Source organism: Streptopelia decaocto (assembly GCF_964273445.1).
Source record: "Streptopelia decaocto genome assembly, chromosome: 2".
Classification (NCBI taxonomy): Eukaryota; Metazoa; Chordata; class Aves; order Columbiformes; family Columbidae; genus Streptopelia; species Streptopelia decaocto.
The window spans coordinates 76,061,074-76,132,370 of NC_138655.1; the positions used below are offsets into that span (position 1 = coordinate 76,061,074).

General features: G+C 40.7%; 1 protein-coding gene across 1 annotated transcript; it reads left to right on the forward strand.

Moving 5' to 3' along the window:
- Window positions 1–12,702: 12,702 nt before the first annotated feature.
- On the forward strand, window positions 12,703–57,337 carry ANKRD33B (ankyrin repeat domain 33B; the record flags this gene model as incomplete). The annotated part of the gene is made up of 4 exons (XM_082044913.1): window positions 12,703–13,128; window positions 43,930–44,059; window positions 49,712–49,852; window positions 56,487–57,337. The coding sequence occupies 4 exons, from the start codon at window positions 12,703–12,705 to the stop codon at window positions 57,335–57,337; spliced, it is 1,548 nt and encodes a 515-aa protein (XP_081901039.1).
- Between the last annotated feature and the right edge of the window lie 13,960 nt (window positions 57,338–71,297).

The following is a 71,297-nucleotide window of genomic DNA, read 5'->3' on the forward strand; positions in this document are numbered from 1 at the left end:
GGGAGGCTAGTAAAAACAGGAGTTTGCTGAAAGTGAAGGCAGTCTGGCAGAAATTCAGATTTTTTTAAGGTAGTTCAGAAATTTTTAGTGCCCATCTCTCCTTAACTTTTATATTTCTTGGTAAAGAAGGAGGAAAAAACCTAATAATTTGAGAAGTGAAGTAAAGCCTGACTTTTTAAAGAGATGCTTCTCTGTGAAACAAGCTTTGTCACATGCTAAAAAAGCTTTTTCAAAGAAGACAAAGCACAAAAAGACAGGGGTCAGAAGGGATCTGAATTTTGTCAGTGCATATAAAGCAAAAAATTTAAATGTATTTAGAAACTTAACTCATATGCCTAATTACCTTCATCTTTCCGTTAAGAATTCTACAGGATGCTCTCTCACTTGAGCATAGATACGTTTCAGCTGTAGCAGTGAACAATCGGTATTTTTGAAAACCAGATCAAGGACTCGAAAAGAAGGCACCAAGACCCTCTGAAAACCAGGAACACATAGCTAGTGATCGCTAGTCAGCTTGCTTCAAAGGACTGAAAGACACCACTGGGAAAAAGAAGTAATCAAAATATTTATGGAAAGTCAGCTTTCAAAGAGAACACCAGAGATTTTTCAACATGTCAGAACAGCACACTTGTCCTTTCTTTTTTTCCCTTGAAAGTAGCAAACCAAGTTGGGGTAAAAACAAAACAAAACAATCAACAAACAACCAAAAAAACAACAAAAAACCCCAACAACAACAATGAACACACATAACAGCAACATTCCTAAAACCTAAGGAATTTTGCCTGAGCATTTAAAATTTGGTGAATTTTTAAGTGACAGAACATGGTTCCTTATATTGGGAAATTGTTGAGCTGCCTTAATTACATCAGGACCCAAGGAGCGGAGTCTCTGCTATGGAAGGCTTGATATTATTGATCACAGGCTGCAGAAACTTCTCTCTTAAAGTCCATCACAGATCTACAGCTAATGAAACCTGCACCCCATAATGAAAGAAATCACTTTATGTCCTTGAGCCACACATGAAAAGCTTGCAACACTGGAACTGAAATTAAGGGTAGATGCAGACAAGTAGCCAAGAACTTGTTGGGTTATAGACACTGGACTACCTATTATTTCTGAAAGTTTATTCTGCCTACATAGCAGAATAATGGGGCAATATAATGTGGGAGTGCCCATTGTACTACTAAACCCATAAATATATATTCCTAACCAGACCTGTCAGTCAGGTGTACTGACAAACCACTGATTCCTAAATGCTAAATTTCAAATTATGCAGAGTTTTTATTAATTAATAAAAAGCTTGTGAAGTCATTGAGATACTATCACACTGTAACTCTCAGCAAGCACTGGGAAAGTGGGATCTGTATCCCAAACCGCAGCAGAGTTTCCTCAGACAGGCCATGAATTTGTAGACTACTCCCAATTTGTGTATCATTTTATAGGAAATGCATCACAGTGGATTCACAGATTTCAGGGACCGGCACACTCAAGCTTTCAAAGATCCTATACTCAGCAACATAAATGACCAGATTATCTTCAAAATCATCAGGTATTTAAAATAGCATACTTAAGTGTTCCTTTTGCTTGCCTGTCTAGTTTAGAAATGTGATTTCCAGATAAGCAGGTGATTTCGGCAGCTCTCTCATTGAGTAAAAAATGGGAACATCATGGGACTCCACTGGAAACTGAGGAAGTTGGTTTCACAGGACTTCCTGTTCTTCACAGGGAGTTTTCCCACTAATATGTAGCTTGTTCTCAGAAGTTATTCCCAGTAGACCTCAAAGCTTTCCAAAGCTCATTAACATGTCTTTCACCATTACTCATCACTAAAACCTTTGCTGGAACTCTCCAGCTGTGTTGGCAACCTCCCTGGACACATGGATCTGGGAGATAACCCCTATGTCAGAGTCTCCAGCCCATCGTGCACCACAGCACAGTGCAAAATCCCACAGCAGTGCTGGCAGTTTTGTTATAGCTGGAATGGGTTTCCCTATCTCAGTAACCTTATTTGAAGATATTTACATTTACAACAAAAATTAGCAACAGTCATTCTTTTTAAATTACATTGTATCCTATTATTCCCGAAACAACATTTTCAGCAGAGTTTGCAATCAAACACAGCTCAGTATACAAGCCCCTGCTGGTAAATCTCATTGCTAGGTGATAAGCAAGATGTGATTTTTATAACCCAATCAACAAAAAAATGTAATCAGCTTGCTAGCAAGTTCTCAGTTCTCTCTTACTATTTTGTAAATAAAATTCCTCCTGGAAAATTCTAGGGAATTTCTAGGTTTATTTTTCCTGTTTGCATTCTGAAATGGCATTCTTTCCAAGTCAATTAGTTCACACTGAGCCCTTCTACCAATTACGCTTCATTATGTTGTTTGCAATGCTAATACACTAATATAGTCAAATAATATGCTGTGTTCACAATTAAGGTGAAGCATGTGCCTTTCCTGGACTGCCAAAATACTGTCTCCATGCTTCCAATGGGAGAGTTATCTGTCTCAGCAGTGGCTCCCAGCTTGTGTTCCCCCTTATCACTTGGCCATATGTGGAGCAGAACATGATCAGGATGCTCAGTGCCTCCAGGCAGGACACGCCACCTCCAGGCAATAACCAGAAAGGAGATACCTGACTTGATTCTCGCTCCTCTGCCAGGGAAAGTGAAATACGTAGCATAAGGAGGGGTCAGATCACATGAATGTAGAGCTAAGACAAAGGAAGCGCCTGTATTCTTCCACTGCTGATTACTAGATTAGGCAGCATAACTGTATATTCTGTGTCATGTCTACTGAAAATGGAATAACCTCTTCTTTGGTCACATGCCTTAATGTGAGGGAGAGGATTAAAAGGGCCAATCAGTCCCAAACACTCAAGTTTTACGGTTGAAAGCCCCAACATTTAAGAGCCCTACAAAACCCATGCATTCATGCGATGCATTTGGAGTCCCATGGGGTCAGCACTTCATTAACAAATTACCCATTAGCAAAGAGAACACACCAGTCATGCTGCTCCTGGTGTGCATCACCACCTGCCACTGCACTCTGGACTCCCTGTCAAACAGCACTGCATGGATGTGGAAAAGAATCAAGTGCAAGCCCTCTTCTAGAGAGCTACATGATCTGGCCCTGTCCCTTCCCTACTACTGTCCTCTGGGAAAGCAGGATGCTCTTTCTTCCCTTTCTCTTCATCAGGAAAGTGCATGTTTCCATCTTTTCCACAACCACCCATGGAGTTATTTTTGTTTCCTTTTGTGCAAGATCCTTCATCAGTGTGACACAGACCATAGTGAAGGAAACTAAACAAATCTAAATCCAGCTTAACTTTAAGGGCAACCAAGTTATTTAAAGAAAAATTCATTGAAAGATCTTGGCGCTACACAAGTGCAAATAAAGAGAAGAGGATAATTTAAATGCAAATATATACTGCTGAACATAAGACAAAATTCCAAAACCTAAAGAGATTCAAGATATCTTTGAGTATGAGCTAACATTGCCCTAATCATTAAAGCAAGAACCTTTAACTTGGTTACAACACTTTTGGCATATAAATAAGTGTTCAGATTTCAAGGATTCCTGAAAATGTACAGTCATTTTGATTTTATAGGTTTCAAAAGTCTGCTATTCAAGACACTAATTTAGCTGTTGAAGTCCAACCATAGATTTTAAATTGGCAGACATTGACTTTGACCTCTTTATTTCAGTTTCACCAACTGAAAAGCAGAGATAACAATATTTACCTATCTCAGTGGCTTCCAGTTATTAATTGCTGCTTCTGAAGCAGTTTGACTGTAGAAATTTCATCCCTCCATGCTGCCTTCTTACAGAAGAAGTTAAAGACTTTCTTGTTGCTCAATATGCAAGAAGCAATCAAAAGGAAATTACACTAGACTCATAAGATGTTTCCAAAGAAAATACCACCACACAGAAGCATTTATTTCCTTCACTGAATCAGTGACAGACTTTATTTGGAGTTGTAAAGAAAATTCAGGCAATGACAACAGTGCAGGAAGGAGATGTTGCGCTCCTCATTTGGTATTACTTGTTAACTAGCTCTGTATAGAGAGTCAGAAGAACCCTCGATATATGCTCTCTATGGCATAATGTGCTTTGAACAGTGACAGCTCGTCATTTTTATACACTATACACATACAGAAGAGTATGGATAGTAACACAACTGAAACCAATGGAAGTGCACAGAATTTACCACAAAAGTGTAGTCAATGTTATCTACTGACTTACCTTTTAACTGCTTCTGTAGCAAGTCAGTGGAAATATGCTTTCTTAAGTGGAAGAATTCTGATAAAAGGAGGTACAACAGAGTGACTAAGATATTTAAAATTGTTTAAATAAAGATCACATGGGAGGTATGGTTTCTAAAGAGGTATTTTTTCACAGATAATCTGCTTTCATTTGCGTATCTTCTGGGATAAGTCCCATGATGGTTGTGATTTGAGAAAACTGTGTTATGAAAACACCAAGAAACAAGGAAACCATTGGGTGAGATGAGTATCTATTTATTTTAACATAGCAGTATAGCAATTTAAATTATTTCAGGAAAACATTAAATTAATAATATCCTTGAAGAGCATTGCATTTCTGCAGAGAAAAATGAGTATGATCCTGTTAGAGACAAGAAAACCTAAGAGATAATGTGCACAATATGAAAATAATAAGAGCCCCACAGTTATTCTATGAGTTTCTAAAAGGGTTCCAAACCACACATATATCTATCAGGGCACTAATTCTCTAAACCGCTTTAATACATGCACAAAGACCTTCCAAAATATTTAAACATACTTGTTTTTCAATACAAGCCTCTAGTTAATCGTATGATTGCATATTCTGGTGAAACACCAGTTAACACCAGAAAGACCAGTTGTTTCAGGAAAAGGTGGAAGAGGAAAAACAAGAATTTCTTTGAGCATGATTCATTGCACATACAAGGAATCACATTTCCAGATATAGAGTGTTATTATTTTGATACTGTACGAAGAAACAAATGCAAACTTTGAAATCCCATACTTAAGCAACAAAGTAGTCTTATATCCATATGGCCTTGCTGGAGACCTCTTTGTCTCTCGGTGTCCTGGTTTATTTTTAAGAATGTAGAAGAAACAGTCAGAGGAAAATCCATTATACTGAATATAATATAATAACTGTGTTTTTCATAAAGTGTCATTTATAATATTTGTTGGCCAGCATTCATTATGTTCTGAAAAGAGAAACAGATCCAAGATGACCACTCATAGCCCTCGATGAAGCTACACCATATGTATTCAGGTGGATTTATCTAACAGTCTCATTGAGGAGCCATACCTTATTCCCCATCTGCCTGGCTATACAGATTTGGACAAGCCATTTAAACTATGAGTCATTTAAAGTATTTGAGTAGTGCCAAAGTAAGACATCTATGCGTTTGAATTATATTACATAATGCTCTGCTGCATTCGAATAGTGTCTAATTCAATTTCAGCACTTATAAAATGAGCACAATATTTACCTTTACAGCATGAGATGAGATGCTTTGCTGAAACGTGCCACTCAATGCAAGTTATACTCTAAAGCACTCCAAATTCTGACAGGAAGGTGGACAATAAAATGGGGTGGTATTTAAGAATAAATTGTGGAAGCAAAACTTCTTCCCCTTAATTTACTTTGTGAAATTATTTCTGTTTCTGCGTTCATGTTAATGTTTCTACAGTACTGGATTGCATTAGATAGCAGTGTCCAATCCCCAGTTTGAATTAGACAAAACTGAAACAGAAAGAGGATTAAAAACATAATATTTCAGAAATAGAAACTGGGTCACATAAGGGCTTTCTCTGGGGTTTGCCAGAAAAAATAGAATTAGGATGAATTCAGCACTGATTTCTCTACAGTTTACTGATGCAGGGCAACGGTAAGGACAGATAGACACGTATCTGTGGTACTTCCATGGCTTGAAGTCAAACACAGGTGTAGGTTCACCTCTATAAAACTGTGATGTTCTTAGATCCCAAGCATTCCAGGAGAAGAAACATGTACCATTATTGTTGCTCAGGAGCAAAACCTTAGGGATGGAAAAGCTTGAAACACTCACAGTCATGCAGGAAACCTGTAGAAGAGGAGTGAACTGATCTTAAAGTTTCAGAAGTGTAACAGTAGACGTGCTACACATTTTCATCCTGTGGAATAGCGTCAGCAGGCTTATTCATATCACAATCAGCCCAACCTATTGTTGGTTGCATAATTTGACAATAAAGAATGTTAAATGTGAAGCAAATGTATTGTTTATTCCTTGTATGTGGAAAGAAATTCCTTTGGGGAGAAGCAAAAGATTTTGTTGTAAAGATAAAATTACTTATTTATTTTAGATACTCAGCTAAGTGACACGCTTTCACACATGTATGTGGGAAGTCCTCTGCTACACTAGAGTTCAAAAATAAAATAACACTTCACAAGTAAGTTCTCATGCACACTAATCCAGTTTCAAAAAAAATGATGATCCAATAATTATAATCGTGTAATGGGACATGTATAGGATTCATTTCCCTAATAATTTTTATACATATATTATTTTCTAGTATTGTGTTATTTTGGTAAGAGATATCAAAATGCAGGAAAACAAAATTAAACTTATCATCTGAAAAACATTTTGCTCTCCTACTCCCTGTCTTCATCAGCTTTCATCCAATGAAAAAGACAGCCATTGAAATTTCAAACAATGAAAGTTTCCACATTGTTATGTGCATGTGTAGCATTTTAAGAAATAATATGCAGAATAAAAAGAAAAAAGAAGTATTTTAAAGTGGAGATTTCCATAATCCGCTCTTCAGACATGTCAAAGTCTCAAGGATCTTCACCATCAACACAGTCCACAGTAGCATATATTTGAAAAGAGCAGCTCTGTGGGAACTCAAGCTCTACCCATCTCTCCTTCACTTGCATTTGCTCCTCCACTGTCAGCCTTCTACCCACCACCTTCAAAAATATGAAACCAACACATAAAAGCACAACAGCAGCATATTTTATGTGCTTACCAATGCTACAACCGTTGTTCTTCACAGTCCTGAGGAAATAATTCAAAAAGATTTAATTAAGTGGCTTCCAAACTCCCTCCAATGAAGCTGAGCCCCACCAGCCAGTGCAGAGGAGGTAGGTTCTCACCTTCTAGGTTCTCCTCGCTGTCAGGGAACTGCCGTGCCTGCTCAGGACTGGCACAATTTATCCTGAGAAACCTACTTGCTACTAACCATTGCTGTCCTCGGGGAGCTCAGCACTGGCAAGGCTTGCAAGGTTTGACTGCAAGCTAAGTTACGGTGCCTTGAGGAAACAATATTTTTCTAGAATAGGCCATGCTTTTGATTTCAAGTAGAGACAAAATACAGACTAATGCTAAAAGCAGAACACCAATTGTTTTCATTCATAGCTGGTAAATGAAATTACAGGAACTAGTATCGAATTTTTACAGTTATGTTCCTTCACTGTATTAACTGCACAGAGACACCGATGGGTTGGTATTATGGATATTTTAAACACCATTTAATCTGACTGAGCATCAGCTGAAAAATACCAGCAACTGAGAAATTACTAACATTTAGCAAGGTGTTTGCTAATATTTCTTATTCTCTGTCCCCACTCCCATCATTCAGCTCAAGCCTTTGGTTTCTAGGAAACATTGCTGCTTCCACCCATAGCTCCTTAGCAGCTGTTACCTCCCAGATCAAGCAGGATTTCACAACAAATCTTATCCAGATTTTAGGAAAACTGAGGCTACAACTCTGCTGCTTCCAAAGGGCTTTGTAAGTGGGGTGGTTTTAGCAAGTTCTGCTGAACCTGTTCATTTGGAAATGCTCTCCCCACCTACCCCTGCAAATCAGGTAAATAGGAAAACAAATGCTGTCTCTGGTTCTTTCTAATTGACAGGAACCATTTCCTAAGTGATCTCTTCAACTTAATTCTTAAACTTTACCTTGAATGTCTTCTTTGCCCTTGCCTTCCCAACATTAACACTCAAGTACAGTACATTGCCTGATGTATTTTGCCTAGCTTAATTACGCTTCTGTGCCTCACATCAGCTAGCCTGCTGACACCCTGCTACAGCCCTAGCAAAGCATAAAAAAAAAAAAGGCAAAATAAATATGGGGTTGGATTTATTAGCCTACCAGCCCTGCCAAGAACTCAGCAACTCCAGGGACCAAGTTGCCTACATCCATGCCTAAATATTGTACGAGGCTAACTTCAAGCAGCCAGTTTTATCGCAGTGACCAGTCTGCTTTGAGAATAAACGCAAGGCTTGGAGGCGCTAATACTGAAAGCACAAATTACTATCAGTCTGTCTCCAAAAATCAAAATGATGCTGTCAGGAAAAAGCAATATCCCACCTCTTTTAGTGCCTTGTTTCCCTCAGTACCCACGTTTCCTCCACAGAGAGCCCCGTGGCACCTGTTGTGACCTGCAGCATGGACCAGGTTCGTGTTGCAGTGATGCTGGCTTAGGTCATGCCACCAAACCCATTCCCCATGTTTGCCTTTCAGAGCCTTCAGCTCCTCTCTCATCTGTGAAGATGGGCAGATTGCTCAAGGGAGGTTTCCTTATGCACTGAATACTTCCTTTGGTGGCTCTAGTGGAAGTGTCAAAGAGGGATCCAGTGCCCACAAAAAACATCTTCTATGCATCTCAAAAAAAGAGCTTTTATAAGTCATTCAAGAGAGAAAGAAGTGAGACAGCTCTTTTGTTCAACAGTGTGATATTGCTGTTTGTACTGCTAGGTAACAATACACTGTCTCATCCTTTCATCTGCTCCTGGCACAAACCTACAAAGCAATGGATGAGGAGCCAAATGGCTGCAGAAAACCCTATCTCATATGCAACCAAGAATTTATAAAACCCTTGAAATTACTGAAACAGCTTGAGTTGCCAGTTTGTGGGAATATACCAGGAAGGTGCATAAACAGTGTCAAAACCTCACCAACATAAGCTAACTAGGCCTCAGATTCTCATCTAGTAGATTTTTAGAGTCAGACAAACTGAGGATGAGAACCCCAGAATTTGAAAAGTGGGTGCATAGATATCAGATGCATAAAAATAAAACATTAACAGGCTTCTAGTTAATCAGAAATTTCAGATACCTAAACAATGTAAGTATTTTAAAATTTTATTTAATTAAAGAAATGAATGCTTTTGTTCTGACTAGTTTTCATTATAAGAACACTGGCAATAACTTTCAGTGTGTTGCAAATTTTTGCCTTGGGTTAAATTATTGAATGTGGAACAACACATAACACTCACTGAATCTTCATACTTATTTTACTACTGCATGTGAATCTCATTAAATCTCAGTCTCAAAATTGTTTATAAATGAAATGTCTTACAAACTTTGACAAGGCAAATTGGAGGTACCTGATGCTATAGTCATTCCAGAAACTGATTTCTTCAAGGGAAGCTCTGTCTGCATAGGGCCAGGTGGGACCTGCTCTGGATATTTTACTTTCCTGCCTTGCTAATTCTCAGCAATAAATTTTGATGAGATAATGATAATGACTAATAATTCTGGGCTATTTGCTTTAAGATTATAACCTTTATTTCTTTGCTTTTGTTACAAAGTTTATAAATACCAGTATTTAACTTAAACGAAGTTAACTGATATCTTTTCTAGATTAAAAGTTTGAGGCCATCCTCTTACAAATGCCATGAAAATGGCTTTTTATGATAATTAGAATGCATCCATAGACCTATTCCATGGCCTTTCTTCATGTTGTTTTAATTTGATTTGCACAATGAAGCACAAATGACAAGAAACACTGTTTGCCACATACAAGCTGTGTCACTGAAAGAACTGAGAAACCAGGTATAATCTATTTTAAATCTATAACCATGCCCAAGCAGACTAGCCCTGGTGGGAGCCTCTGTGCTGACAAGATAAATGGCTGCAGTGTCATCTTAGGGAACCACGTAACAGTTTATGTCCGATTAACTGCACCTTTCTGTGATGGCTTGTTGTCAAGCTGCATGGAGATTAAATAATTTGAACTACAGCCTCAACAGCAGTAGTAGAAGTGAAAAATTCAGTGGCAAAAACACAGTGTATTTTCTGTACCAGGTTGACAACTTGCTATGAAAGCTCAAGCCATATAACACTGTTCTTTGAGAGAAAGAATGAAAGTGTCAGGCTTAGGAGAGAGAAAACAGCTTTTGTCTCTGAGGTCCCTGTAGAACCACTACAGCTGTGGTAGTGAACAGATTCATTTTTTCTCCATTAATAAGCCAATAAGGTAAACTCTGAGCAGAGGATAAAAATATTATTATTTTCAGTATAAAACTTGTTGTTGTTGTTATATAGAATAACTGCTGTTTCACTCTGGTTAGACTTAGGGTTTTTCAAGTTTGGGGTGTTTATTTTTTTTTTCCTTGTTTTGTTTGGTTTTTGGTTTTGCTTTTGCTATTCAGAGTTACTGTGCCTGCATCTTTGCTAACATATTTCATATAAATCAACCAAGAAAAAAAAAGAATCTGGCAAATAAAGTAAACTTTATTCTTGTGGTAGAAACAAAGCAAGTGTATTTGATTAATCCGTTCTTAGAGATGAGCTGAATCTTCACCCCAAAAGATTTTTGTTCCTCTCTGATTAGAATTAGTTTTATTTTCCTGCTTTGCAAAGTTACTGGAGCCAAATGTCTTCCTGAGCTTCTATGGTGAGTTCAGGCTGACAACATGCAAATACTCCCTGCCAGCTGCAGGGTGTGAAGAAAAAAATGGAGTTCTTCCAAAACACAGGTGGTACTCCAGGAAATATTAACATTCTGTTGAGCAGATCAGTGGCCACACTAACTAAGCAGGAAACAAATTAGTGGAGCCCTTAAAATTTGTGACTGCAAATACTTAAAAAATTGATAGGCAAAAAGAGTAAAAAGTTAATCCTACAGAGCTGCCATGCTGCAGGTAAAGCCAGCTCGGAACTGTTTGATTTGGGAGCATACACATACAGCAGCATCAGAGTAAGGGCTTTTCTTCACTCAAAGAAATAAGTGGAGACTGGCAACATCGGCGTGAATGTGGCTAGTAATATACTTCAGCAGTGATCTCAGAGGTGTCTGAAGGTGAGAGAATAGTTTAATCTCCTTTCTTCCCAGTTTAGCTTCTTCACAGAAGCAGCCAATCAGGGAGCTATTTATTACTAATTCTGATTACAGATATCCTTCTGCTAGGTGCTGGGCTAACCCTGCTAGTTAGAGATCAGCAAGAAGCCACTGAGCTTTGTATCACCAGTGACGTCTGAAAGACTGTAAACACCTGCTACTCAGACCCCTTTATTCACAGTCACATTTTACTTTCCATTCATACCTTCTTTCAATGAAAAAGTGTGTGTCATACTCTATCTCTCCTCATGCAGAAACACCAGCTTGTTTCTCTCCCATCAGGCAGACAGGTACTCAGACCCTGGACATTCACCTGCTGAAGCATAACATATATATGAGGTTTGCTTCAAAGTGCTGTTGAAGAAAGCAAATATCCCATTTTGTTGGACAAAAGGCTTTCCCCCACCATTTCCCTGACAGAGAACTGTGCTAATCCATAGCATCTGGAAAGGCAAAAGATTTCAGAAGGACTGTGACAAAGCAAGAACTCGATGTATACGTGCGTTATTCCTTTCAACCTAATGTCCAAATGTCTTTGATAAAAACTACATGCTTGACATCTCTACTGTCAGGGCTGAGTTATGTGATTTAATGAATAACTTGCTTTAAACTAAGCTATCCTTCAAAGCATTCAAATTCTGTACAGTATTTTTCCTTAGTTTCAATATTACATAATTATACACAGGCTAATTGTATTCCTGGAAAAGTTTCGCATACATCGCTGTAATCATGGTTTTCAGGACCGCACATATTGTGCTGAAGGACCAGTGGCAGCCTCTGCCCCACCTGTCCCGGGTACCGCCGGCCCTGCTCCCGCTGCCTCTCCCACCGGCCGGTGGGCTTGCAGTGAGTGATCCCTTCAAACGGAAGCGCAACCGCCGCAGAGATACCAAGGAAGCCGCTTGACTGAGGGGCACGGTAGCTTGGCAGGCCCGGTGGAGGACTCTGGAGGTTCTCTGGAAACTCAGGTTTCCCACCTGTCAGCTGCAGTTTAGCTACGCAGCGCGCAAGGAGCAGCCGCGGCTGCTGCCCGCTCCCCCCGCAAAGCGCTTTTACACCGCGCCCCTGATGTCAGCGCGCTAAGCCGGAGCCCCAATCTTCTCAAAGAGATGCTGAGCGGATTACAGGCCAGGAGTTTGCGAACTGCCTCTTCCCCCCAGACCTGCCCTCCTTGCCTGCAGCCTGTCCCCGCTTACCGCCGCCGCTCTGCTGGACCGGCGGCGCTAAGCAGACTCGGACCAGTCCCCGGGGAATTCCCGAGCGACAGCATGCCCCGGCCCGGGGGCGGTTGCCCGCCGGGCTGCTGCAGGGTGACCCACGGGAGGGGTCCGAAACTTGCGTGAGTGGGGCAGAGGGATCCCCTGACAGCCTCAGGTTTGCACAGGGAAGAGCCGCAACTCCCGGCGGGGCAGCGCTCGGTGGGCGGGTGGGGGCTGCCGGGCGCGCCGGCCGCCGTGAGCGCCCCCCCGGGCAGCGCCCCGCGGGCGGCGGGCGAGGGCGGCCCGGAGGAGCCGCTGGCCGCGGCGCCGGGCGCCGCTCGGTGCGGAGGGGAGCTCCTGCCTCCCGGCCCCGGGACCACCATGGTGCTGCTGTCGGGGGACGGGGAGCAGCTGGCCGGGGAGCGGGTCTGCCCCGCGCCGGCGAAGGAGCTGCCCAGCACCGAAGCGGAGAGCAGCCCCGAGCAGGGGGCGGCGGGAGCTGCCGCCGAGGGGCTGGACGAAGAAGAGGACGAGGAGGATGAGGAGGAAGAGGACTGCGAGGAGTACGAGGATTTCTCCGAGCTGCCCGACACCTGCAGCATCGCCTCGGACGACTCCTTCTACCCGCCGCGGGGGCTGGAGGACGACGAGGAGGACCGCTGGTCCCTGGAGCAAGGGGATCGCGACAGCCCCGAGGCGCTCACCCTCTTCCGAGCCTGCTGCACCAACAACACCATCGTACTCAAGGCGCTCATCCGCCAAGGCCCCGAGGAGGAGGAGGTGCGGGAGACCGACCGCAACCGCCGGGTGAGCATCCCGTGCCGTGACCCTGCCCACCCCCGGGCCCTCCCCCGTGGAGCAGAGCCGGGGGGAGCGTGGGGCCAGGCGTGGGTTGGGTGACACTGCTTTATTTATGGGTGTTTTTTTTTTTAGTTCCCCCCAAAATGTAAGCTTGCTTCCAATTCCTAGAATGCCAAGCAGCTCTTGGGGTATTCCTGTGCTAAAATGAGACTTTTTGGAGTTCTTCTGGTATTTGTTTTGCTGCTGGTGAACTATGTTGAGGGCTTGTGTCAGTGCAAGGTTTGTGGTTCAGTTTTTGCGTGTTACTTAGTTAATTGAAGGGACAGAAGTGGACTTGACTATATCAGAAGGTGAAAACTTGGAAAAGATTTTCCAGGTAACATGTAACTGAGACATCTAAGCAACAATATGGAAGATTAGCAACAGCCACTCCTGTCACTAGTGTTACTACAATTTATGTTTAAGGAATTTTTAGTTGTAGTTTGCATAAACAGTCTCAGAAAAATTTTCTATGACTAGTCTATGACAGGAATGTTTTGAAAGAAGGCTTAAGTCATTTTAATTGAGCAAGCAACTTGTGTATTCTGGAAAAATAAGGAGTCTTTGCATCGAAAATAACAATGATTTTGGCTTGAGGCTGTTTAGAGAGGGGCTTTTTTGTTTCTCAGATGTATGTACTTGTAGGAATTTTCCTACAAAATTTCTTTACCTCCCCACTAAAAGATTGTTTTTAATACAGATTTTCTAGTGATCTGATTTGCAGTCAGCTTCTGCAAAAAGATACATATAGAAAAAGTTGTATTAACACATCTGAGGGGACAGCAACCTATAGCATGGGGGTGCAAATGAGCAGCAGAGGGCAGAGAATTTTTAAATCAACTTTTCTGCCCGGGCCAACATATGGTGTAGTTATAGTCTGTAACATGTGAGATCCAAATGTATATTACAGGAGCTTTTGAAGATCCTGCAGATCCATCTATCCTGTATATGAGGTCTGAACCTGAGCTGGAGCCCAAACCCAGGCCTGGCATTGCGTGAACACTCACCTCTGCTGATGCCCAGTGATTCAGTGTGCCTCGGGTGTGTGATGGTGGGGGAACTTTGGCCCCACCATATGTGTGGTATAAAAGACCAAGTGCCTCACGGCTGTCCTTTCTGAATGGGTGGCCTTCCCACCCAGCAGAGGGTATGCAGCTGGCTGTGGAGATGGAGGCATCCTCCGTCTCAGGTCATACAGAGCTGAGTCGGGGAATATGAACAAACTGAACATAGACACCAGCCCTCAGCCTACAGCAGCTCCTTCTGCAGAGGTGAACAGATCAGGGTTGTGAGAACAGTGAATTTGCCAGCCCTCCCTTCACCATCCCACTTCCCCAAAGCAAGTTACTGTTCTTTATCTTTTCAGCTTCCTACAAAAGAAACAAAATTGTAGTTTGAATCCAAACTCAAAGTTAAAAAAAAAAAAAAAAGTTTTCTCTACTTAAGCAGATATTCCATTTGACCTGAAATTAAACTTTGACACCAAATTCTGTTTTCTGCTTTTTTTTTTTTTTTTTTTTTTTTTTTTTATGAAAACAATGTAAAAGAAGTTCAGTAACTCAGCAGCTTCTGGAAGCCTCATTAACCATGTGGGAGGCATGAGTCCAGGTTCTCTTGCCGCATGAGGGGATATAAACCTTCACAAAGTGCCCTAATTACAGCAGTATAGAGCAGGGCAGTCTAACTTTTCCAGGCAGATGGGAATGGGATGGGAGCAACCTTTCTGCTGGGGAGCCAAAATGTCAGGTGTGACTGCAGTCCTGACATCCCCACAGGGGACGTCAAGGCAAATTCACATTATTTTGCAATAGAAAACCACCTTTTTTCCAGAGAATTTTACCTGGCAAAAGGGAAGTTTTGCTTAGGTCTTTTATCAACCTTTCTGTAGATTTCTGCAGCTCTTGAATTTGAGCGTCATATAAAGTCATTGCACAATACCCATAAATAAAACTTAGTTTTACTGCCAAAAGGTAACTGAACAAATTACATACACTACTTGTGGTAATAAAATTTTTCAATTGCTGAAATCTGTACTGTTGGCTTTCAGCATGTTCTTTGACCAGGATAATGTTTGTTTACAATACTATCCAGCATGCATTTATTGGAAAGCATGTTTTATTTATTTTTAGCTGTGAACAAATGAACTGAACTTTCAATTCTTCGAAGATTTTGTTTCTTTTCTGTGAGGCAGGAGAGAGAAAGAAGAATAACTTGCTTTTTGAGAAGTAGGATGGTGAAGGAAGGGCTGTCCAACTGTTTTCACCACCATGATCTGATAACCTGTGTTATGTATGTACAACTCAGTTTTGTTTTTGCAATTTAAAATGACTTATTTTTTCAAAGTAAACAGAGCATGTAACAGGTTATGGTAGTTAGACAATGCCATATTTTGATTCTGAAAGTAATTACACTCAAATCTTGTAACGTGGAGAAGAAACTTCTAGTGTTTAAATTCTTGAAACAAATTTGGGCACAAACAGCTAGAGTTTTGCCATTGGTTTGCTTGTAAATATTGACCTTGGCCCTAAAGCAACTCTCATGGGCAAAATTAATATTTGAAGGAAATAATTTCTGAAAATGCTAAGATCCAGAGGTAACCTTACTTATTTTCCTCAATATTTTTTTAAATCAAAATATATCAATTCTCTCTTTTGAGACAATTTTCCAAGCCTGGATAGCAGCTTTTTGTGGGATTTCTGCGGGAGTGTCTTTTTCCCATGTTCTGTTTGTGAGCTGCAGAACCCGCCAGGCACAGGTTTCCGTTGTGTTCACCTTCCTGCATTAAACCAGACTCCACAGCATTCGATTTATTAGTCACCACGTGTAGCCTGAAGACCAGTACCTTCCTGGTCTTGTTTTCATTACTGTCAAGGCAACAACAGTTTATATATAATTGTCTGCACAGGATCCCCAAAGGGCTGATCCCCACATCTTCTGTTGTACTGCTGTCTGTATATGGAGTCCCAAAAGACTGGCTTGGTGCTGCTCGTTTCCTTGCAAAATGTAATACCAAAATATCTGGAAAACAACTATGGCAGCATATAATATGCTAATGGTAGATCATGCAGGACAACCTCTCATTTGTTAATGCTGATGTGTTTGCCTGCCTTATGCTGACAATAAAGAGGGATTTGCAAACGTATATGAGAAAAACGTGGCTCTGATGAAATCTCCTGACTCGGCTGAAACCAGAGTGTCATCCGATAATGATGCTACTTTTCTCCAGGTGTTGTGAGGACTGGTTTTGCGTCCTTACTAGTCACATTTCCAGAACTTCAGGTATTTGCATCTCATAAATTTAACATCACTTAATATTAAATCTTGCCTGGAGACCAGGGTTATATATACTCAGAAAGACAGAGTTTCAAAATCCAGTGTTACCTAACCACAGAACGCAAGCGAATTTAGAAGTTTTCTGTGACAACAGAGAAGACAATAAGGGATGGGGAACAGAGAGAAGGCAAAGAACATTCTCATGACAGATTGAAAATAATCACTGCAGCTCATCCTCAGAAAGGTTTTGTGTTAACAATCCACGTGGTATAGTCTGTATTAGTAGGTATTCTGTAACTCTGTGTTTTGGAGCTGATACATGTGCAAAAATATTCTATCAGAGGCTTTTTCAGCTTTTGATTTTTATGTCATTGTTCAGTGAGTCTTTTGTCTGCTTCCACAGTGGCTAGGAACCAATCTGCAGTTAAACACTTTATTGTAAGTATACCATTATGGAGTGGGGTTCATACATTTGTGATCTTTGCTTTGACCCTTTAAAAAGTGTGAAGACAAAATAATCTGTGTGATTCAGCTCGTAAACTCTTCCTTTTCCTTTCAGAAAATACTCCTAAATCCATAGATGAGTACAGTTGACTTTTCTTGTTAATGTTTTATGCAGGATGATGTTGATTAGTACTGCTCTGACATAAGTTTTCTTTGAGACACTGTAGTTCTGGAGCTCCATCACCAAGTGGAGCTGGATTTGTTTGTTTGTTCCCCTGTCCTTTTTCTGCTGAAGGAAGAAAACAGTTTTGAAGACTGTTGTTGTTCTTCATGATCTACATTTATTTTGAATTCCCCTCTCATGATACTTAGTAGAAAAACACAAATAAAGAATTATCTGGGGAGGGACAACAACACATCAGAAACCTGGAAGTTGCTGTTACTGAATAAACAAAAATAAGGTAGCTATATCCTGGCTAGAAACCTATCTGAAAAGTTGTGAGAACATAGGGTTGTGACAACTATGGAAGTCATCCCGGAGAAGTAGGAGCGGGAAAGAAGTTTCCTGTGGAGGATTCACACCATGGTGTAGTGCACAAATTCGGACTATGGTCCCCCCTGCTCTCCTCAGCAGAGAGGAGTGGGTTTCTCCCGAGGCTGATTCAGGCTTCTATGTTATGCTTGTCCTCTAACTGCTGTCCCGTCACCCCTTGCCGAAGAGCCTCCCTCTGCTGCCTTTTGAGAGAGTTTGCAGAGACCAGGCACATGAAACTCATTGTTTGGGCACCATACATACCTCCTGAAGGGGGCATGCTGCATTGGAGAACATCAGCGAGCAACCCCCTGAATCGAGTGGAGATGTTTCTCTGAATACAACTGAGGTTTGTTTGTGCATTGCCGGCTGTAAAAGGGTGTTTTGGAATGGCATCACTCACCCAGTCTCCTTATTGGACCCATGACAGAGTTTGAAGCATCAGACATGTCAGGCTGGTCTCCCAGCCCTACGCTGCAGACCGCTCCTCTGGGAGGCAAAGTAGCCCACAGGCTTTGTACTGCCACAGTGAGACTGCTTCAGGCAAATTGGCTAGTTTAGGGGGCATTACCCTTCAGAGTTTTTCACAGAGACATGCATAGCAACTCCATGGAGTTGACGCCTGATTTTGTCTTTGCCAAAGGTCTGCGCTCCTGAAATTGTGACTGTCTGAGAAGGACAGAGAGACTGTGGATGAGTTTTGGCTTTCCAGGTAAAGGAATATTGTACTGGATGATACTTTTCTAGAAAGTCACAAAAAGTGCCAGAGCTTGTGTAACGCTCCATTAACTTATTTTTATTGTTTTTGTTATCTTCATGATGCTAACTTGCAAAAATAAAAAAAAATAGGAATGCAGCATTTTGTGGTGAGGGATGAAGCTCTCCTTGCCACATCTTGTTTTTCAGTTGTCACGGCACATAGCTTAAGTCATCCCATGTCAGAAAAAGGATTTGAAGAATGTCATCTGCTATAGCACTGGGAACTTTTTTCATATTTTCATAGGCAGTTTCAGTTCCCTCACACTGTCATACAAGTTACTCTCATGGGAGGGATTGTATAGAAACTTAACATCTTGACACTAAACTGTGAAAGGGAACTTTTTAGGGTGGAAAAAGTTTTTAAAAGACCCTAACAGCAAAAGTAATTTAACTTAAAACCTTCAGAAAAGTACAGAAATACGCAGGTGCTCTAGAAAAAGTCCCTGGAAATATGTATGTTTCTAAAAAGGAAGTGAGTAAGCAAGGCAAGGCAAAGAATAGTAGATGGCAAAACACAGAAGCTACTGCAAAAAAATTTGGAACCCTTCAAATAATGTAATTACATCTCAGGGGAATCCACCAGAAATGAGTACATAGAGCACAGAAAACATGAAGTCAGTCGGCTCAGATGGAATTCGGTGAGCTAGTCAGAGTATGGACCAGATTGATACAGAGAGCTACTTGGAGGTGTTGTCAGCAGAGAGTGGGCAGGTCAGCTGTTTGCCTGCTTGTCTGCATTCGTCTGAAGTGTTGCGTGAGTAATGCCTTTGAAAATCTGGCACAGAAACCTCTCCTTTAAAATAACTCAACTGAAGAAGAAGTATATGCATGGAACATAGTTTCTATGGAATAAAGAGAAAAATCAATAAGGACCATGAGGGTGCTTAGACATAAAGAATGGAAATGCAGGTCTTCAGCAGACCACTGGAAAGGTGTGGCCACACCTGCTGCATCGTCCATGCAGAAGGATAGACAGGTAGTAAGATATGTTTACAGACAGGTAGTAGATATAGTTTGTACCTAGTGTAAAAAGCAGCATAAGCTAACAGATATAACTCTTATGGAAATTGATAGATACAGATTTGAAGACCTCATCAACATGAGAAAGCTGTACAAATTTAATCTAGTTGCAAGAGATGCAGCTTTTAGAAAAAGCACATGAAGAGCAGTTTCCTTGAGGAATTCTGACAAATTGCTTAATGCAAGATGTACAGAACAGAGGGGTTGATTTTAGCCTGACAGTAGCCCAGAAGTAAAGGTCATAGCAATCTTTTGTGCTAGTTTAAGCAGTGTTTCATGTTAGTATCTTAAATCAAGTATGTGGACTTGCAGAGCTCCTCAGAGATGCATCAATGAGCCCAGTTACCCAGCTGAGCACAGGTTGACTCCAGATGTAATAAAATATAGCTGCATTCAAAATCTAACAAGACTGGTTGTCTGGGACATCTGTCACCAATAATTATCACAGACCTATAAGGATGTCTTTAGTAGGATGTGTCTGCAACACAGGTAAGAAATGTGACCTCAGGATGTTGTATTGCATTTTTCCAAGAGAATATTTGAGGTTTATTTCACAGTGCACAACGTGACACTGCTAATTCCTTCATCCCATTAGGAAATGAAAATTTATATTATTGTGGGGAACTACTCAAGAAGGAATATTTGCATTAATTTTCTATCTTAAACATTCCTAAGATTCTTTCCCTGAAGTTTTATTGGGGCATAAAATGCTCTCCAAAATTCAAGATTTAGATAAAATTTGGTTTATTGTATTATTTGGAAGTACTGCAGAGGTGTTGTAAACAGGCAGCTTCCAATAAAAGTTCCTTTTGATGCTGAAGCTGCAAAAAATGAGTAGGTTTAAAAGAACTTAAGAGAAAGGAGCTTCAGAAAAGTCCATAAAGAGCAATTTGCTTTAGAAAAGTCAGGTGTAAATCCTGCAATAAAGGAGGTGAGAAAAGGCAGTAACATTGCTCTCCTCCTTGCTTATGGTGGGACTTAAGACTCTCATGCAGAAGACTTAGGTTTTTGACTGCTGCCTGATACAGGGTAAGAAAACTCTGGAGCTATCCTGAGATACGAAAAGTAATATTTTAAAGAGGATATGATAAGACCAAAACCAAACCAAGCTGTAGCTCCATGTTGTTTTGTGAGGGTATTCAGGCATTCAGTTTTGAACCATTCAGTCAGTTTCAGTGTGCATCAACATATGTAAAGACTGCATGACTATATGGAGAACCCCTGCATTGTTTTGATCCCAGCACCTCTACTCATGCTTGACATACCAACATACACACTAATGGAAGTGATTAATCTCTGAGTACTGTTGTTTTTCTGCCTCCCCCTTGTCAAAAGCTAAGATTTATAGCATAGAGAAAAAAAAAATCCAGTAGCACCTCTGTGTGAGCTTAAGGTAGCACAAATGCTTGGCCTGAGAGGTGTTTCAAATCTCTGGGTAAGGAGTGCTCCTTGAATTAGGATACTACTTGGTGTAGAAATCACTTTTCAGGCCTTATGTCTGGCCTGAAACAAACTGCATGCCAATGTTGTTTCTCAGGAAGAAAATGGAGGTTGAAACATGTCACTGCTAAGAAGCATCTGATTGCTCTGAAAAACTGGGTCTTGTTGAATGTCAGTAGCCTGTAGGAGCTACCAGGCTTCAAGTACACTCTCCAAGGAAATGGGTCCAGAAACTCCAAAATTCTTCAGCTCTGATCTAAGTACCACTAAGGCATCATTAGCACCTCATCCCCCACGCCACATCTTTCAGCATCATTTAGAGCTTAACTTAGTTGCCTTCATGTCCTTTGGTTCCAGCTGTTGCTGGAAGCACTGACATGGGCTGTGGTTCCTGGAGCACCGGAGTGGAAAGGCAGGGGTGAGGATGCCCAGGCAGGAGGCTTGAGTTGACTTTTGGTCAGGTAGTACACTCTTTTCACAGATGTGAGGCTTGCTTGTTTTTCATGCAGTCAGGCTTGTTGCTAGGTTTCAGGGGATGTTTCAGAAAAGGCTTTTGAGATAGGCTCACGTTTGCATGTGGCATAGGAACCACTCGTCATCATATTAATTCTAGTCACACAGTTTTATGTGTGTGCTTGGGAATAATATAAACTATGAAAATAAACGCTAACAAATGTTGAACAAGGAGTACAAGTAATCCAAATATCTATTTGGATCTATCCAGACATTTCAGCAGGTACTATTATGTTCAAAATCCGTTCTACTACTCAAGAAGAGAGAGATTGAAAGGTAAAAAAACCAAAGCCCTGTTATACATTTTGGTAACAATTAACTGTGTAACAGAGGCCAACAAAAATCAGGTGTTTTATCATAATACTATTATGTGTTAGTAGTACTTCAGCTTCACAGAGGACAATGATAATGAGACTGAGTAGTAACTTGTATATATGTATGTAAAGTCTTGTATGACTTTACAGGTGTTGGTTGCTTCATGACACATGAGTCTAATGTGCATCAGGTTTATTTTAAATTACATTTCATTAAAATACATATTCATTTCTCTGAGGAAAAGTGATACATGATTACCAACTGAAACGCTTTTAATTTTTAAGTAAATATTGATTTAGAAAGCATCATCAGCCTTTTACTTGCAGAAGATCCCACTAGATGAGCAGGGACTATGTGTGCATTGCCAGAGGAAATCGTCCCTGACAAGAGCATGTATGTGGCTCAGCTCATGTCCACTCATTAGGATTATTTGGAATTAGTTCCAGTTTTCAGACTTTATTTGTACAGGTCATTCTGTTCTGGGTAGATTTTTTTTTTTTTTAGCAATTGACATAACCAGTATATTGCCTGCTAACAATTTTTCTGCATATTCTTCCTGTATTGCCCGTCGTTGCACTGTCCAATTAGGTTTAACTTTCATGACTGAGGTATAGTCACACAAAAGCCACTTACTGAAAACTGCTGTTAGTTTTCTTAAACAGGAAATAAAATCTTTTGACACATGTGAAAGCAATGAAGAACTCCCACAGGCTTTACTGGAGACAGAAGTTCACATTTAATGTTTTCATAAATAAAGTCACTCTCCAAAGGTTACCCTTTGGAATGATTCAAAATGTTATGCCACACAGGTTTGAATTTACCCATTTCTTAGGGTTCTGTCATTAAAAACAAAAATGAAACCCATCCAGCTTGGGCTAATTATAATCCTGTAGCACACTTGGTGTGTCTCAATAAGAAATAATTAAGTACCGTAGGAAGAGGACGGTTGTCACAGAGTCTGTAGTGGCACATCTGGCAGTGAATTAGCAATTCAAATTGTATCCACTGTGGGAAAAACTCACAATGTAGGAATAGTTCACATTTTTCAATTCTTTTATTTTCTATTATGCCTGTTATATTCCACAGGGAGTAATCTGAAAGCAAGCTGATGCAAAACAGGAATGACTCATGGTGGGGCTTTTGTAGCTTCACATGTTTCAACTGTATAACATTTCAAGCTCAGTTCTGTAATACTCACATGGCAGATCTGGCAATATGTTGAAACTCTCTCACATATGTGGAGTATTTTTTTTTTGTCTTTTGCCTTTTTGTATGTGAGGCCCCATCTTTGGGACACCCTGCATGTAGACAGACCTACCACTGCTGATGAGAGATGCTGCCAGTAGCCACCACAGCTCAGAATTGGGCCCTGAGGGAAGTTTATTAATACTGGAGGGACGGATTTACATGTAAGCCATCTTTATTAGTTTTCTGAAGTGGCAAAGTGACAGATACTTGAATATATTAAATATGTTCATAAAAGCAGCCTTTCAGAGGAACTTTTTTTTTCTTTTCTTTTTTCTTTTTTCTTTTTTCTTTGTAGACCTAGGTATCTTGCTATTTGTAGTTCTTATGAAAAAAGGCTTTGCATACCTGTTTACCATTTGGTTGGGAAATACGGGAAGGGTAGTCATGTATTCATAAAACTGTTTTTAGGGGATGGACAAAAGGAAAGGGAAGACTGTCTTTGGAAGACGGTAAGGTACTTGTGCATATCTGGAAGTGTTGTATGGGTTTGATAAAGGTTTCAAGAGAAGGCAGAGTCAAAGCTCAGGTCCATAAAGGAGTTAGTTTAAAATAGTTTTATTTCTGTAAATAATGATTTTCTCTAAAGAGGATGAAATAGCAATGACTCGTTAGAAAAAGGGTATAGAATAACAAGTATTGATTTGGTTTGGAAAATGAAATACCACAAGTATTTATGAAGCCTTAGTGTAGACTTACAAAGCCCTTCTGAGTTAATAAAGAATGCAAACACAGTAGAAGAGTTTTCTGGTTACACTGTGGCAAGTGGTACTGTATAGTAAACGCTGAGATGTACTGAGCAAACCAGAGGAAAAGAAACCTTTGGCTGGGAAGAAACAGGCTCTTTTCCCTGCCTTGCTTCAGGCACTTTGTCACCTCAGTGTGAGGCAAGTCCTGTCTGTGCGAGACGCTGGGCAGCGTGTCTGTGTCAGTGACGCTGCTCTGCGACGCTGCTTCGGCAGAGCTCCCGGTGCCGAATCACCAGCCTGGAGCCAAACCCACATTGTTCCTGGAGGGCAGTCCCATCGGTGGTTTCACTGGGGGGTGAAGCCACCTCCCATTTCATGGGTGACAGGGAAAGAAAGCGCATAATGTCAAAGTCCCTGGGAACAAAGTGAAAGCATCTTCCTCATACTTCAGGGACACAAAACCAGCGCAATGCCCCAAGCAGAGACATCCTGCAGCCTGCAAGCGGTGCCTGTGCAGAACGGCTCAGACAGCCCTGGGGTCTCACATTAATCTCCTGCCAGTAGGATGGAGTCCATGCCGTGCTGCATCCTGCCACCATTTACATAGGGTGGGACTGAATCTTCCTTGCCACCCATTTATCACGTACGATTTGTTTCATTTCACCGCTCAGTAGTATGGGCCACAGGCATTTTCCAGCCTGGAAAATTCTTCCTCTCATGGGGATGCAACAGGGATGCCCATGCGTGAAGGTACTAATGAGCAGAACTGCCTGCAAAATAGGAACATGAACTGAGTACGAGGTACATTATAATCTTGTTAGTACCTTCCTTGAATTAAAATAGCATGTATGCAGTTTCCTGAATTCAGATGTCTTGGTGCATTTACAGTTCTTATCTACATAAAAATTCCCATGAAGTGTATTGGATCCATCCAATATTTGTGGAAAAGTCCCTGAAAAAGCAAGATAATTAAATCTGACAGGCAAGAGATGCCTCACCAAATTACACTTGTTGCAATAAACATAGTTGCCTGAAGACTTTGAAAAAGTTGCTTTTGAATTTTAAAAATATAAGCAGCTGCTGCAGTCCTTTCCCACCATAGATGACATCCCAATCATCTGGTTACTGATATGATGTGAAGCAAACATGGAAATATTTAGTACTTTCGTGAGATATTTCAGAAGCAGTAAGCAATATAAGCATCCCCAGACAAAAAGGAAGAAAAAAAAGAGACGTGGTGAATAAATGTCAACCTTTCTATTAAGATTTATCACGCAAAGTATTTTTCTTTAAGACACAAGGTTGTGAAATGTCTTTCACTTACTATTGTCATTTTATCTTTCTGTGGACATTTTTAGCTTGGCCTAGTTTTTGTTTATTACAGTCAGTGCAGTTGATTTATGAGCAGAGGGTCCATTCACAGATGGGGAGAGGTCAAGCTGTGGTATTTTGGTGTGCAGCTATGTGGTTGTTACTGTGCATTTCACAAATCACAAATGTACAGTGAATGGATCATCCTCTAAGGAGCTGAGATCAAATTAAAAAAAAGTAATTACCTGGAAGTTTACGGTAAGGTATGTCCAGCGTTCTCTTTCCTGCTGGCATTATAACTGTGAAATCCCCTAGCTATCAGGTGTCATCAAAAAATACTACAACCTTTCTTTGGAGTTTTAGTGTTTGATGCTAGATCAGTAGGCGCTTCTACCCTCTTGTGCTAGGTCCACGAATGAGTCACCCTTTCAGACACAGACAGGAACCGTGTGGCAAAACAGATTAATATTGCCAACAAACTGGCATAAATATGTGTGATACATATCACAGAGAGGAAAGATTTTAAAAACACAGGGTCTCTTTTGGGATCGGTGCTGCTTCTGGCTCAGGTCCTGGCTGCTATGTCTGTGGGAACGGAGGGTAGCACACTACATCTACTCCCACATTCGTGGATATTAAGTAGTTATGTGGAAAGTTCACTCTGCGTAGCTCTTACGCATGTTTTACTGAAATCCATCTCCACAGCAGACTGACATGAGGGCTGCTGGACTGCTAACAGGGAAAAACAGCCATTGCATTTAAAGATTTCATCATCTAGCTCTCTGCTGCTGCTGCTATTATTTGGACAAGTAGTTCGCAGAAAAGTACAGTTCACAGTTCTGTAACTAATATTCTTCGTAAGCTAGCCTTCTGCTATTCACCTGCCAATCTGCAGAGTTTGAAAATTTAGGTCAAATATAACCATGGAATAAAATTCATGTTTTGAGAATTAAAAAATTATAAGAATAAAATAATTGTTTTTAGAATTAAAAAAAAAAATAGTCAGTACTAGTGTTTCTGTAATGCAAAACAGTAATTACAGTTGCAGTTGGTGAGTTTAATGTGTATATTGGCCCTTCATTTCTATTCACTCTTTGCCATCCAAAACCCACATTCCTTTGAGGAGGAAGTTTTTAAAATAGTACTTAGGTACCCAGTTCAGACTTTGAATAACTGCCTAAAATATCATATTTTCTGCTTCCTCATGTAATTTGTATTTCTAGTACAGTGATTGCATCAGTTCTGATTTATCAGTAAATCATTTATGTCTTGTAAGAAATAAGAATTCCAGCAAAGCCTCTACAATTCAGCAGCTTATCAGTCATGGTAGAAAGGGCATGTGAGGATTGTTCATGTAATAGAAAAACTAACAAAAACATTAAAATACTGTAATTACTTCCACGAACTTGCTTCTCTTCCTTCCCACAGCTGTCTCCTGTTGTTTCCTTTCAGATTTTAAGGTCTTCGGGGAGTGTATCTGAAAAGACTTTGCCTCATTATTGACACTACTGCAATTGACAATATCATTCCAAAATAGATGATTTAAAGTCTGCCGGTATTGGCTGAGATTTTAAGCTTATTCAGTTAGTATAATCATCTTATGTCCAACAGTTCTGCTGTGCAAATATCCAATATGAGTTTTGCAAATGTTAAGGAGAAGAAGGTGATTTTTGGCTATAGGATTTTGATACTAATGTTAGCTATATTGGTTAACTGCAACAAGCCTTCATTTTGGATATTTGCTGTTTTCTATGTATTTCCAGAGGTGGATTGAAGGAGCTGGACTCGGAAGGTAACAGGAAACATCCTCCCCACAATTTTGAGGTAGAAATACAAAGACCAGGCCTTCTGCTCTCAAAGATGTTGCAGTATTACCAGGGAGCACTCTCTCATTTTGTATCAGAGAAACAGAAAAATTACTCCCAACGCTTAGCAAAGCATTTGAAAATGTGTGGAGGTCTCTTTTAGGGCAAAACCTGTTACTGCTTCCAGGTGCCTCAAAATGGAGGGAGAAAAGCATAAGTTTTAACTATTCTTCCACTGCTACTCTGTTTCTACTGCACTGCAGCTTTTCTGCATACACCTAAGTCACCTTAATTAATAGTGAATTAAAAACAAAAGCCGGTGTAAACTGGCAGCTTCACAGCCCACCGCCAGGTGAAAGCATTTTGAAAGACTGATGAAAATTTTAGTAGGAGTGATAGAGAAACCAGAAATTACCTAGAAAAAGGGTTAAATATTATCTGAAAAGTTTTTAATTCTCTCTAAACTTACTGGAGTTTTTGTCCTTAAGCAAATATTTAGGTCAGAGATATCTGACACAGAAAGACATACTGATGAGGTTCCTCATGCCACAGACAATTTGATATGAGAAAGTTATATGGAAAGTAAAATGCTATTAAATCAGTAATTTAAAATCTGGGTATAAAAGCTAATTTCCTTGTACGTCAGCTTAAAAAAGAAAAGGAAATGATAAGTTGTCAGTCTTCCAATAGAGTCAAGGCCTTGATATTTCCTCCTTGTACTTTCTAATATCCAGCTGAGTAGGATGAGTTAGCAAACACTTTTTTTGGCAGGAGGGGGAGCATGGAACCTGACTTGAAAAAGACTTTTATTTGAAATCATTAAGGTACACAACTCCTTCAGTTTACTGGTCCTATACGAGTCGTTGCTGTTGTGCAACTGATGTAATATCATCTGACCTATCTGACCTGCATGTTCTGAGGCACAGAAGGGGGTTTTGGCTTTTATTTGGTAGAGCTGGGCACAGTCTGGTGGACTTCTGTAGCAAGCACAAAGTTCTCCGTGAAATAAAGGGCTCAGAGGCTTTGAACTCTATGTAGTTAGCATATCACTTACCTTTTCAGATCTGAAAGTGTTGGTTGTACATTTCTTTGGCAAAAAAAACCCTCCAAAACAAACAGATAGGAGAGTCAGTCTAGGAAACAAGAAATTCAGCACTGGATCATAAAATGCACATTCAAGGCATTTAAAAATGTGTAATAGAATGTATAGACATCAGTGCATTCACTTCTAGAGATAATGGCTGAAGAAACAGCACCTGTGTAGATTTGGTGGTAATAAAAACCAGTGTTTGTTGCTCTGGAGTCCTGTGTCCATCCACAGGGCAGCAGAAGAGCAAACTTTGAAAATGTGTTGTGCCACTGGCGTGTGTCAGCTCAGGTCTGTGGGGAGCTCTGTTATTGATCTGGGATGCTTAATGCTGCTGAGATTTACTGTTCTCAGACTGTGCACAGATGGATTTGAGGATGCTCCTCAAGGTCTGCTGCTGAAGGAAGACAGCTAGTGCTCCACATACGCAATTATGATGAAACAAAAAGAACCCAAGTGACAAAAAGCGGTATACAAAATATTTACCATTTAGCATCTTGATTGTGGCTGCGTGTATTTAGTCATAAAACAACTCAACAAATGCCAGTCTTCTGGTTTTGCCTCAGCTTCCTGAAAAAATGCTTGATTTGTCCACGAGTGTGGCCTGTGAATGATTGTTAAATGAACAATGACTAACTTTATAAAATTGACAGCTATTTGTTTCTGGAGTAGAATTTTGTTTGCTTGTTTGTTTTTGTTCAGTGTGATGTATCTAATAAAGCTGCACAGCTGAAAATTTACGTTAAGAATTCCATACATTTCTAATAACAAAATACCAAATTTATAATGGAGTATTCAGTTACACCAACACATATTATCTTCCTTTTAAATGCAGAAATACTCTTCATCTCAGCTTTTTATTCCCATTATTCCTTTTTTACTGCTAACCATCCTATGCTTATCCAGTGGCTGGAGAGTTTCCTTCTTTGTCATGTTCTTCATCATTATGAAATAGAAAAATTGCACAAATATTAATGGAATCTTCTTTGCAATATTTCTTCAAGGGAAATGTGTTTCTTTGCTCCCATCTCTTAGCAAATTCCAGTGATTTGGAGTTGGGAACCACAAAAATGAAGAATATTATGTTTACAGGTCATGTCTATACAATTTTAATGGACAAGTGTCTCTAAGCAACCAAGTCCATTTCAACCCAAGGTCCTCATTTACCATACAGGAACCTTTGCAGTTGTTGATGTACTTTTGTTTATATCTTTAGCAGAAATACACTTGTAGTTTTTTGAGTTTGCCAGCCTTTTTGCTTAGATGAAGTTTTCTAATAGCAACAGATCAGTCATGACAACTTGGGTGGACTAATGCCATGCTGAGTTGATGCTAAGTATCTTCCTGTAACAGAAAACCAGAAAAGCCTGGAAAGCAACACAAACACCTGATGGATATATGGGTCCATTTGCTAATTCCTAAATTTTTCAAGACTTGAATACTATAGCTGCAGATAAATGCTTAGTTATGTAAAAGTGCCAGTCCAATAATTGCTATGATTTTTTGTCAACATAGAATGCAACAGGATCTAGTCTTCTTGTGGGCAGTAATAGCTGTCACAAAATGAGATGGAATGTGTCAGGTAGCCAATATTTTTCTATATCCTTTTATTTGATATGAAGGTATTTACTTACAAATCTTCAGCTGGAGAGACTAGAGAGCTTTTTTGATGTGTCTTGGGCATAAGAACATGTTTATTTTCTTTTATAAGCTGTATGGCTTGCAGCCAGTTAAGCAAATATAAAAACAAACAATTTTTTTTTTTTTTTAGGATGTAGTTTCTAACTGTACATTGAAAATTCCCTGTAAACTGGATATCTTTTTTTTTTTTTTCTACGGGGGCCTGGAACATCATTCAAAGGTCCCTTATTATGTTCAGATGCCACTCTCATTAGTCAACCTCTATCACCAAAAATACCACCTTGCAGACAAGCTATGTCTTGAAGTACCCAAAGGCTCTGTGCCACACTCTTGTAATTCTTCAGCTGCTGTGGGACATGGACACATCAAGCTCACTGCAAACAGCTCTGAAAAACCTCTGTCAGATGTGTTTGATACATACTGCCTTTTTGTAGCATGTTTCTTTTCAGCATAAGATGTTCTTTTGTTGAGAAAACTCTTTTAAATGTCTGCTATTTCTCTCATAGATCTAGGTCCTCAAATTGAAAAGTAGATTGCTTATATGAATTCTTGGAGACTTAAGACTTAATCCTGGACTTAAGCTGTTTTGTCTCCAGTTTTATGAGGTAGAATACCAACAGCTGCTGGATTGTTTGACTGAAACTGTTCTATAAAGGCGATATACTGTATGAATGAGTTAACAGTTTTTTACAAAGCCAAGTCATCTATAGTAATTCCAGACATTTAAATATAAATGTGATGTTACTCTTCCCTCTTTTTTTTTTTTTTACTCCCCAGATACTTAATTCTATCTTTTTTATTTCAAATTCAGCAATGTATTAATGTTCAATCCCTCCCTACATTTCTTTATTATTTAAATGCATGGGGTGTATTCATTGGAATATGAGATTCTTAGATCTAAACACAGAAGCAGATGCTTTTCTGGCTTTATTGTGTGGAGCTGATATTCAGCTGAGATATACAGGGTGGTCACAGGATCCATATAAGAGGAAAGACTGCACCAATGGCAGGTAGTCCCTTACTCAGCTCTTGACACTAGGTCATGGCATTACAAGTGTGTGCTGTGTTTACTTATTAAACTCAAGCTGCAGTATTGTAGTTGACTTGAGACAGATGTGATGGCGATGCTACTATCTCTCACTTGGATATTCTAAATATCATTTTCACTTCTGCCATACTGTCTGCTAATACACTGACACCTGCAGTGGATGATAAATCCTTATCTAGCTGAGATAATAAAAGAGAGAAATTTATAATGGGAATGCACACTTTAACAAACAAACAAACTGCTTTAGAACTACCTTCTTCAGGATTTTTAAAAAATTGAATCAACAAAAATTAGTGAGCTACCAGAGAAAAAAGATTGCCTCTGAACAGATAATTCAATGTCACAATGTGTGTTTTCTCAAACAAAAAATCAGGCTGAGCCTTTTGCAGATAAGCATCATTGTGGATGAGCCTATTCCCTAAATACAGTGTTAAATTAATGTGAGGTTACTCACTAAGACTTGCAGTGTTCTTGATACAGCCAGGCACTATTCTTTGATCTTTCACAAATGTAATTCTGCCTTTTATTAAAACAGATGAACTTTTCACAGGGTGATGCTAAACCTACAGGAAGGAACCATTCCTTAATGGGAAGTCTGAAGCACGCTGTATTTCCTCTCCAGTGGCTATATGCAGCCCATCAGTTGCTTTATCTCTAAAATAGACAGAACCATAGTTGTATGTTTTTTATTGCTCTCTAACCAGCCATGAACATTATGGAGCTGTCAGAAGCCATAGGTGTATGTCACAAGAGCACAACCCTCTTTGCTCTTGACCAAAACATGTTTACGTAAACACTAGAAAAGTCTATAATCCACATGTTCTGCTGTAATTTCTACTCAGTATCAGCAATGCTATTTCACTATGCGTTACTTGAAAATTACATACTTTGGTTGAAGGTGATGTTTTCATCTAGAACTGAAAATCTCCAATATTCAGAGAGTGTGAATTTACCAAGGCAATGTTTAAACAATTAGAGTTATTAGTGCCTCATGTCTCTTTGTGGAAACCTACTTTTCAGTGCAATTTCTGGAGCACTTGTGCACTTGTGCATAGGTGGGAAAGAGTGAAAGAGATCTTGTGAATTCAGGAACAATGGCACTTTCCTCCAAGTTTCCCAAGCCTATGTCCAAGGAGTAATATTTATAAAAATCCAGTTTTTGGCCTCCAGCATCGTCATCTGTGATATTGTACAGTAGCTGCTTTGCATGTAGCTGTGGGATTACAGGACTGCAACCCTTTAGGATCATGAGGGTTGACACTAATCCATACATACCAAAATCCACTTTAGGTCTCTGAGTAAAAAATAGACACCACCCATCAATTCACCACAGATGTGTCTATTGCTTAAAAAGTTTATTTGTTTTCTAAGGAGAAGAAATCTTTTGCCTTGCTGAAGCTGGATTAAAAAACAGCAAGGGGCATAACTGGCATGAAAGCCAGTCTGGGTAAAACCAGATGCATATGCTGGATAAAGGAAGGACTTTCATTGTGGAAACAATAAGAAGGTCTTTCAAGAACATCCAAAGGACTATTGCTACTTGCACTAGTTGATGATAATCTGAAGAGACAAGCTGATGAGATCCCATCAGTGGAATCTTTGATAGAAGTAAAATAATAACACCTGGTCTGGCTGGAGAACCTTCTTCATGCCTACCAAAAATATTTCAGCGTATTTTTCTTCCTGAACATCAGCATTTAGCTCATGTTTTCATGAAAAACAACTAATGATTATTGTTACCATGTCACCCTCTTGGTTGAAAAGAAGATGCTGACTGTTGCTATGTGACAACACATCTAGAGGGAAGTGAATCCCATAGGCTAAATACTAATATTTCTGTCATCTGAGAATCACTTGTCCTTCTTCTGTACAAGGGCAGCTGATCTTCCCCACTTTGTTTTCACTGGTAGAGAAAATTTACTGCAGTTTCCCAGTCCATTTAGATCAGTCCCAAGATCAATAACTCTTATTATTACGAGATCCAAGATCAATAAGGAGAATTATTATTAAAGGTGTTACAGAAAAGGAAGCAATGAGGTTCAAAAGCCAGAGCACAGGGGAGCTTGGGAAGAAGAGACAATGAGGGTGTTACTTGCCCATTGATGCCATTATGAAACTTTCTGTCAAATGGCAAACTGAGATGGAAACTTGGATTTTATTGCTCTTACAGCTTCTTTAGAACAAAGGGTGAGGAAACAGGCTGGTACTTTTGTGTGTAGCAATGTACAGTGTTGTGTGTGGCCTACAGGCATGTCCACTGCCTCTGGTGTCCCAAGAAGTGTATGCAGTTACTCTTCTTGTTGAGTACAGGTCCTCTGCCATGAAGAACTTTCAGCCTGATGGGTTTTTTCTTCATCCAGTTGCTTTCCTTTTGAGGAAAGATACTGCTGGCAGACAGATCTCTTCCTGGGTGTTTTCTTTACAAGATTTGGGTCTGTTGTGATTCTACATATGGGAAGCTCAGAGAAACACAAACAAAACAAATTTACAGAAGTCAGAGGAAAGGAACTGAAATTTCTTGGGAAGATCTTTCCTAATATGAGTACAATAGCTCATTGCCACAAGAGGGTGCTTGCAAGCTCATGGCTGACTGTGGCTCTTCAGAGAACTCCACAGTGAAAATGCTCTGGGATCTCTAAAATGTTGTTTACAGAAGAGACAGGTTAGATACAATGATAGATTATGATGGAGTAGAAGGTTGTTAATTTGTGTTTTAACCAGTGTCAAATTGAAAACTATTGCTTACAAAGATTTTGTGGTTCATTACTTTAGGAGAGGTCTCCTGCAAAAACCTATGAATTCAAACACTGTTTAGCTGCTTACAACAGATCTTCTAAGCCACAGTTGGCCTATGTCTGACAGAACATAACAGAAAGGAAAATGTATCTATTAAACACATAGAGGGGAGTTGAATCATATACCTTAAAGCCAAAGAAAGCACTTTTTGACAATTACATCAGTGCATAAAATGCACTTCATATGGTTTCTGAATGCACTCCAAAATATGTTTTTAAAATGCTGCGAACTCACCTTTTTATCTTAAACGTGTGTGAATATAGGTATATCTTTAGAGACCAGGAGAGAAGTTAACAGTAGTGTCCGTCGGGCCCCCAGGACTTGGAGTTCAGATCTAAACTGCTTTCTGAATGTTCCTAACGGTCTTGCGTGATGAGAGAATGCACTGGATACAAGTCACATCAGGTCTGGGTTATGCTGTTAGATGATCCAACTTTGGCTTCGTTTTGTTTAGCTCTTAGGGGTTTTGCCTTTCTGAAAAAAAACAAAGCAAACAAAAAACCACAACCAAACTTCAGTGATATAACTGATAGTGAGACTATTATTATTGTAGCATTGGATTTTGAAGTAATCTGACAACTGAGATTCTCGAAAATGTTTTACATATAATTATTTCCTCAAAAGTTAGATTTTGAGCCTTATTACAATCCTGTTTTCAGTGGTTCCCAACCTCACTGTGGCTTTGTGCAGCAATTGGCTGGAGCTGCAGGTTTTCCCAGCCTTGTATGTTCCAAGGAATGAGTGGCCAGCACTTTGTTGTTTAAATCTATCATTATCTGGAAACACCTGTTCCAAGCAAAGTTTAATAATGTACTGTTCATTTAAGGATCCAGAAATACATGATCCTTGTTCACAGGGTGGTTTACAGCCCTTGGAAGCCTTGCTGAACATTGCATAGCAAGCTAGTGAAAGATAAAGAAAGTAAAATCTGTTCACCGTTCCCTGGGACAGGATGGGGATGTCAGTGGGAGTCTATGATGTTGCCTCCTTCAGCCCTCAGCAGCTAATGGTTTGGGTTGCTAATGTTTAGAGCATCTTAAGGTGCAGACATGGGATTTGTGGTAGAAATGCTTTCTGGGTTTACATCAAAATTGCCCCCATTAAAGTTCAGCACATATTTACATTGTCTTCTGAAGTCAGACTTCTCACTTCTTTCTCATAAATATCTCTTCCATTACTTTTAAGCCAGAGAAAAATGAACTGCATCTAGCAAAGATGTCAAAAAACAGGCATAGCAAAGAGGGATATATAAATTTGGCTGCCATGTATCATGTGTTATTAGCGTCAACACTATCAATACTTAGCACTTACATTTGACAGTATTAACACTGATTAGTGTATGCCATACAAACAGGAAAGCTAGGATTAGTAAGGCTGCATTATTTGTCAGGGATCATCACTACTTAGTACTTTTTACCTAACATGACAGTCTAAATAACTGAAAATGTGAAATTTAACCTGATAAAATTTGTGTTATTTCCCCTACCATCTTCCCACAGTATTTTCTGTCCTTTACTGACGGGCACCCCACAAACAGAACACAGAACTCTTCCCTGAAAATGGAATCCGGGACTGATTTGCCATGTGATTAGATCCTGAGATAACTTTCTTTTAACATACGGATAATGGCAATAAGCTCGACTGAGTGACCCTTCAGTTTATTCTAAGCGTGCATTACTTTATGAAACATTATTTCCTTAAAGTTTCCTTATTCGTTTTCTGAAAATATACCTCGTTTGCTTCTGTGACCAGAGATCTCATATGCATTGCAAAGATTAATTTTGGACAGATTGGACTACATCAAATGTCACTTCTGTTCTCAGTTGTGGGAAAACTATCTCAGTTTACTCTCCATATAAACTCCTTCATTTGTTTATTGCTTTGTTGCACAACAGTCTGTTGTCACTAGCAAAGGCACTTCTTGATGAAACTTCAGACTGATGAGTACACTCCTAATATAGTCTCACCAGCTGTCACTGCAAAATAATACTTTATTTTAACAAAATTGATCTTGGGCATGAATGTTGTATACCTGCTAATATCCTGAGCATATACATATAAATATATATATATATATATATTTATTTTTTTTTTTCCAGTGGAATAGTATTAAATTCCCTAACTCAAGTACCTCAGTGTTAAAACATGCCTGTGTTAGTTGTAGCTGCTACTCTTGTTCATGTGTTCAGGTCTCCAGTTCTTTGTTTCAAGTTGAGGTTCAGAGAATAATAAAAGATTTTTCATGTGATGACATATGTCCGGTTGTTTCTGTTTTTAGAAGTATTGCCAAGTGTCCTCTTGACTCATAGTAAAACAGTTGGAAAGGCAGTCCAGGCCTCCTGCAACTCAGTCAACACAATGTCCCTCAGCTCATGTGTTTTTTTCAGGGCTGTTTCCACTGTTTCATGCAATCCTGAGTGTCCTCCTCTTCCTGGCTTCCTTCTGTAGCAAAAACGGTGGCCAAGAGGATGTGGTACAGCAAGGAACAAAGTAGCCCCTTTCTCTGGTGGTTGGGAGAGGACATGCCAGCCAGCATTGGCTGTTGGTCAGGCTATACAGTTAAAAAATGTCCTCTGTACTCTAGGAGCCGTCCAGCCCTTTGGACACAGCGTGATTTGGGGGAGACATCTGAAGGGTGAGAGGTAGCAGCAGATGCTGTGGGTGAAGGACTGTGAGGATTCCTGTGGTTCCTGGAGCATCCCTGGTGGGATGGGGTGTGGTGAAGGGCTGCTGAGCAACCAGGTGTTGTCTCATCTGGGGTTTCCCTCATGGAAAGATGAGAACTCCCCATGGGAGTGAGGAGAAAAAAAATGTTGCTACTGTTGGTAGTTTTTCCTCTGGTTTTCCTCCCATTGGGATTCCCATGGGTTGAAGACATAATCATCTTAACTCTTCAGTTGTCTTCTCCCACAAGCTTCCGTCAAGGGAGCCATGTAGAGGCAGCCAGGTGGCTGGTGCTGAGGGAAGACACTGGACAGTGCAAGAGATGGGAACATGTTGCAGCCTCCTGTGGAAGCGTATACAACCTCCAAGTCCCCATCAGCTCAAGGGTTTTTGATTTCCCATTGAATTATTCGCCTTCCTTATGTGGCTTGATATTAAAAAAAAAAAAAGAGCTAATCCCTCAGATGCATCTCTCCATATGATAAAAAAAATGTTTCCTATATATCCCACCCATTGGAATGTATCTGGTCACAGGACGTGTGTGTATTTGTCTTCTGTGTCCCTTATGGCCCCTGGCAGCAGCTTCCTGAGGTTTCTGCTAGCTGCTTATATCACTAGTGATGCTGAAACCAATTCAGACAACATACATGTTAGTAAATAAGTCACACAGATTTTCTTACCTTTTCTTGTTTGATTTATTACACAAGTGGCACTGGTTTTCGTTGTTGTGTAATGCAGGCTTTTGGGCACAGTAAAATTAACTTTCCTGGGACTATTTTTAGAGGTGATTGTGGAGATTTGGATTAGAATAGATTAAGGACTTCAGCAGCAATGATACATATCCTAAACTATACATTTACTTAAAGACATGTGGCCTGACTGATACAAGAGGCATTATGAAATAAGTGAAGCCAAACATATTCCACAAAACAGAGGGGTAAAAATGGTGGGTTATCATCAGCATGTCCATGGAGTGGCCCGTGTTTTTAGCTAGCAGAGTGCAATTCGTGCTGTGAAATGAATCTGTGAGCACTCATAATGCTGTAAAGCAAAGGTGGCAATTTTGTGCTTTCAGTAGCCAGGCACTGGAAGGGGCAGTGTCATTTAAGCTTGCTTTTGAATACAAGAGTGTGCTTCAGGCTACTGTGTTCCTATGCAGAGGAGGCAGAGAGTTTTGTGTGCTGCTGCTCTGTCTCTGCTCAAATACTCTTTTGCACTTGTCTGATTGCTTCGTCTGGCAAAATCAGCATCTTACCCCTTGCTCCTCACCAGACACATGGGGTTTTGTCCAAGTAACACTCAGACAAAATTAAATTCCCCATTCTTTTTTTTGTCTCTTTCCCAATATGAATTTGTATGTGACTAAGCTCTTGCAGCCCTTTCTCTAAAAGGTCAGACTAAATTATTTTGTGCAGATAATATTAAAGCTTATGTGCTTGATGGATTTCTGTAGCACATAGACACCACTTTTCATAGGACTGATGACCTGAATAATTACCTCATCTCAGTCACCATTGATCTAATCAGCTGAAGCAATTATAATACAAGCTCAAGCCATTTATGAAAGTTTCTCAGATTGCTTTGTGCAGACTGGAAGGGTTTGTGCATTATAGACAAATTATAATGGATAGTGATGCTCAGTGCAAAATTTTGTTCTTTTTTAATAAAAAGTAAATCCAGATTCTCCACTAACCCAGGTTTCACAGCGCTGCAGAGTTTTCAGTGGAGATCAGAATTTCCCTCAAATAATTTTGGGAGATTTATTTTGAAATACTTGACCTGATTTATTTTTTTTTTCTTTGTATGTGAATTACGTTATAGTGAGTAATAGTTATACATAGTTCTGTTATAATTGTGTGTTATGTATAACGAAATATTAAATATATGAATAATTACAGAATCACAGAATGTTAGGGATTAGAAAGGACCTTGAAAGATCATCTATTCCAATTCCCCTGCCAGAGCAGGAACACCCAGATGAGGTTACACAGGAAGGCGTCCAGGCGGGTTTTGAATGTCTCCAGAATAGGAGACTCCACAACCTCCCTGGGCAGCCTGTTATTTTAGTAAATCAACAAGAAAAAGTTTAAAGGCAACTTTATATTCCTTCATGCTTTATTATTCTTCCATCTCTATTACTCATGATATTGTTTGTGTAATATACTTTTAACTTAGACATAATTTTCATAGTTGTCCCTTCATATGATTGTGGATTACAATGAGTCATTAGCTCATTTAATTCAGTTACATGCAGTTTTACTCATTGCTGTTAAACCAACCTTGCAGAATTGTCATTAATATTTACAGATATATATAAAGCAACTGGACAGTTTATCATGATGCTCAGGTAAAGCAATGGGTAATGACAATTTAGTCTTTTGCCAGGCCTATTTTTGTCTGGGATAACAGGCAAAATGCGATAATAATCTGTTTTCATTCTCAGCACCTTGGTAGAAAACAAGTTGTCTGAAGGGATTTTTTGAAAAGCTAAAATAATTGCATGCTGTATGTGATTTGCTCTGCTGTTCAGCTTGAGTTCATTATTGATCCTCTAGTATTTCTTGTGATCTCTATTACTTGTAATGAACTAGTGTACAAATAGCCTTACATCTGTAATTTTGTCATATCATCTGATTTACAAAATTATCTCCTGAGATATGTGTGACCTCACCTAATCAAACACATTGTTCTGTCATTAGCCAACACAGCTGAGCAGAGTGGAGTTTATTTTCATAGTGGCAGCACTGTTCCAGTCTTACATGAAATCAAAGGCACATGAAGAAATATCACATTAAAATGAATCAAAATTTTCCCAAGACTATTCTATTCTATTTCAAACAGACAAATTTCAAGTTGTTGCTTTTGTAGCAAATTTTAATATGATACTTTCAGTCTGATTGCAGAAGAGTGCTATGAAACTCTTACAATTCCTAAACTCTGCCTGAGGAAAGTGTTGCAACATCTGATTAACTTCAGGTAGTCCCATGCCTGCAACGCCTATTTATGTACTCTGGGATGAAATTAGGAAGATTAGTTATACTTTATTTAGAATATAGGGGAAATAAGTAATTTATCCCAGACTGACTGTTTTGTCATGTATTGTAAAATATTGTTCATTTAACTCTGTCACTTCAAAACAAAGGAGGATCTTTCAGAACTGTGCTAGTTACATAGAATATGTCATACGCTATAGAAAAACAGTGGGGAAGCTCTGTAAAATGCCAAATGTTCCACAGAGGAAAGACAGAGCCCTCAACACCTGGCAGTATTATGGCTTCTACTTGGAAGAAACCTGTTACTGAGCTGTATTTCAACACCCCCTTATGTGGAAAATTGACAGTAAATGTTAATGTAGTTGATATGATGGATGACTCATGCTTTCACGTTTGTCATGCAGAGCCTGTATGCAATATTTGAAAAATGAAATAGTATCTGTTGTGAACCTCGGAGAAGTCAGCAGCCCCAGCCTCCTGTAATGAAGAAATCCTTTTTCCTGTAGTCCAAAGCCAGGAATGTGATTTCATGTTTAAGGTCTCTTATGCACAGAAGATCAAACCAGATTTTTTGCCTGTTCTGTTTCACTGGTCTGGGAGAATGATGGGCAGGAACCCCGGACACTGACCTGGAGAGAGCAAGTCTCAGCTAACACAGTGGTCCTGGAAAAGCAGGGACACTGGGCTTGCATGCTGTGACATATATACAGGCATTCCTTCTAAGAACTGAATATTATATCTTAATGGAAATAGTTTGAGGTTTTATTGTGATTTAAAATAAGAGGTGACTGAGGACATATGGAAGGGAAAAGGATGTGTTGAAGGAGAGAGGTTGAAGTTTTAGGGAGAGAACATGCATTTAAGAATTATCAGTCTTCCTTTTCCTAAGCTTTCACATGTAGTGAATATGTCTGAGAACTGGTCTTAATAACAAAATAATAGTAAGTATCAGTTTAAGAAATATATTTTTTTCCGTGTACACTGACCACTTCAGAGTTGCATTGTGACTCTTCATAAGAGGAGGAGGACAACTGATGCTTTGGTAGGACACTAATGAGATAAAATGTCATCTCTTTTCTGAGGATAACCAGATTACTCATGTTCAGAATTTTCTAGCTAAAAATCTTTTATACTGCTTTACTTTTATCTTTAAAAAAAGAACAAAAACAAAAAACAAAACCAAAACATTAAGCACACAGCTGTATTTTTTCTGCAGACTGCTGTGATACAGGTTGCTGCTTTACCAATTGCTCCAAAAGGCAACTGGCCAAAAGTAATTTTGTAACAGTTATATGCATTAATTGAGACAGTTGAAAGAGTTTGTAGTATATTTTGTTTGTGGATAATATAATTTATTGGTATTTCAAGTTAAATATTCTAGTCTAATAACTCACAGTGTGATTGATTGATTGTGTGTCCAAGCTGATCTGCTTGTACTGACTTTCAGCAAGCAGCATACAGACAGGGCCAGAAATAGATGCAAGGAAGGAAAAAAAAAAAAAACAAACAACAAAAAACAACCAAACAAAAAGCCCCACACAAAACAAAAAAGAAACAAACAAAAAACCAAAACACCCGAAAAAGCAACCTGAAACCACAAATTATCATGGTATCCTTGAACCAGGTTCCAGGAAATAACCATCAAATCCAGAGGTTTGTTTGTTACAATTTTCATTCCAAAGCTGTAGCCTCCTGCACCTCATTTCAATATCTGACACATTTGGAAGAGTTATGGAAAGGAAAGCCATCCCCCTGCAGCCCTGGACAGTGTAGGGAACCATATGGCAATGAAGCAACTTGTTTTTATGTCCTTGCGTGATTGCTCATTTTGCCTCTCAACTAGGGAGCACTGGGTACGCTCTGTTGAACACCAGGTCCTCACACTCTTATCTGACCTGCTTCAGATTCATATAACCATCTTTCAAAAATAATTTTCCATTCTAGTGCATCAGGTAATCCCTCAGAAAGTTCCCATTCTCCATTGCCTTCCTGTATCCTTAAGCAAACAGTCTTTGATAGCATCTTTGGAAAATACATTTCAGAAAATCCTGATATCTAAGTAATCCTTCTGATTTATAAACTCAGAATGGTGAATGAGGTTGAACAATTTTGATATCATTTGTGTCTCATTTCTGCTGAAATCAGAATGCCAGTGTGTGTTAGATCTTATCTGATGGACATACCCGCTAAAAGTAGGACCAAAGTCCCTAAATACTGTAAAGCAAAAGCCTCTCACAAAAAAGAGCTAGTGTTTGTTGTTGGTTCTTGTTTGTTTTACTGTTTTACAGTTTGTTTTGCTTTTAAATAGAGCAAAAAAAAGATTTTTTTCTTAAGCATCTGGAAAATATTTTTAGAACACAAAAATGTCGTGAGAAAATATACTGTGAAAATATCCTTGAGATACTGAGTGAAACAGTTTTTTTTTTTCCATTAGAGATTATAACTACTTTAAGTTATTCTTACAGCTTTTTGAAAATATTGCTCTCTTCAAAAATGCCATTTTTTTCAGTGAACAATTCTTATTGTCAATAATTTAGGTCTCCAAACTATTGTATACTTAGTTTTGTGAGGAGTGGTTGATACAGCAGGAGGTTTTGCTGTCATTCAGTGAGATCTGGACAAGCTGGAGGACTGGGCAGAGAAGAACCTGATGAAATTCAATAAGGGCAGGTGTAGAGGAGGGGAGGAATAAACCCAGGGATCAGTACAGGTTGGAGGCTGACCTTCTGGAAAGCAGTATTGTAGAGAAGGACCTGGGAGTCCTGGTGGACAAAAAAGGTTGACCACAACTCAACAATGTGCCCTTGTGTCCAAGAAGACCAATGGTATCCTGGGGTGCATTAAGAAGAGTGTGACGAGCAGGTCGAGGGAGGTTATCCTGCCCCTCTGCTCTGCCCTGGTGAGGCCACATCTGGAGTACTGCATCCAGTTTTGGGCTCCCCAGTTTAAGAAGGATGAGGAATTACTGGACAGAGTCCAGTGGTGGGCTACAAACATGATTAGAGGTCTGGAGCATCGTTCTTATGAGGAAGGACTGAGAGAGTTGGATCTGTTCAGCCTGGAGAAGAGAAGGCTGAGAGGGGATCTCATCAATGTTTATAAATATCTCAAGGGTGGGTGTCAAGAGGATGGGACCAGGCTCCTTTTAGTGGTGGCCAACAATAGGTTGGGGGTCAATGGGCACAGACTGAAGCACAGGAGGTTCCATCTGAATGTAAGGAGAAACTTCTTTACTTTGAGGTGCCAGAGCACTGGAATAGGCTGCACAGGGAGATTGTGGAGTCTCCTTCTCTGGAGACATTCCAAACCCAGTTGGACGCCTTCCTGTGTGATCTGCTCTGGGTGAACCTGCTTTAGTAGGTGGGTTGGACTAGATGATCTCCAGAGGTCCCTTCCAACCCCAACCATTCTGTGATTCTGAGATTTTCCACTGTCATTAGTAACTGATATTTTACTGAATGACTGGGGAATGTTTTCAATCTGTGAGTTTTTTGAGTTGGAAAGACCTATATCCTGTCATCAAGTGAAAAAATGAAATTATTAAAGAACTAAAATAATGCTCAAGTCCTTATCAAGTGGACACTGACACATTTATTTTTAAAGCTAAGAAACTTGGATTAATCTGAACAATCCCACCAGAAGAATATATATGTTTTAGTGAATAATATTTCAGGTTATCTCTATATATCTGATATTAAGCAGAATCCTCTATACAATTTCATTAGAATGATTTGAAGTATCACAGGTTCTTCACAAGGAAATGGAGATGCTCTTTATAAAGCAGCGGTGGGTGTTGCTTCATACTGAGGATAAGAGTGAATTGAGAATAAAAGCAATCAGAGTAATAATTTTATCGAAAGATGTAATTGAGAAATACCCTACATAGCCTGTGAGCAGCCCAAGGAGTTGGCATTGCCTCTGTATCTTAATGGTGTTGTTTGCCACCTTATCCAAAAGGACTATTCAGAGTAACAATGAAATGGGACTCTGAAATATTAACTAACTTGTTACAATAACAAAAAATCAGAAGCCACAGTTGCTGTCATTTGCTGGATGTCTCTGTCTCCGTAGTGTCCATGGGGAAAAAAAATAGAATGTTTAGGCAAGAACCACTTAGAGAAATGTTGGAGTCCTCAGGATGGGCCATTCAGTTTTCATAACCAAGTTCTCCTGCTTGCTAGTCCTTTATGGTTATGAACTTGCAGCTGTGTGAGTGTGTTTTAGGCAGGCAGGATTACCAGAGAGGTTGAAATTTGTGTCTCTGCCCTTATCTTTTTCAATAGTCAGATACTGATGCTGAGCTCAATAAAACTGAGTCATGCATTGGCAGTGAAGAGGGTGAGCAGGAAGCACTGAATTATCTGCACCCGCCCTCCTCTACACCTATCAGCCCCATGCAGATGAACATGGGGCTGTTTGAATAATCCTGAAGACTGGTGATAATGATTTTAATCCTAGTGGTAAAGTGAGAAGCCAGGATTAACTACTGTAGTGCCATTTAGGTAACAATAAGTGTATTTTGCTGTATTTTAAGGAAGGTGTCATTTTGCCGTTGTGGAGTGAAACGCTGTCTGGGTACCAAGCGGAGTTATAAGGTTATGCTGGCTGGGCTTCCTCCTGCAAGTTTTACAGCTTCCAGCTGTCATAAAGCACATTAAACAGGAACTATAAAAGCAATTTTATTTTATTTATAGCTATAAAAAAAGTCTAGTTCTAATAGGAAACCTGAAGTATTTAAAGATAGCAACAGGCACTATGAACACAACTCCTGCCTACCACTTCCTCTTCAGAGAACAAGCAGTTGTTTTCCAGATAATTAATATTCAGAGCAGCTCCAGTTCATCTTACCTTCTGGGTTCATTTTATTATGTAATAAAATCTGATTTATTCTCATTTGAATATAGAGTATATAGCCATATAAGCTTAAGCCATTTATAAACAGTTACTTTCCAAGTAGCATAATATAATACCTACTCTCTTAGGTATTTCTGAGGAGTACCAAACATTACTCACCAAAGGGCAGAGATAAAAAGTGGTGTTTTGGATATGAACATTGTGTCTTTAGCTCATCACTAGTTATGCTGATACCTCTTCAGTTCTTCAGTCTGAAAAAAAAAATCAGACTGGTGGTCTTCCTCAGTGAACTTTTCCAAGTCCAACAAACCTAACTCTCTCTTTATATATTACTTCCAGAATGGTCTTATCGTTGCCTGTTACCAAGGTTATGTGGATATTGTGATAGCCTTAGCGCAATGCCCTCACCTTGATGTGAACTGGCAGGACAACGAAGGGAACACGGCTCTAATTACAGCTGCACAGGCAGGTAAGGCTCTTCTGTTCACTCCTGACATACTGGGTCTTAGGAGGACTGTGTGTTGTGGCTACTATTTTTAAGATTTTTTCAAAGCCCTAAAAGAAATTAGTCTGCATAAAATAATCCTGGCCAAGCCCACTCCCAGGTAAGTTTGTAATTATTTTCTTTGAACTAAAACAGAAAAAGCCATACATTTCTAGTAGATGCCATTAACTATTTTAACTTAAAAATAAATGAAATCTTGACCCAAGTGCACAATACTATACTGCTTTTTTCCTTAAAGCTTATTTTCCTGTGTTTGCTTTGGCAAGCAACCAGTTGACATTGTGGTCATGTAATATGCAGTATTTGAGTTTATAGCATCTCTTTTCTCCTGCTTGTTGCACCTACCTCAGTCAGTCTGTAGTAATTGCTGACTGGAGGCAAATGTATAATCACTAAGAAATATCTTAGCTGCTAAGGCATTCTTCAACCACCCTGTAGTTAAAATTAAAAAAAAAAAACAAAACACCAAACTATTTACATAGTCTCAGTAGGATTCAGTGTTTGCCAATGCTGCTTTTATAACAGACTGATTTATATTGACATCCACCGTGTTAATCCTGATGCAGACTGCAGTGAGAGCAGAGTTTACTCCCAGGTTTTCTTCTATCCCACCCAGCATGGCAATATTCAGTGAACAATTGTAAGAGATCACATAAATCTAAGAGATGCTCTGAAGAGAGTTACTAGTTTCAAGTGTACAGTTGGAAAGCAAGCAGTCCATAATTTCTGTTAGAACTGAAACACTGTGATTTAACCTGTAATGGAAGTTGTAGTTTTCTCCTACAAGTGTTAAAAAAGTGCTAAAGTATGTACATCAGGAAAAATTTGACCAAGGAGGCTATCACTTTGTAGTCTAAAAGCTGTTGCAAGGGTTGCCTGTCTCCGCAGCCATGGTTTCCTTTGCAGCCCTCAAGCGTGCCACTCAAAGGTGATCACTTTGCAAATAAATGTGTACCTGGTCTTTGTCATGACTTCTCACTGATGAAGAGTATGGGATATTTGTGGGAGTTCATGGGACATGGCATTTCCTCCCAGACCCTGCAGGAAACAAATTTCCATCAGGCAACATTAATGGACATTACAAGCCATGTCTAAAGATTGGAGCAGTTCAGTGTGATGTTCATTTTGTAATATCAACACTAGACATTTCCAGGTAGTACCAAACTTTGCTTCATGTCGTACCAAAAAGTGAACTCTGCTAAAGAAGTCACTGTGAAGTAGGTTTTGAGTACTGGAAGAGAGAATTGCGACCATAATGGTCACGTTCATAGTGAAATCATGAGTATAATAGCTTTCCAAAGAAAGTGGTGAAGTCTCCAAAACTCTATCCTACTTTTATTTATCTGCCCTAATATGAATTTGAACTATAAAAGGTTTAACACTGACTCCTTCCTGACCTTTATAACTCATGATAATGAGCTCAGAATTAATCCAGCGGGCTGACATTGACTTGACGCTCTCTGCCAGCACTTGCTATTGATCCCCAAAGCAACTGGAAATGACTCAGTCAGCAGAAGCTTACACAAACTCTTAACAACTTGGATGTTTTCCCCTGCCTATGATAATCCTGAGCTACAGTGTTGACACCGCTTATTTAATTCATTATCACAAGATATTGCTGTAGTGTTAATACAGATTACTTTGAGGTTAACATTGCAACCAGAGGACCTACAGAGCAATAGATGCTGCTTAATTATTGCTGAGTGTTAAGTGGTAACACTGAGCCGTGTATTATAAAGCACTGAAAGTCAAGCTTACTCAGGCTTTCCTTTAATGGAGGATTTTTTGTTTTGTTTTGTTTATTTGGGTTTTTTGTTTTGTTGTTTGTTTGTTTTACTTTAGACCATGAAAATAATTATATATTTGCAAAATAAATTATTCTGAGATATCACTGTTATTTATACCAAAATGACAGGTTTTTCTGTGTAAAGTTTAATAGCAAATCCACATTATTCCAGTTAGTTGTAAGGTGATACTGGAAGGTTTCAGAAAGTGATGCCATTTTTGTTCCAACCCACAGACCAGGTGGACCATCACATATGGCCAGACCCGTAGGAGGACCTGGATGTGAAAGAGGCTGCAGTCCTGCAGGATCATTCATGGTGTTTCAGAGTCTGCATCTGTAACACAAGATACAGATACTAAGGCAGATGACAGGGAGGCCTCTCTGGTTTTGGTAGAGGAGTTTAAAATCCACGCTCGCCTATGCCATTTCATGACTGCCCAGACAGGATGCTTGAATCAGAGCATCAGTTTGAATTAAATAGAATTATCTTAAAGACCAGCTAGAGTTTCAGAAGATAAGTGAATTCAGTTTCTCATATTGCTTTTGATGATTTAAGATTCTCATCCTTCAAATAAGGTATCTAAAGCTGAAGTTTTTTGCAAGTGCTGACATGAGAAAGATAGGCTGGAGGGATCAGTGGAAACCAGTACTTTCTTAACAAGCTTATTAGTAAAAAAATAACAAGAAATAGAGTCCTCTGCTTAGACTGTAAATTTCAGTTTGAAAATTGGTCTGTTCACTTGGTCTCTCAATATTTCTTACAGACATGGGATCCATTCTTAAAGGGATCTTGCCTTCCGAAACAGTACATTTGTTTCAGCCTGCAGCAGGTGGTGCCCAAAAATGGATGGTGATGCTGTAAAAGCAGAAGTAAAATCATTAAATGTCAGTACAAGGACAAAGCAGAAAAAATGGGAAATTAATGCAAACAACAGATTGAAATAAGCAGAAAGAAAGAAAGGAATGAGAGTGCTTCCCAAAAAAAAGGGAAAGGGGAGGAAAATTACATTACAATTTTTTTTTCTAAGTTCTGCTGCTGCTGAGGGCACAGCTACATCAGTGGCAGTGTAGGGCAGGTGTTTAGAGAGAGTTGTATTTGCTCACAAATTACAGATATGTTACAGGGGCCAGTTTGGGGCAAGGCTGTAGAGCTGGGAACACAAAATTAGAAGTTATCCCAGTTTCTGTTTATTAAGGGAGACATGAGAATACAAACACCTAAAGCATCCACAGGATAAAATCATAGAATGTCCTGAGTTGGAAGGGACCTACAAGGATCATCGAGTCCTTTGGCTCAATGTATCCATCAGAAAGCGTTCAGCAGCCAGAGACCAAACACAGGCGTTTTTCAGGTACAAGTCAAAATTGTGATGTTATATGACGGAGCATCTTCCTTACTATGCAGATTATCTTTCTGCTTGCATTACATAGATTATTAGGTAAAATTGTCATGATTATATGCATTTCTTCTGTGGCAGGAATTAAGTGATTTAAGCTACTACTGCTGGTCTTTAAATATGGCTCACAAGGTGAAGAAGTGTAGCCTTAGCATGCCAGTTCTGGCAAAAGATAGATCTGGCAAAATGTAGATCAGGCTTACAAATATTATTTTAGAGCTGCATACAGCTTTTATAGCAGGCTCTAAATCACAGAAGACTCACCTGGTTTATGATTTACATATATAGTTTTAGTTCACCCAGACGAAAGAGAACTGAAGGAAACTTTATGGCCTTAAATCAAAAGCATATGACAGAGTTCAAACAAAAACTTGGCAGCTCTGAGTTTTGCTTTGAATTTGATATCTGTTTGAACTGGAAATTTGATGCAAACCTCAGGAGGACAGAAGCTACTGCAGATTAAAACTGAAGAGGTTTTCAGGAATCCTTGAGACACAAAACTTCTGAGAATCACAAACCTCTTCAATTTCTTTGTTATTTTACTGCACTTTACTTTTTTTTTCTCTGTCTCATTTAAGAACATCTGTAGTCCCCTGAAGAGTTTTGGCTGAGCAAGGTCTTTCAGGATTGATTCTTAGGATCATCTAGATTTGCAAAATGTCTCTTATACATGTTTTTGGGAAAGGGAAGAAAATCTTTAGTAATGTAACAAATGCTGAAAAATCTTCTATGTTATTATTTCTCCTTCTTTCAGTTCCCATCTCTGGTTTCTGTGGTCAAAAATCAGTATTTCATCTGCTCCAAAACCTTCATGAAGACACACACTGTATATCAGTAAAACAGAGCATGTCCTGTAAAACAATTCTGGGACAAATATTCTCCCAGCAGTACCGATAGCCTGTTAGGATTTGATCTTTTGCCATAAAGTCAGTGAAAGCAAAGGCTCTGTATTGAGTAAGTGGGACTGGTTTACTTGATCCTGTCCTGAACCTAGTTCACTTTTGCTTTGTTCAGTTTGTTGTGACTTGCTGTGTCTTTATATTTCATTGGCATCAGACTGCGCAAGGTTCAGGGAGCTCATTATTTAGTTTCCTCTGGTATTGCTAAGCTGATCTGCGCTATCTCTACATCTCCTCAAGTTTCAGGAGAGTTTCCAGTTATGCAGAAGGGTAGCAGGGTCCAGCAAATTCTAGGAGATTAAGAGTAACACCTAGGCAACATCTTAAATTAATTGGTAAAGATTTTCTTAACTTGTTTTCCAAAGTGAATGCAGAACTGCATTGGTACAAAGCAACTGCTGATGAAATCTGTACCAGATGTGGCACTATAGACTTTAAAAGTTTTTCTGTATAAATTAAATTCTGCTTCAGTAAGATTTCTAGATGGATTTGAATGACATGCATCACAGAATATTCAGCTGGACTGCAGAGTGAGATGAGAGAGTATTTTTACAGCTCCTAGTAATTAAATTGTGATTGTTGCAGCTGCCTGACAGACTGCATTATTTTATCAAGCATCAAAGCATCATAAAATGAATGACAAGTGAATGGAAAACTGTTTTGAATGAGTCATAATGACACTAGATACTTGTCTTACTCTGATAGTCCAATTATAAAGACTTGATGGTTTAATTGGTCCTCTAGCTGTTTAAACGGAGATGTCTTCAACTACTTGTATGCCCTTGCTGACACCAGTTATCCTGGTGTACAAGGCACATGAATGGCAACAACAGTTGCTTTTAGAAACAGAATTGAAGTAATTTATCTTAGAAACAGAACTGAACTCATTGATTTTACAAACAAATCTGAATATCAGTCCCATTTTACTGTTGCTGGAGCGCAGACAAGTGGTTTTACACTGTCAGATGGAAAACTAAAAATGTGGGATTCTACGCAAAATATTTCTTTGTTTTGTGTCAGGCCTGGCACAGTTTGTTAGCATTATTGGTTGGAACTACTGCATGTAATCACTTTTTAATAAAGTATCATTATAGTAAGGCTCAAATTTTCCAGTGAAAAAGCTGACCCTTTGCAGAAATTTCCATGAGGTGATGAGTCGTCCTTCCATAAACTGTAGGAATTCCCTTTGCAGTGCTACAGACTGAGTCAAGAAACTGAGGTTCCTTGCAATCTCAGGGTGACCATCTGTGGTTCTCAATTATTCCCTTACCTTAAATTGAGTTTTCATAGGGGAGAGCAACTTGAGAGAAGGTATGAATCCAGGTTTCCAGGCCCCTAGCCTGGTCACAAGTCAGTGTCATTTAACCCTAAGGCTAATGACTCTGATGAGTGGAGGAGGATACAAAGAAAATATATTTTATTAGTTATCTGCACTTCTCCAGGTATCAGTCTTGCAGGAGTAATTTTTGGTTTAACCTTGAGACAGTGCCTTAATTCTGTGACGCATTTTCTCTGTTTTTTCATTTCTTTAAAGGGCACATAACCATTACAAACTATTTGTTGAACTATTTTCCTGGGCTTGATATTGAGAAGAGGAATGTGTTTGGATTCACAGCACTGATGAAATCTGCGATGCAGGGTCGAACTGAATGTGTGAAAGCCCTGATGTTGGCAGGTATGCAAAGTGCTTTGCTGCTTCTTTGTCATCTTCTACCTGTATATACTAGACAGTCACACAAAAACACCAAGAAGAAAATTGGCTTTTGGGGTGTTCACTCTGAGAGGTGTTGTGCAGCCTTCCCTGGAAATGGGTGCAGCTTTTAGATAAGTCGTAGACAAGGTGGTGAAGCCACATGTGAGAGGTGCAGAAGCACCCAGTTTGCCTATGGAAACTCAACTCGGATCTCTCCGAGAGCTCTCAGGGTAAGAGTCATTGTCTTGAGGAGAGTTCGGGGAGTGTGATCATCAAGATTTGTAGACAAGCAGTTAATGATGTTCATGACACAGCTGGGAAAGACACACAGGTCTCTTTCTGCCAGTTCTGTGGGTGTGATGGTGCAAGGGTGTGTGATGGTGGTAGGACCATAGCCAGACCTTCACCTCTACCTCCAGCTGTAGCAGATCCTGGGGCAGGGAATGGAGAGCTTTGGAGGCTCTGCCTTCTGTCAGGAGAGTTTGGTGTAGGGTTCATATCCCACAGGGGACAGTGGTGGGAGATTTGGCAGCATAGGGAATAACCTCTCTTTCTAACACCTCTACAGATCTGAGTTGGGTCTCCAGGCTTATGGGCAACAGGACACCAGTGGGTCTGTATCTCCTGCAAAGAGGGAGTCATAGCACAGGGAGTGGAAAGGTTTATCTCTGCCTCACTACCTCTCTTCATACTTGAGAAGAGGAAATATATTTCTTGCTGTTGGCTCTTGACTGTGGTTGAATTTCCAGCCATATGGATTGTGAGGTGAAGGGATTCTGGAGAGGAAACTCAAAAAGCAAAAGGCATTCAGGCAACAGTCTCTACAGGAACAGTCCCAGCATACAGCACCTTTTAGGCACAAAGTTGTTTGTTTTTATTGTGTTAAGTAATTCGTATATAAGGGAATCCCTTGACACAAATTAAATATTATAAAAATGATAACAGATTGCATGTGAATATTGCTACTGTCTAGACCAAAAATCTTACAGGTCCACTTCACTGAGAAAGATCTTGAATAAGTAGTTAATTTCAGTCATTTTGCTGTCACAGAAGTTTAACCCCTTGTAATATGAATATTTTAATTTGCAGGTATTTATCAAGCATAGTGCTATTACTTTCATTCATGTTCATAATATCAGGTTTCTAGATGTTGATAGGACACAGAAAATGTTTGGATGGTGAGGTAACTGGCATGTTATTTTCTGCAATGTTCTGTAGCTTCTTATACTGGAATCAAGTCTTTGGAATCAAATCACACATTTTGGAGTTAATTTTTTTTGAAACAGAATTATAAAATGACTGTCAGACCTACAGAGCTAGAGAACTTCCAGACACAGATGCACTGTCTGGATTAACACATACTTAGTGCAGATGCTAGTTCAGAATTTCCCAGTGCTTGTTATAAATTATCACTTAAAATGAAACTGCAAACCCAGGACCTTATGACTTGTCAAACTGACCTTACAGTATCATGACTTTCTATTATTATAATGGAGATTGTTCTTCTTTCTGTTTTGGTCACCAGATGGTGTTTCACAACCTTTCTGTCTTTATAGATAACTCAGTCTTTGTTATTCTACTTCTTGTACAAAATGTATCAAAATCAAAGTTCACTATGTAGTTGCTGCCTCTGGTATCTGAATAGCCACGCTCCCATTTACGTGATTCATAAGAAAACAGAATACTGGGGAGAACACATCTTCAGTCAGCCAGAAAATGGTTTTGTTAGCTTCCAAATTGAGTTTACCTACAGAAAGTTGTATTGACCTGTTTGTGCATCAGAGATCATGAGAATACTGAAAATCATTCATTGGCTAAAGAGGTGCAGAGTTAATATACTTTGAGTTTCTAAATTGCAGTTTATATACATTTTTTGGTGAGTATTTTGCAGGTCCTCACATTTTCAGTTCAAAATAGGGGCTGTAAAGCAAGTGTGTTAAATTGCCTGCACTCATTTTAATATCTGTTGATTTTTTAGCACTGTACAGTCTGGCAAAATGTAGGGAGGGAGCTGCTCATTCAGAATGGACTGAGAAGTAGTTTGGGGCTTACGAGATGCTGAGTGGCTGCTGAGAATAAAGTGCTAGTTTGCTGAAGAAGGTGAAAGAATTTGTTATTAAAAGATTCACTGAAAAATATCAATTTCACAGATTAACCAGCAAAATTTTATGTTAAAATGTAAGAATGCATGGAAATATAGGGGGGAAACACCCAAAATCAGCTGTGGGTCTACTTGCATAGTGACAAAGGAGGTATGTGTCTTTAGAAAAAGAGGAGAAGGTTTTTAAACCCAATATCTGTTTAGTGGCTTGGGTAAGATCTCTATTGACAGGCATCTACTTAAGGCAATGCAGCAGGTGAGTAAATGAAAATAACTCACCTCCCTGGCCACCTAAGCATGGTTTTAACACAGTCAGATAGGGAAGAGGTAACAGCAACATGTGACAGATGGTTAGAGATGGATTGTCGAAGTGACTGCTCTTTCAGAAGCTTCAGTTCCTGGAGGGTGGCCAAGGTCAATCACTACAAGATTAAGGCGCTCTGAGACACTTGGCCATAATGTTTGCTCTTTCAAAGTGAGTCTTTGGAACATGTAAATTTGCTATTTGTGAGTGCACAGTGAGTAAGGGGGGGATCCCAGTCGCTCATCAGCAGTTTGTCACAGGCGGCTGCGCTGCCAGGACCAGACTGCTGCCAGCATTCAGCAAGTGAGCCAGCCCAAGCCAGAGCACAGAAATTCCGGTTGTAATTCATGCGTCAAGCCCTGCTGTAATCTCCAGTTTAAACTCATTGCTGCTTTGGTAAAGTCATGGGAGTGGCTACAGATCTGGAGATTGGGCTTTAAATACTGTGTGAAAAACAGGTTGCTAACAGATGCCTGAGCTCTTTCACTCCCTGTTCTTAAACCCAGGATGTAAATTTTGCATCTAAAGGGACATCAAACCTTCTTAATCAAATACAATATTGATATCTCAAAGGGCCATGTGTATTCAAAGTAGTTGTGCTGAAAGTTATCTTCAGGGCAATTTCCTAGGAAAATCAGGCAAGTGTCAAATGCAGTTTTCCTAAAAGAACACTTGTAGCCTATACTTGCACTGAAATGACAATTAGTTTGATAAGACTGCTGTCACATTTAAAAAGGGACATGACTATTCATGTCTCTTCCAGACGAGGCATTCTGCTGAATGACCTTTGTTCAGAAACATCTCCTGATTCATGCAGAAAATCAATACCACTGTAGTAAATCACATCTTAGAAGAGATTTTGTGATAAAGGTACAAAGTCAGCATCGATTTCTGTTGAAAGATCAGGATTTCAACACTCTGTAGTACTGTTTTCTGAGATAAAGTTTCCGAAACGCACGGGGACGCATCTGTCAGCAGCAAGAGCAGGCTTCTCCTCAAAGGGAGGTGAGCCGAGGGTGACAGCAAGGCACACAGAGACACTAGCCTCATCAGCAAAGGTGCTCCTTGGAGAAATGGAGCAGGGATGGCGACAGTAATCAAGATCAGACAGTACTGCAGTGATTACCAGGCAAGTCCATAGAGACAAGGTAGGTCTGAGGTCAAAACTAGAAATTTAGTCTGTGGGTCAGGGTCCAAATCAGCAAGGCACATGGCTAGGCACAGGCATAGCTCAGGCTAGGATCAGAGCTGAGCATCTGAGCTTATATGCAGCCCCCAAGCAAAGGTGGGGTGTCCCCATGAGCACTTTCTCACACAGATCTTTTTACACAACTCTGATGCAAGGTCTCACAGCTGCACTGTAGCAGAGCTGGGATGTCTTTTTCTTGAAGATAGTACTAAACATCTGTCTGTACCTCTTCCTTGTTTACAAGCAGAGCATACTGTTTGTTCAAATTTATATGTGGAGAAAATTCCTTTAGCTACTGTTCTTCCTGTGGTAAATCCTTGCCTGTTACGTGTACAACAAGGAAACGACTCCCTGTTCGCAGTCAGCTCTAGTGGGAGGGCGTGCAGACCCAAGCAAGTGTTAAGAAGGGGACAGGACAAGAGACTCACCTGAGATGGGAGAGGTTCAGGGGTGTGAACTCTGGGTAGGATAGTTTAAAAATGGGCTAGTGTAGCAGGAGGACATTTCTTTGTATGTCTTTGTTCCTTGCCTCACTGATTTGTCTGTAGCTTTTGCAGTCATGAACTTCTTCAAACCCTGCTGCCCTTGAGAACTTGCAATCCTTTCTTCATTCCACAGCTAATGAACTCTTGATTAAATCTTCCTCCTTTTTCCCTCCTCTCTGCTTTCCAGTCTCAACCCCATGCTTGACTCCCTGCAGTGCCCCTGTACTTTCTCTCTGAGTAGTCCTTTCTGCAAATATCACTTAAATTGCATTTAAACTGAGATCAGCTCTTTTGATTAGGGTGTCTCCATCTACATTCACTCTTGGTCTGTGACTCTATCATCTGCTTTTTAGGGATTTTCTCAGAGATTTAGGAATCAACTTGTACTTAATAGAGTTGAAAATTAGCTTCTGATCACTTTCCCCATGCTCTCCTTTTTCCTCTTTTTTCTTGTAATGATGAAACACCCTTTGTGGGAAGGTTATACTGGACCCATTGCAAACTGGTTCCTGGTTACCATTCCTTACATCTAGTCTGTCTTATACTAGTCTGAAATGCTGTCACCAAGATAATCCACCCTGAAAAATATAATTTGTGATTATGTTTGTGTTGGCTGTTTGAAAATGGTGCTTCAGCAGATAGAGAAGCCCTTCAATAAGTCAGATGTTGTAGTCCATTCATATCCCAGCTTGGAACTCTTTCAAGGAACCCAGAAATTATCTACAGGACCAGTGATACATGTAAAACACAATCAAATGTTAAAGAGCTCAGTTATTTTGAAAGCACCTGGGCAAAGTGCCCATGCCTGTCCCAGGGAATGTGCTGCAGAGCTGCTGAACCAAGTCTACATTCTGGAGTGTGCAAAGCTCCCTCTGAGACCAGTCAAAGTTTAAAGGTAAAATATAAAACAAAGTATTTACAGCTTAAGAAAATGAATGCCTGAAAATGGGGAATATTCACTCATTCCCCTTTCTGTTTCATTAATTCACTAACACACCCATATACTCTAAAACAGTATGTTTGTGTGCCCAGCTGTATGTGTGTGCCTAGCTCTTATGTCCAGGATTACTTGGGTGCAATGCAGGGATATGGTGCTGGCTGTTAAGTCCTCAACACGTCTCTGAGATTCTTTTGATGGGCAACACCAAGCTAGTTTTTGGACAGATCTTTTTTACCCTTTAGCATTCACCAGATATAATGCGTTGGGCATTTGTAACAGTGTCTTGCTGACTTCAGCTTCCAAAACCATTTGTTGCTGCTCGTTGTTCTGCAGTAATTCTTCCAAAAGTGCACTGTGTATTGAGCTTCCTCTGTCCTTTACATAGGTGTTCTGTGTGAGCAGAACTAGGCACATGCCACCCTCAATGACAAATGCCCATGCTCCCACTCCAATACCGAACTGAGAGGACTTCCCTGCAATTTTCTGGTTGCCATGGAATGTGGCAGCATTGGATGAAGTATGACAGAAGTTGTAAAGGATACATCAGACCTGATTAGGATGCTTGCTCCTTCTTTTACTCTTGTATCCTCTCCTCAGGCAGCCGGGTGCCCTGCAGAAGAGTGTAACCCCACCTGAAAGCAGAGTGAAGAGCAAGGGTAGAAGCTCATGAAAAGGGCCTTATAGGAACATGGAGAGATCGAAAGGAAGGCAAGGATGGAAAAGGATGCAGGAACATCTGAGGAGAAAGAATGGTGATGGGGACAGATGTCAGAATTGGATGGATAAAGATCATAATTAGGGAATGGGGGAGGAGAGGCTGAAAGATAATAACCACTAGAATTCAATTCCTTCCAGGAACTAACACTGTACTTCAAATGTCTAATCCTCTGCTGTCTAGCATGTGTCCCAGTCATCTGTTTTGGTTGGTCCAACTACTACATTTCCTCAAGGGTGGTAATCTAAGGTAGATGGCACCAGCTGTTCTGGGCTGAAACTGAAGCTCCATCTCCCCTATTACCACTCTCTGACATGTATGGAAGCTTTCCTAATATTTGATCACCCTTGTCACCATCGTGTCAACTTTCTCAAATTCTGCAGTGTCCTTTCAGAGATAAGAGAACCTGATCTGTACGTGTCGCGTTGTCTCTATTTTTTCCTATTTTTTAATCTATTTTTCCCTATTTTTTGGGGGCAGAAATTAATTGTATTTTATTTGCTATTTTGGCCCCTAGTGAGCACTGAGCTGATATTCTCATGGAACTTGTGATCATTAGCCCAAGGTCTCTCTTCTAAGTGGCAGCAATGAGTGCAAAGGGAAGACAACATACAATGCAGTTGAAATTCATTATGTCATTCTTTGCATTGCTTTAAGTGAATTTCGTATATACAGCTTTAATTTCTTTTATTATTTTTTAAAATAAATCAGGAGTTCAGAAAGTCAGGAACCCTGATCTCTCTATTGAGTGTTCATTTTTACACAAATATTGTAGTACTTCATATGTGATGTTTTCTTGCAGGGATCTGCCTGATTCCACTCTGATCATAGCAACAGAAGCATGGGCAGTTTCATTAACTGATTGTTTTTCTTTTCTTTGAGGGGCAAATGTTCATGCGACTGACCCAAGCCGTGGACTGACTTCATGGGAATGGGCTTGTTACACAGGAAGATCAGAATCTGCCTTCATAATGCAAAAGCTGATGGACAGGCCATGCCCGGAACAGTTTTGTGATCAATACAAACCAGAATGGCCAAAGATGAAGGAACTTCTCGCCAAGGCTGCAGAGCCAAAAAGTTGTTTGCAGAGGATTTCTGAGTGCATGAGAGCAGCTATCTCATTCCGGACTTTCTATGGCCCAGAAGAAGACGGAGTCCTCGATCACATGGTGAAGGTGACAACAAGCTTGAGCAGTCCCTTCATTGCTCTGTCATGCCGGACGGTGTGCCCAGGCAGCCCGCCTTCCGTGGGGAAGCGCAGACTGGCTGTGCAGGAAATCCTTAGGAAGCAGAGAGCCGAGGAGATCCGATCTCAGGACAAAGACCACTTTAGCAGCTATGAGAAGCTATTTCAGAACTCCAAGGTCACGCTGATCCCCAAGAAGAAGGACCGTCGAGCCAGCCTGCAGCCCATCAGCCTTGCAGTCTCCCAAGTGAGCACCGTGGCCACAAGGAAAGCGAGCCTCTTGCCACTCCACCTGCTTAGACGGAGCAGCGTCCGGCCGGGATTTGTCATCCCCAAAGTCCGTATCAGCAAGGCTCCTCCACCCACCTTCCAGCCAGAAAAGGTGAGAAGGAGGAGCAGCGCAAAGGATGACCCCTATTTGCAGATTCCCAAATGGAGATACAAGGAGCTCAAAGAGGAGCGGAAGAAGGCAGAGGAACAGGAGAAGAAAAAAGCAGCAGATGCTCAAAAGCAGAGGCAGGTGTCTCCTGCCAGATACAGGACCTGATTTAAAGGCAGCTGCTTGGAAGGTTTTAGAGCCATTAGTCTTGCTGTCTGAGCAAGATGACAGACTGCATGCCTTTGTGCATGCCCAATGCTTATGGAGCTGGAATTCTGAATAATGGCCTTTCAAGTGGGGAAACAGGGCAAGGGCTAGGCCACAGTGTGTCTGATGGTGGAGCAGGAAGGCGTTTTGAGGTGGAAGACTTACTAAGTTTACCTGTCTGCTGTTGATAGGAAGTTTTAAGTGGTACAGTCCTCTGTGGTTTCATTTTTTTCCAGTTCCAGGTGAATGACTGAGAAACAGCTTGAGAAATGACATGTGTGCAAAAGGATTGTATTTTGTGTTTGTTCATTTTGTAATGGACAAAATTAAGGAGCTGTGCTTTTGACACTAGACATTCCTCCCTCTCCTTGCTTAGGTAGACACATTGCAAGGTTTTATAGTCATAAAGAAAAGTTTTAAATATACCACAGTTTTGGTGGGCAGTGAAAATCCAGGTCTGCAATTGTTTTGAATATAATAAGCACTTTATTTTAATTCCAGTAATCAAAATTTAAGACAGGATAGGTATTTAACTGTACAGCTCTATACAGTCTGTATGGTTTCAGTTCTTTATGCTATTGTTTGTTGTGTTGAATATAAAAAGGGCTGCATATGAAATATTTCTGTAGTTAAGATATTCACATCCTCTGCAGGTATAAATCAGGGGCAGGGACCAATTTCTCTGGAGCAACAGAGAAGCCGAGCTAATTTTTTAATGCCACCTTCACCTAAGATTTGTTTCCCCCATTAAGTTTCCCTGCATCGGCTATCTGTTGTCTCCTCTTTAGTCTCAGGGAATTTTTTGTCACTATGTTTAACTGTGAAATAGGGGAGATGGTGGGCTTTTTTGGGGGGGTTGGTATTTAGCTTCCTGTTAAAAGACCCCACCAGATTTATTGTGAACCTTTCCATCTTATAGCCAGGACAGGAAAATTATGCAGCTTCCAGAAGTTCAAGCAATTTTCCCAGGTATCAAGTCCAGCCATATGTTATGAACATCAAGTCAAGAGATGCAGGAACAGGCAGCTCACCCAGTAACTTTTGGACACTGTGACCAGATATCACTGTGAGCTTTGGTAGTACACCTCCGAGTGCCCAGAGAGGGCAGTACCTCATCCCTCTGCCTCAACACTGGGAGAAAACCTTCCCTAGTACATGAGGGCATCTCGAAGTGGCAATTCCCACAGGATGCTGGAGGTTCTTGGGGTCCACCTTAAGGCTTCATTTGGTTTTACCAGCAGTCAGTCTGAATGGCATGCCAAACCCTGGCAAACTCCAATAAGGAAGGGCTGTAAACCTGCTGCTTGCTAAAGAAAGACCATGTTCATGAAAGTAGAGGTCAAACGCAAACAGCAAGCCACACAGCACACACTCAGGCTATGGTGTTACTCAGGCTTTGCTCCCATTTGAAATGAAATGTGCTGTGGTGTGTTCTCCTAATGGTGTTGCTCTCCTGGAGCCCAGGCAGACCCCAGCTGCTGCTATCACCACCTTCTCACTTCAGTTAAACAGAGGGAAAACTTTACCATCCTTTACTTCCACAGGACAAAGACTATCTGGGGCCTCACTGAGCTTGTAATGAAACCATGTATGTCATGGGAGAAATAAATTCAGTTGATTGAAAGCTAATGCTTAGATTGGTATTGTTAACTAACGTCTGTGGGGCTGGGGCTCAGCAGAGGTTATCGCAGACGTGAAATAAGGATTTTCCATACAGCCACTTCTTTGTCCCTCTCACTGGGGTAGCTGTGCTGGCTAGACTGCATTGCCAAGTAGCCTCCCAGGTCAGAGTTGAGGCAATATGCACCCTGCTAATAAACCTCCCAAGCCCTGTGCATATAAGGAGGATTTTAGTCTGCAGGTGCATCAGCGCTGTGCAATGCATTGGCACCAGTTTTGTAATGGATTTGGTGTGACCAGAATATAAGCTGAACTCATTTCTTTGGAAAGTAGGAAGACAATCTTTTAGCTGTCTGTGGCAAAGATATTAGGATGGATTTTTAATTGGTACATTGGATTGAATGGTCTAACTGTTAATTTTTGTTTACTGCCAGCGCAGCATACTGAAGACTTAGCACTCAGATTCAGTATCTGAAAAGCAACCTGCACTGCAGGTGAACACTTTAATTTGCACTCTTGGTATCACTTGCAGGAGACATACAATTGACAGGTGCTCTCAGGGATTAATATACAGTGTGTTAGAATCAGGGGCTGACACTGAAGCCTGTTTTCTAACCCTTTGTACTTTACTGTGTATATGTGTATAAATATGTGATTTCCATTAAAAAAGGCACAAGCTCTTTAACTTTTTTGGTGATCTTATTCTTCAGAGCAGTTTGGGGATGCTGCTTTTTACTTTTCAGTAGACAAAAAAGCCCATCCACTTTCACCAATGGACTAATCAGCACCATCTGAAAACAGTCTGGTTTCCCTGGAAGGAGCTATTGTGGGTTTACTTCCACTCCATGTGAATTTTTCCCTACGAGTAGAAGAAAACCACTACCTGTGTCCTGACATTGGGCTTTGGCTGGCTGTCTCGGTGTGGAGTTGCTGTGATCCCTCACAGCCACAAGGCTCTGCTGCAAGCAGCCAGGATCCCCCAGCATCGTTACAGGCAGCATGGCTGCATTTTGTGCATCTGTGTAATCCTGGCACTTGTGAGGCTGGGAAATGCAGGCACAGGTCTCTATGTCCTCATTGTCTTCCTCCTCTGCTGCCCCAGTGCACACCCCTCCCCGCTGTCTTGCCCCCCTCTTCATCACTGTCCTGCTCTGGTTGGGGGATTGGACTAGATGATCTTTCGAGGTCCCTTCCAATCCCTGACATTCTGTGATTCTGTGATTCTGTGAAAGTGCTGGGCTTCTCACCTGCTTTTTTACTGTCGGTCTGAAGGCTGCAGTGAACAAAGCTCATGCAAAACGTGCTTCTGGAAACCTGTGGCAAATGGAGCGTGGCAGGGGAGGCAGCACTTCTGTGTCTCCTCCATTCATCTGTCCCCCTTGAGCTGCTGCCACCCAGGAGGATTTGATTTCTGTTGGATTTCAGCACAAATAGAGTGGCTTGCTTTGTGTTTTTTGGGTTTGTTTACTCTTTTTTTGTTTGTTTTTGTTTTTTTGTTCTCCCAAGAGACTTGTTACTCTGAAACGCCAAGCAAAACCGGCTGTAATTCATTTCGCTCCTGGCTGCTCAAGCAGGACAGTTTACCTCCTAAGAAACATGTGCTAACCCTTGGTAGCACCTCCCTGGCAGCTGGAGCCCCTGAAGGAACGAGGAGGTGCTGCTGGAGGAGGATGCTCACACAGAGGTGAAGGGGACACAAATTCCTGGGGCAGAGGAAGGTTTTCTATACACTTTTGATGCCAGGCTGCAGTCCAGCATATTAGTGGGAACGATGCTGCTGAGTATTGCGAGTGAGACTGGAGCATGGGCTATCTGCCTTCACGGCCATTGCTTGTCTTGGTACACTGGGAGTTTTGGCATGGTGGCCAGCCTCTCACCATCTGATGCTCCCTTGCAAAGAAGCACCCCAGCCCCATGGGCTGACTTACTTCTGGAGTAAGTAACAGGGTTTTAATATAGTGACATTGGAAATTAAAATCCCAAGTGCTTCCCAATGTACTCTGGAAACATACCATGCTCTTGTATCTGGAAACCAATGGTGTCACAAGGAGAAGACTACCAACCCTATGGAAGGTTTTCAGGCAGGAACAAAGAATTACATGTAATTGGCTCCTTGTGTTACTATGGTGAATTTGTTGTTGTTGGTGGTGGTGGTGCCTTTTTTTAATGCCATTGAAAACTGTTCCTTAAGCCTTGACAAAAATCCTCACTAGGCCTCCTCATTGAATGCCTTTTTCTGGTAATGTTCTTAGTAGTCCTGAGTGCTCATGCTGTCCTGTTAAAGGACACGTATTAGAGCAGCTGGTAAAAAAAAAAAACAGCTTGAGTAGAAAAATAGCATACAGATATGCAGCATTCTTTGAGGGCATTTCTTTTTAAACACCTACATTTCAGCAGGACCCTTCCAAAAACTGTGACTGAAATTAGGACCAAATAAGAAGGATATGCCAATTTGCAGATGGTCTGAACTGAAGCCTTTTCTTTTTTTCTGTAATGCATGTGATGCAGCTTGGTTTTGCTCATTGTGCCTCATGACTTAACACTACACAGTTTGGTTAGATACACAGAGGCCACAGGTGGGCAACAAGCAGGAAAGGGCAGTCGTATCCTTCTCTCCTGCCCATACCTTCCTGCTTGCCCCCAGCAAACCTGCCATTTTGCTGGATTAGTATTTTACTAATTTAATGAGCTAGACAAAATAGCTGGAGCCAGTGCAGGGGAGCAGGGAAGGGAAGGGGCAAGAGGGTTTTGTTCAGAGCCAGCGAGCTGTCAGGTGGCTCAGCCAGGGCTCCAGGCTGTGCCCAAAGTGGTGAGGAAGAGCTCCCTGGCACAGGTTAGGCAGCTCCAGAAATCATCTAACTGGGTGAAACACAGAGGTGACAGCCTCTTACAGGTATTTGTATCTCTTCTGAATCCCAAGGAAACGGACTTGGACTGGTTTGCAGATATTCAGGAAAATCACACAGCCCTCCTCCTGTCTCCTTAGAGCCCTCTTTGGAAAGATTAAATAAGCCTCAGCAACAGAGCTGCTCAGCAACTTCATCCATAAAGTAGGGCAGAAAGATTTGTAAGAAATGGGAATTATCCTCACATTTTTCTTCCTTTTAAATTATCACAGGTAGAATTACAAACCCATGCAGTCGCTTGGGTCATTTAAAGAGCTTCTTCATTACTTAGATAATTACTCACCCGGAGTGTGTATTCAGCAGAGAGCAGCCAGCCAGCCACCTTCTCGAGGCAAGCAAAAACTGGAATGACAGTTCTGCAGACTCTCCCTATAGTAAATTTTGCAACTCAGTCTTTGAATTCCAAGTCACTGAAAACTGCTGAACTAATGCTATCAGAGACAACAGCAGGCAGAGATAATCCCTGGAGGAGTGGACAAGAGCTAATGGAGGCAGTGAAGGGGAAAGAAAATACGTTGATGTCTATGGTGTGTCTCTGATTGAAAACAAGGTTGGTCTTTTGACCCAAATTTTTCTGACTATTATATAGACAAGAATTAAAAGCAGCCTTAAAAGTTTTCTCTGGTCTGCTAAGGAAAATATTATTTTAAAAGCAAAGATTCAATATAAACCCCCTTCAGTATTGCCTCCATTTTTGGAGACTGGCTTTCCTAGTCATTTTGAGCAAACATTTTCAATACCTTTGCACACCTTCCTGAACACAAGGTAACCTTGCAAATTTCTTACAAATAGTTCGTGAAAACAAATAGGAAAGCCAGTTTCTGAGCATTTTCTTTCTAAGCTTTTTACTCAACAATGACTTTGGACAGAGCTGTAAAATACTTGATTTGAGGTTGCTCCCAACAGCACCTCAAAAATAAGTAACTCAAATAAACCTGTAATCCAGCAGGTTGGCCACCAGGGACCCTCCCTAGACTGAGAGCATCCCATCTACCACAATGTTATGAGTTGAGATGAGCACAAAATCAAAATAACAGCCAATAACAAGGAACATTACTTCAGTCCTTCCCTGTGTACCTGTGCTAATAACGTTCAAGGTACCCAGGCCTGCCCTTTGGCAAAGTAATGCTGGCCAGAGGAGCTGGAGAACCAGAGGCAGCCTGCAGAGGGGTGGCAGGCTATCTGGAGGATACACACAGATCAAACAGCGAAAATCTGAAATCAGCTCATTCAGAATGGGAGACATCAAGCTATTATTTCAGTGCAGACGTATTCCTGAAGTGAGTCTAAAATTGCTCCTCTCTATTAATAAGAAAGCCAAGATGTCCTTTCTAGGGTGGTAAATACAAACCAAGGCTGCAGATATGCTGTGAGGAAAAGGCTTCTTCAGAAATAAACCTCTTCAGCTGCATAACTAATTCCCACGAGGATAGTCCTGTATCAGGTCAGTTCCACTGGAGCCCCCCCGAGGAGCTGTAAAAGTTGTCTATGATCCTGGGGACACTCTTTCTCTAGGATCTCCCCAACCCAAACAAAAAAAAGCCCCCAAAAAATAAAAATAGTGCTCATCATCCCCAGGTACTATTTCTTTAACAATACCATTTCTGCTTGCAGAAGGCCAAGAGGGGATTATTTCCAGGGAAAGTCAGTTTGTGAAGTTCACCAAAGAACAGGAGAGGGAAATTGTATTGAGATACATGCTGTTCAAAGTGTTTCTGACCACAGCTCTTGAGTCATCCAGGCAAGTAAAATATATATATATATATATATATATATATATATATATTCATATATACCTTCCAAGGTATTACAGGCTGTCACAGTATTACAAAGGCAGCCTATAGAATGCCACATGGCAAATGAGAAGTGCCAACTCATCTTGCTTTGGAGAACAGGAATTTTCTTCTGCCTGGAGAATTCCTATGTACAGCTAACTATAGCATTTAAGGAAAAACCTCATAAACTCTGAACCATTTTTGCTTTGTCTGTGGAGCTGCTGACCACTGAGAAGCATAATGTTGTCAGCCAGAGCCATGCTTAGACCAAGATGTGTTTTATAATATACACTGAATAAGGACATCCCAAACTTGGCAAACTGGCTGCCCCAAATCACTTCCCAACCTGTAAAATACCTGTATAACAGAGTTATATTAATTATTCACGATATTAACTTAAAACATATCTATAAAGCTACCAATTGATAACATAGTTATACATATGTCATTCATATATCAAATAATGAATGTTATATATATAACATCTATACAATCATATATATTTAGAAGTTTATAAAATATACACATATAAAAAGCCTCTCACCTCCCAGTGCTAATGTGAAGCACTGAGATATTTTAATGATGACTGTCTCTAAGAAAGCTAGTGTTAAATAATTGTTCTGTAAGAGGAACAAATCATTCAGGGTATAATATGGAAGCTACAAAGGAAAACAGGCCAGCTGCCTTTTCACTGAACACTATGGAACACTTGTATGGGAAGAGGCAGTGGATTCTGTGAAAAATAGTACTTCGTAGGCTAATTAAGGTTATTATGCATATTAATTTTGCCTAGTCAGATTTAAATTTGGCACTTCTCTAAGCACATTTGAATTTACAATGTTTGTAGCATTCTTTTATGGCTATAAAACCATGCAGAGCTTTGTGGATAATTAGTGGGCCAAATGCTGCAGTTTCAGTCCACTCTCAGGAAAACAGCAGAAAAATGAATTTAGATGGTTCCTTCTCCCCTTCCCATCATATTATAGCAGTTTCCCACATCAATGATGGTTTACCGCTTTGCCCAAGCCCTTCCGCCCAAACAAATACAAAATAGGCACAAACCCTCAAGAGGCAGATGTGTAAAATCTCTGCTTGCAGGCGCCATCCTAGATGCATTCAGTGATTTCTCACATAGCACTGCCTGAACAGTGAGCTCTTGCAAATGAGGATCAAGGAAGGGGCACAGGAACTGCTCAAACATCTCTGGTGTGTGTGTTCACATGTATGTGTATGGTATTTTTACTTTTGGTGCCGGAAACCTGCTCAGGGTAATGCTAACCACCAAAGGCACTTTCTGAGTATCTATACACAGCCTTCTGCTGACAAAGATAATAAAATATTTACTTTCCAACCACATCCGGCAATGGGACCTCAGGTTTCCTCATGCTTGCTGCCATTATACTGAAGCCAGCTTCTTGTAGAAGCCCATAGCATGGGGATATTCTGTATTATTGAGTGACAGCGTTAATATGACCCAAATCAATAAGTGATAACGTTAAGTAACAGCCCACTAAAAGTTCAGTTCCAAATCAAGGTGAAACAGCATTTCAAAAGAATAAACAAACACAGTTGTATTGAAAGTAGACATGTTGTGTTATCAGCTTGGCTGCTTTCCCAGGGAAGCGCAGTGGAACAGTCGTCACTCGCGATTTGCCCAGTTCCTGTGCATGGGATATGTGGTTTTGTAAGTAATCACTTTGACCACCTGGTATCCTTTTCCAAAAGCTGCAGTATCAGCCTCCTGAAGTGTGTTGTTAGGAGCAAAATAAAACTACACTGGTTTGGTGAACAGTAGAACTGAACAGACTAATCAAATTTATTTTCGTTTTGCTCTAGAAAATTTGTTTTGCAAACTTAAATTTGACTAATGTGCTCAGTTAAAAAAACACTGTGTGAATGTTTTACATGATCACTTTCTCACTTGTGGTTTGTGAAAACTGTTTTTTATTCTTCATATGATTGATTGTATTAACCTTTTTTTTTAATGTTCCTGAGCACAATGAGCAGTGTTTGCCTGTGGTTTCCCAGCCACTATGAGGCAGTTTTCTGCAAGAGCCATTTGGGCTTACACAGCGTTTCCCACATCAGCACTCCTGAGAGTCTGCACCTGTTCTTTGCTAGAAGAAATTCGGTCAGGCTACCACAGAACTACAGGAACTGGGCTTCACTGTCAGACACTGGTCATCTCAGTCATGGTGACTTACAGGAACTAGTTTTGGTTGTGCGCTCAGACTGGGTTATCCACATTCTTGGGTAATCACTTGCATGTGTGTGAATCTCAAATATGCTGAACTGTCTTAGGGTTTCCATGACTAAGCTACTGTGTTCCGAGAATGCCACGGATAAAGTGCTGGACTTAAACTGCATGTCAGCTGTCCAAAGGAAGAATAGCCAGGTATCATGCCAAGGCATTGTCTGTATTTAAACAAACAAACCAACCAACCTCCAGAAAACCACTGAACTGGTTTAAATGAAGAGTTTAGCTGAACAAATATTCACAGACTCTCTTGGGTTGGTTTTAATCAGGCTAATATTCACTTGACTTAATCAATCAGAAACACCTTGAGACTAAAGTGATATAAATCATTCATCCTGAAATCAGTTTCTGCCCTGAGAGCTGTGGCAACTTAACTAAATTGTTTCACTGGAGGGCACTGCCCTGCCACTGGGCAGGGGGCTGTACCCCTCACCTGGGGCAAGGCTCTGCCCTCAGCTCTGACCCGTTCTGGTTTCCTTGCAGCTTTCATTTCTCCAACAGGCTGGTAAGATGCTTCTTTCTCTTCTGCAACTTCTCATTATGAGCTAACTCATACACAGCAAAGTCAATGGCACCTCCTGGAGCAGTTCAGTGACACTTGCTTACCTTTGGCTAATTACCAGTCTCACTTTCATTAATGTGGCTCGCAACTGCCAGAGGCTCTTCCCCTCGCACCGTTCCCAGCACCACAGTGCAGCTTTGCTTTGTCATTTGGATTTGGGAAACTTTAAACCCCTGCACGTAGCACTGGGTAAGAACCACATCGTCACCATCCTCCGCAGAGAACTGCTCTCTTTCCACCAAGTAAAACACTGGCCTAATCTTTAATTCAAGGCTGTCTTTTGAGGATCACAGCCCCAGCTCAGGAACAAAGTGAGCCTGACAACAGTTGGAGACAGAAGATGAAATATTAATCCATGCTTTTGTGCCATCCAGGCTGGATTATAGTCATCCTTTGTCTGCAGGCCTTCCCAAGGCCACCTCCTACAAAACAGAGCTTGTATGGAAGCCAGCCATGGCACTTAACTGTGTACTGCAGACAGACAGCCCACTGCCCAGACACTCAGCTTGGGGCTTGCTTGGAGACCTGGATTCCTTCTCTGTCCCCAGGTCTGCTCTTCAATTGCCAGGTGTAGAGCACATCCTTACCTGTAGCTATTATTAATCACTAAAGATTCTCAGCTTCAGGATGTGTCTACCTGTACAAGAATGAATAAAAAGCAGAAAAATCTATAAACATCGTAGGCAAAAATCTACAGACATGGTAGGCAAGCTCTGTCTCTTTCCCTTTTAAGCCCATCATCACAGGACACAGGACGTGTACTATATCGGTCTCCCTTCTTATTTTAGGGGCATTTCCTCAGGGCAGGAAGTAGTTAAACTGAAAAAGCAACGAAATGAGGTTGTTGTGAAGAGCTGACCGTTTTATACCAGTCAGCTCAAATATGACCAAAGTAAAGAGAATTTGAGGTTGGATGAGAGAAAGGAAACCACCACCACAGGCAGATGTGGCTGAAGAAAATACCGAGGGAAGAAAACAGATTAAAGCAAACATCACCATCTGAGTATTTTCAGAAGCATCAAAGCTGCAGTTGTTGTTGTGTTGGCACACACTGGATCGAGTGCAGGGCTTTTTCCAGACAGGCTGGCTTCTCTCCTCTGTGCCTCTGTTTCCCCATTGATTCAACAGAAATATTTTCCTAAATCCCAAGCTGACTCTTAAGGGAAGCTCTTGGTTATGAGGTAATGAGGGAAAAGGATGGGTGAGAAAACCCACAGAAACAAAACCACATAATGAAAACTATGCCAATCAAGCAAACAGAGCACATGCTATCTATTGGCTTTGGAAAACTATGTAAAGTTCTTTACAGATGGTGGAAGCAGCTTGGATGGCAGGGGCCAGAGTGGAGCCTGGGGCGACCCAATTGTAATCTGCAGGTCTCAAATGATGGTGAGGCTGGACACATCCAGAACACAGATCATCTGCTGCTCACGGCTCAAGGATAGCTGAACCTGTGCAGCTTCTGAAGAGAAAGTGTGAGAGTGCTCATCCATTCCCTACAGTATAGATATATACCATTAAAGGTATCATCCTTCAAAATCTGTGAAAAAAAAAAAAAAAGTATTTTGCTTGGAGTAACAGGAAGCTGATAATATCTTTGTCCTGTTTTTCCCACCAAGGGCTTTCCCTAGGTAAGTATTTGCTGTATAGCAAAAATGATGCGGAAAGCTTTGCCTAGAAATGCAACACTAAAAAAGTTTTGCATTTCACATAACTATCACACCTTACTTTCCTGAAGAGCTCCATCTTTTGGAGATTCCAGTGGGCTATTTAACAGATTTATGAAGTTATAAAAGTGAAAGCCAGGTTCATGGAGTCTAAATGCCATTAAATTCCTGGTTTGCCATTTCCTATTAGCTGGGCTCTTCTGAAAGCCTTGTGCCAGCTGAGAAGACACATCAGGGAATAACACTTACAAGGAATTGAAATGAACCTGGGGCAGGAGAAGAGAGGAAGGAGGGGCAGTGGCAGCAACCCAGCAGCAGCAGCAGCAAGTCAAACAAAGCCAGGTTCTAATTTAACAGTGATAATCTTCTACCAGAGTTATTTAAAAATCCCATTAATGTATGGACATGAATCTTCTATGCAGTTGTGGGTTTGCACCCACCCAAAAATAGCCTTCAGATTTCTAGGCCTGGGGAACAGCAAGAAAGCAGCATTTCCTTTGCTAGTGGCCCAAAGGTCTCTCCCCTTGCCAGAGCTGGCATGCCTGTCGTATCACAGTTATGAAAACCAACCTGGCTGATAATAAAGCTTATGAAATGAGTACAAGATGCTTTGAGCATGCATAGGAGAAGAGCAGATATTTCACTGCTTCTAGTCTGGGAAAGATTGCTTTTTTCAATTAGGCTGTGCAGTGTTCAAGCGCCAGCATGTTTCGGTTGTTTTGAATTTGTCCAGGAACATAGCTGAGGCACATGATGTTTGGGTAGGACTGTAAAAGGTTCCTAGGCACCAAGAGTGTCATGAGTGAGGATGAAGCAGAACGTGGTAAACTAGGTCCTGGGGACCTCACAGGCAGTTCAGCCCCAACCCTGTTACAGGCTGGAGGAAACACAGCAATTTCTCATCTGATTTATACAGTTATTGAACTAAATATAGTAATAAATACTACAGTCAGCACAGTTGTCAGACATCTTATTTTGATATGAGCTTGAGCATGTTTTACCCCACCTTCAGCTTCAGTTCTAAAGATGCTGCTAATCGTCAACTTTGGCTTCCAGAACAATTCCATTAAGAGACATGAAGAGTACGTTTTTTCATGAGATCATTTCAGGCAGCTTGCAAACCCTTAAATCAATGCACCAGTTATGCTGCTCACATTTTCAAGATAGCACTAAGAAAACCATAGTGGTGGGAAGGAGGAGAAGCAGGAATTCTTGACTACCAAGGTGCACCCAAACTTCTGCAGCAAGGCCTGCACTTTGGGAGCCACTCATACCTCTTCTAGGATTCATTGCAAAGTGTTTCTCTTAATTTCAATTATGTCAGCGACTTTCCTTTGAGAAAATATCTGGCAGGGTATGTAGCTATTTAAAGGCTTTTTCACATCTGTTTTCACAGGCGAACCCTGTTAGCTCGTAACAATAACCGCATGCATTTTACTGGAAAGCAATCAGTTTCCATGAAAGATAACAAAAGCTTTCACTAAAATGGGCCAGAAATCCAGATCCCTTAAAATCTGTGTCCATATTCTAAACACCATGCTCTAGGCATTGCTGCAAACACTGCTCATTGAGGTCCAAAATGTGTGCTTTATGAGGTTACTAGTGATCATCAACAGCAGACGCAGTCACACGTGGTGTGTAACCCCACACTTTTTACGTCTCACGCAAACTCAAAACATATCCTGTCATCCAGAACAAAACACTCTTGTTCCCTTCTCTCCCATCAGCTGCTCACCAGCAACAAGCCATCACAGACTCTCCTAAAGACTGGTGTCTGATGGCTGGATGCCACTGGTCACCAGAAATGCCCCAGGTGCTTGAGCTCTCTGAGCTGCCTGAGCCCTGAAGACCATGCAAGGCAGTGTCATGAGAAGTGTCCCTGGCAGTGGCCCTCCAGGCTCCTACATCAATAACATCTGGGTGTAAACTTCAGAGACCCTCACCAAGGAAGGGTACAAAGATTGTATTCTGGTCTCTGGCTAAGACCAAAAGCTGTCCACTGCATCATCCATAGAAGTTACTGGGACAGAACAACACAGGGAAACTCACCGCTAATACAAAAGGCTGTCAAGAACACTCAAAAGCACTTCCTGATATTTCATAACTTCTTTTAGGCTTTGTTGGTGCTCAAAGGCAGCCTTGAAGGCCTTTTCTTTGAGTAACTATTTGTCTTCTTCCTCAATGTACAAATCTCTGTCATGCTCGGACTCTGCCAACTCAGCTGACTCCAAGGGAAATTTCTGAGTAAGTCAAAGGCACCTTTTTGACATTACCGTTTCTCTCCTCGCCGACAGGCTCCCATCTGGGATGTCAGCAGGGATGGCGCACAGCCAGGACAGTGCCCAGCTCCCTCCAGGAGCACAGCTCCGGTGGTGATAAGTCTCAGGGCAGTGGAACAGGGGAGTTTGAGACAAGAGTCACCAGAAGACCATGCAAGACAGTGTGGCTACCTCTACCATAAGAGCTAAAGGTAAGGGTGAAGAAGATGGGATCTGTGCTTACAGAAATGATGGAGCCAAGAAAGTGATAGCTGCAGTGCATGCATGTGTGTATTTCTCCCTGTCACCGTTTTCGCATCCACAGAATATACGCTCATGATTTGCTTATTCCAGGTGCCATAGACAAAGTGATACTGCATGATTATGTGAGCTGCACACACCTCTTCTGTGAAATGCACCTTGTCTCATTTCTGCTCCTTCCAGCCCTAACTTCAACATTTCCAGGGTGCATTTCCAAGAAGGTGTTAGGTGGCATTTCCCTCTCAAAATATCAAGGTTAGATCAGCCCAGCTGCTACCACGTTTTTTCATTAACATCTTCCCCAAATTCTGTTTGCGTGCCAACAAACCATCCCTCAGTGAATCTACAGAAAATGCCTACTTGACTCTCAGCATTCAGTGGCACTTCTAGGGAGTGAAAAGATGCACATTCAGCTTGAGGTCTTTCCCCTGGATGCTCTCCCATCCACTGCTTTTAAATACCTACCCACACGTGGACAAGCTCTCACCTCTGAAAAGCCTAGCCCACCATAGAACAACACCAAATTTAATCTGTGAGCTTGCAAGGCACGTGCAGGAGCCAGGCCATGGCGTGGCATGACAGCCCATCCTTGAGAGTGGCAGCACCGGGAAGTAG